The 72,089-nt window shown below is 39.8% G+C and overlaps 2 protein-coding genes across 2 annotated transcripts; one reads left to right on the forward strand and one right to left on the reverse strand.

Annotated features, from left to right (window-relative positions):
• Positions 1 to 22,223: 22,223 nt before the first annotated feature.
• Positions 22,224 to 40,148, reverse strand: Smp_154000.1 (hypothetical protein; the record flags this gene model as incomplete). The annotated part of the gene is made up of 6 exons (XM_018792774.1): positions 22,224 to 22,262; positions 22,306 to 22,335; positions 27,898 to 28,234; positions 30,167 to 30,241; positions 30,272 to 30,446; positions 40,021 to 40,148. 4 exons carry the CDS (start codon positions 40,146 to 40,148, stop codon positions 27,932 to 27,934), a joined length of 681 nt encoding a protein of 226 aa, XP_018644663.1. The 3' UTR covers positions 22,224 to 22,262; positions 22,306 to 22,335; positions 27,898 to 27,931.
• Positions 40,149 to 65,277: 25,129 nt separating this feature from the next.
• Positions 65,278 to 65,729, forward strand: Smp_059250 (helicase, putative; the record flags this gene model as incomplete). The annotated part of the gene is made up of 3 exons (XM_018792775.1): positions 65,278 to 65,346; positions 65,401 to 65,573; positions 65,690 to 65,729. 3 exons carry the CDS (start codon positions 65,278 to 65,280, stop codon positions 65,727 to 65,729), a joined length of 282 nt encoding a protein of 93 aa, XP_018644266.1.
• Between the last annotated feature and the right edge of the window lie 6,360 nt (positions 65,730 to 72,089).

Consider the following 72,089-nt stretch of genomic DNA (forward strand, 5'->3'; position numbering starts at 1 on the left):
GATTCCGAATTAAATATCCAAAACTATCGACTCTATCGCTGTGACAGAGAAATTAAGCGAGGAGGCGGTTGTCTTATATTTGCTTTGGATACCTTAACAACTAACAAAGTTGAAGATAGTATCTTGAATAGTTTACCAGAATCGGTCTGGATATCAATCAATACCCTAAACCATAGTCTACTCCTAGGTTGTATATATAGAGCTCCTGATAGTACTGATAATTTGAATGATCTTATTATCAATGCATTTATACACGCATCTACTCTAAACTTCAGTGCTAAGATTATCACTGGCGATTTCAATTATCCTGGGATTAACTGGAGTACCGGTAGTTGTCAGTCAAGCAATGATGAATTTTTATCAATCCTTAATCTGTACTGCTGGTCACAGTGGGTTCGTACCCCAACAAGGGGTGATAATACACTTGGTCTAATATTTAGTAGAGATATCATTCCCCTATCTGTACAAGTATACAACGAGTTTGAAAGCAGTGATCATAGGATAGTAGCTTGTGCTCTCCCCATCCATCCCTCCTACAACCGACCAATTCAAAGAACCTGCAATTATAGAGACTATAAGCATGCAGACTGGGACCTCTTGCGCTCACTGATCAAACTGTCAGACTGGGATGAATTCTTCTCATGTAATAGTCTGACAGATGCCATCAACATATTCTATTTGATTGTTAACTCTTGTCTAGACTCTTGTGCACCAATTAAGACTTACAGGATTAGTAGACATTACGAATTATATATACCAGCTAAATATCGTAATAAACTAAGACGCCTAAAGAAACGTTATTTTAAATCTAACGACTTCATGGCAGTCACACAAATAACAATAATTTTTAACCAAATTAAAGAGAAACATAGGTTAAAAGCCATTAATGAAGAGCTATTAGCACTAAGCACTAGCTCAAAAGTGCAAAACCTAATCCACCTTTACAATAAACGTGCTAAATCAACTCAAAAGGTTGATATACCATGCATCCTGTATAATAATAGTTTTATATATGATCTAAAAACTATAGCAGACCTTTTCAGTGGTAATTTTGCAAATGGCAAAGAACCCATAAATGGCTCTGTTTCTAGAGTTATAAGCATGACTGGTAACTCAATTAAATCTATCTCCTTCACATGTCTGAAAATTAGTAAGGTTATAAATAACCTCAAGGTTTCGAAAGGTCACAGAGCAGACGGGATTTCATCATTTCTCTACAAATATGGTGGTCCAGATATTCCACTTCTTCTCCTTAAGCTGTTTACTCTCTCTATGGAATCAGGCTCTTATCCTGACCGTTGGAAAACCGCGTACATCATACCACGTTACAAATCCGGAGATAAGACTGACATGAACAACTATCGGCCAATAAATATTACTCCAGTTATCTCTAGGATTATGGAAAAAATTATTAGTGACGAACTATCCAACTATTTATTGACTGAACAATTTATTGATGATTCGCAACATGGATTTCTTAAAAATCGATCCTGTATGACATGTCATTTTGACTTCTTTAATTTAGTCTATTCGCTTCGTAGCCAAGGATATCTAGTACTAGTGCTATACCTGGACATTTCTAAGGCCTTCGACATGGTCAACCACCAACTTCTCATAGGTAAACTCGCATCTTATGGGGTCCAAAACCCGTTACTAGCCTGGTTTGATTCCTTCTTCAGCAATCGACATCAAATGGTTAAAATCAACTCTTCATTGTCGAATGTCGTCCCTGTTAGAAGTGGGGTAATTCAGGGTAGTGTCTTAGGTCCTTTGCTCTTTTTAGTTTTCATTAATGATATTTGTGAGTGTTTTAGTGAGGGTAAGTCCCTTTTGTTTGCAGACAATCTTAAGGTGGTGTACTCATTTTCTCCACATGAGCTGAGCAATATTCAAAATTGTATCAGCTCGGAGCTTAACAATGTAGCACAGTGGTGCTCGAAATGGCAACTGGAGCTTAATACAGCTAAATGTGGTTGGTTAGGCTTCGGTGATGCATCACTCAACCTCGATCTTACCATAAATGGTGAAATGTTATCTAGGTTACACTCAGTAGTAGATCTAGGACTTAGGTACTCCGATGACTTGTCGTTTACTGAACAGATAATGAAACAAACGTCCAAGTCTCAACGCCTTATAGGTTACATAACTCGAAACCTTCATAACAGCGAATCTCGTATTCTAATGTACAAAGTCTGTGTTCGACCACTCCTCGAATACTGCGCGTTTCTCCTTAGTAGCACGCGCATAAAGGATAAATTAAGACTGGAATCAGTTCAGAGACGATTTACACTTCGTACTCTTGGAACTGATAGTGTCTTGACATATAATTCGAGGTGTAGTAAACTAGGGCTTGACCCTTTATGGAAGAGGAGACTCAAACTTAACCTTATCTTCTTTTTCAAAATACCTAACAAACTCTCCTTCACATCCAGCCAGGCGATTCAATACGCTAAAGCCTCACATTACGACATTCGTAACTTCTTGTCTTTAGCCAAACAAACATATTCTAGATCTTCTCTCTATATGAATTACTTTGCCTGTAAGTTTTCTAGGCTCTGGAATAATTTACCTCAAACTATCCGTATGTTAAACTCTCTCCCATTGTTTGTTCGCTCAATTAATGCTTTTTGCTCCTCTGAAAATGCATTAAATGCTCTAGCACCTGCAAGTGTATCTTACTCCACAAGTGAGATTATCGGAACTTTAAGTGTTTAACCTCTTACTTGCTAACATTGTTTTGTTGTTCCGTGCTCTTTGCTTTAATCTTACTTTCTCTAGTTGTAGATAATCATCAATAACTCGCTTTGGCACTAGAAATAACCTTATAGAACATCAGGCTATCCACTTAAGAAAAAATGACAAGTTCCCTGGTGTTGCATTGGCCTGCCATATATAAACTATTTATCAATTACTAAACCAGCAAACATAAAACTTTCTTATATTTCATGTTGCTCCTCTACATTAAATGTTGATTTTTATAACAATCTGATCATGCCTGTAAACTGGTGTGAATTCTGTAAATATTATTTCCAGAATATATATTATTATTATAAACTCACTGATGACATTGGTGAATGGTTGCTCGATTTCGTGGATTGGTTGAAGTTAGACATTAACACCGTTGGATGCCGGCTCAGTGCTCTATCGGTTAAGTGCTCTGGAGCGAGACTGGTAGGTCCTGGGTTCGAATCTCGCGAGTGCGGGATCGTGGATGCGCACTACTGAGGAGTCCCATAATAGGACGAAACGGCCGTCCAGTGCTTCCAGGTTTTCCATGGTGGTCTAGCTTCAATCGACTCATGATTTCAACTCTATAAAATTACTAAAATCTCCACAAAACCCCTCCTGTTAATATTCGAAATTATCAGAATGAGCATGCCGATTTTAACAGTGCAAGCAAATCTAATTATTTTTCATTTAATATAAAAAGATTTAGAAATAAAGCTGTTGAACGTAAACTATCTTATGAATTTCAAAGTTAAGACAATCGTTATCCAATTACTCTATCTTCTCGTGATCTGAAACTTATGTACCTCTTCAAATTTTGTAAAATTATCACACAATCCATCTTATCAATCTGCGGACTCTGAATAGTTACTCCCTTATCTTATGTGTTTTCTAATTCGATCTTCAAATGAAATTATACTCACGTTTCTACTTATGTATGGTTATCACTGATAATCTTTATTATTCCAACTCTTTCCGTTACTTATGTCTTTTACTCTATATTACGTCATACCTCAATGCTACACTTCAGTACTAATACGGTTGTAAGCAGCTGATGAGAAACCATGAAATAGGATGAATTCACTTGTTGTTTTGGCTTTATTAAAATTTGTAAAAGAAACCAACTGAAGGAAATAAATGACTTAAATTGAGTTTCACTCGATTCCTCCCTTTAATAAATATAGACCAAATAAAGGACAAGGATTTTCACAGATGAAGATTGGTCACTGATTTGTTATGGGTAATTTGGGCTTTTTCATTAATGGAACACTGTTTTCCAGTATAAATGTAAAGACGGTTTAGTTTAAAAGAGGTAAGAAGCTTTTTGAAAGTCAACAATAATGAAGTCAATATATATATATATATATCCATGGTCACATCTGAATAAATTTCCTACTGAAGGGCGACATTGTACAAGAGTCAGTAGAAAGAGATTATTTTATCTAGTTTCCTTGTTGCATTGTTAAGTATAAGAAAATAATTCTAACTGCCAGCTATTTGTAAACATTATACTTCATGAATCACTATTAAATAGCAAAACACATTGGACGAAAATTGATTCTTATCAGAGTGGAATTTGTGGAGATTGTAGTAATTTTAATGGTTGAATTCATGAGTTGATCTAAGATAGACCACCATTGAAAACCTGGAAGCACTGGATGAACGTTTCGTCCTAGTATGGGAATCCTCAGTAGTGGAGTCCAATCCGTGTCAAGCGGAGACATTTATCCGCTTCAGCGGTCTAGAAGTTGAGCGTTTGCACGCGACACTGGGAGTCCTGAGTTTGAGTCCCATAGGTATAAACGTGGATGCGCACTTCTGCAGAGTCCCGTATTAGGATAAAACGGCCGTCCAGTGTTTTCAATGGTGGTGTAGCTTAGATAGATTCATGAATTCGACTATCAAAAGATAGATTCATCTCGAAAACACTGTCCTTCCTATTGGCAACAGATAATGCTGAAATTTCTTTTCTGATGAGAAAGTAGTTAAAATCAATTATTCACTATGCCATAATAAAGTTACTATTTTATTTAGCTTACTGAAAGGTATAAAATATAAATTTCTCATACGATCGAAATCAAATTTCGCAGAAAATCGTGATGAAATTCAAATGCGGCAACTGACGTGTTTAGGAACTTGATATGTCCCTGAGTTGTTTGTTCATATACTTATGGAAAATCCGTGCTGATTACTGATAGATAGGAATAGGAAAACGCTGATGAAAAAAGACAGATGAATAGTTTATTATTTTGTGTAACAGTAAATAGTCATGTGTAAGTGTTATTTAATACGGCGGATACGGTATGTCATGACTTTGTGTTAAGACTGGTTACTTACACTCATATTCTGCTTCTTATCCTTAATTATTATCTGTATAGCAGTGAAAAAACATTCTGTGTGTGTGTGTGTCATGTATTAAAACTGCAGGTTATGCGGAAATACAGTAATCTATTATTACTAACATGAAACATCTTACTTCATATCACATGAAAATAAATCCAAAGATGAACAAATATGATATCAGTTAGTTTCATAAGAACTACCACACTATATCCATCGACCTACTCAAAACTCAGACAAGGTTCCTATAACGAAAACAATATCGTAGTGTCTTTGGGCAATCATAAAATATACGATTATTGTCCCAATATTATTTCCATTGAAAATGATGTTTGTATGTTAACATAAAGAAAAAAACTCTAACATGATGTTAGATAGTACTGGGTGTCATATAAGATACGTGCAAAACTATACATCCCACTTGTAAATCTCACACTTTTATTCCCATTATTTATAAATATTTATCAATTTTTAAACCTCAATCTGAAGACAGTTTCTTTAATTATTTAGTAAAAATTGATACAGTAGTATACGGTTGATGATTTATGTACTTTAAAGTTTCCAAAAGATCAGGAACACTTTCTCGATAGAAAGTTAACTGAGAAATGATTACGTAATGGAAATGTATATCGTTTGGGGTTACAAGTAAAAACTTATAGGTTACCAGTAGGTAATAAACAGCTCACCAATAAAATATCTGATACTGTTTTCGACTCAGATTGTTCAAAATCATCACATATTGATGATCTGGGACTTGAATTGGCTGACATGCTAGAAGATGCAGTATCATATGAAGATAGTTCTTGCTGTTCAAATGAATTGTTCGTTGACATTTCTGAAGTCGATTCTTTAGTATCTGAATGTCCAGTTGATCTTAATTTTAGTCGGTTTTTCATTTCACCGAAAAGTTCATTTCCTGAAGTCATAAACAATATATGATGGTAAGTAAAAACGAAACGTTTGATCAAATTTATAATTCTCTTATATAAACAATCGATAGCTAAATTCAAGAATATGTCGTCAATTCTACCCTAGCTGTCACAGCAGATTTATCCTTCAAAACAATATATACGGTCAAAGAGTTGGGATCGAAATGAGTACGAATCAAAAACTTGTGGATTAAAGAGGGTTTAGCTATTCATCAGCTTTTCGAAGAAGGTGAAGATTCCTGGCAAAAATATCAGGTCAGAAAATTATGCGACTAATCGAACTGCATATTTGATAAAGATCTACGGGGTAATGTTTTGCGACATAAGTCATAAAATTGATGCGATTGATACATGTTCAATTCGAAAACTTAGTCAAAAAGACGAGTGATCTTGACCCTGTCTCCGATCACGAATTTCACCGTTTTAAATCGTCTCTTCTAGATAGCTACAACTAGTATATAAACACAAAAATAACAAATAAGGTTCTTCTATCAAAGGAACATAGAAATCAACTAAAACCATTTAGAAACAAAAAAGACCTGTTAATAATACTCCTAGACAAAAGTGCATTTTAGCTATTCATCAGCTTTTCGAACCTGAACTCTACGTAAAAAAGCGGTACGAGAAATCTCTCATTTTACTGTTACCCTATATTCTTAATACAATACTTCATACTCAGTAATTAGTTCTTGATACCCTTTTCTGATCTTTTAAATTTATTAATCATTTATTATTATGACCCCTTCGTAATCATTTTTCTCTACATTCATACTGGTTAAGTGAATAATTATCTCTCATACTTCAAAGATGTAAGCTGTTTTCATCTTTACACTTTCACGGATCCTGCTGGAATACTTTTATTTCCCAAACAACTAATTGTCAAATGAAACGAGATATAAGTTATTCAATACCAGCTAAACTACGTCCAGGGAATTCTGAAACACTTAAACAAAGCAGAGGTGAAGATTCGCGACAACAATATCAGGTCAGAAAGTTATTGTGGTGTTTATATGAAACAATGGTTCCTTTGTATTAATGACTGTTTTGATTTTGAATTCCAAATACAGTACATTCATTCATGCTCATTTAATAGTTCTTGATTTAATTGCGTTATCGCTGAGATTCCTAGTTCATTCTATAATTCAAATACCCTTAAATATTACATTGGCGTCGTGATGGAACCTGCGGTAGAATAGTTGGACATTCATTTAACTTCAGAAGCTTCTGCGGATTATTTGGAAAGGTTTGAGATGTGGAACATGACCAAGAAAGGTATGAAGGGTGATAAAACTGTGGCACATTTTCTTACATTCATCGGTAAAGCAGCCTACAGTTTGCTAAAAACTTTGGCATATCCTGAAAAGCCTATCTTACTCCCTTATACAATTCTTAAGGAAGTACTATTAAATCATGTAAAGTGCACCAATTTTGAATTTTGTGAGAGAGCAAAATTTCATAAGATGATTCGTCAGAATAACCAAAAGGTTAGGGAATTCATCCTTGAATTTCAAAGACAAGCTGCCAAATGCAATTTTGGTGATCAACTTCATGTACAGCTGAGAGATCGATTAATTGCAGGAATTAAAATACCAAGTCTGGAAAAAGAGCTGTTAAGAATGCCGAAATGTTCCTTTCAAGATGCAAGAACTGCATGTATTAACTATGAAGCAGTGAATGAACTTAATATTCAATCGATGAAAATTTCTAATACTTTGCTCAGTCGTCATGATGAAATACAATCTCAGAGTCGATCAAATTTGCGTTCGTTTAATCGGGATTTCTATTCTCGTGGAAATATTAAAGGTAACTGAACAAGGAATGGCGAAGCAAACAACAAAGGCGAGAGCTATTTTGGTAAATGTCTATCGTTTGGTAAATTTCATTCTCCTAATTCATGTGCATTTAGTAATGCTAAATGTTGTAGTGACCGGCTTGTCTCGATAAGAACACGATTGGAATAACAGAAATAATTATTATTATTGTAACCAATTGTACCAGAGATTGTTTTACTGTACTTGTTTAACTGTATCAGACTCACTTCTGGTTCCGCTATCCGCCCTGTTCGGTTCGAACTTTCTTACGCTCTGCCCATTTTGCCTGTACTCGTTGGAACGTCTCGGTATTCTTTCGATACCACGAGATGGCCAATAAATATACTCTATCTGGACTAATTAAAGCTTTCTGATTTGCAAGTTATCAAAGGAATCAAGTCGTTGCTGGGCGCGTAATCGAATTGTAGTGTTGATCATAGTCCGTCCTCGACTCGACGTCTTTACATCTGGTGAACCGCAACTGGTAACCCAATTCATCGAGCACAATTCAAATTTGGCCAACTTTCCAGCCCAGATCAAATCGGTGAGTCTATTTGTCTATCCACATCTGTTGCACCTATTCGTATTGATATTTTTCAATATATAGTATTTTGGCAATTTAATATGGTGGATAACGATAGGAATAGCATAAATATAATAGAATCTGAGGTACGGGCTATTAGTTTTCGACCGGTTCCATTTATCTCTCACGATCCAGAAGTTTGGTTCGCGGCACTGGAGTTTTAATTCGAGATCCGCCGCACAACCAATCAACGGCAAAAGTACGCCTACGCTCTGGAGTCATTGCCCGGGGACCATTTAACCGCTAGTCGTGAGGTTGTCCTCAATCCAAACGTTTCAAACGTTTACGATCGTCTCAAGGATGCATTCCTTCGACATTTCCTCCCCTCAAGGGAGGAACGACTGAGGACCCTATTAGCACGTCACCGTATAGGTGATGCTAAACCGAGCCACCACCTCACGCGCCTGCAATCTCTTGCAGGAAACACAACAGCTGACTCTGAGATAGTCAAAGAGCTGTGGCTCGAAGCTCTACCAGCGAGCATTCAACCAACTCTTACGGCTCTGCTCGAGGACACCCCACTCAACAAGGTGGCCCTCATGGCAGACGAGTTCCTAGCACGACATAACGCCCAAGACAACTATATGGTTGCTCCCACTTCACGTTCAAACATCGATCTCGACGCTAGGCGACCTATGGCTCATGTGAATAGAGACAAATGTATCCACACTCGTCTCAGTTTTCGAGACTGATCAAACGTGCCAGACCCCTACGTCCCCCGACCTAGGTCACGATCTCGTAAAGCCGTAACGACCCGCCCCAAGCGGGCATCTTCCAAGCCACACCAGAAGGCGGCCTCGGAAGCGAGTTCGAGTTGGTGCTGGTTCCACCGTGCCTTCGGGGCCGTTGCCCGCCATTGTCGAGCTCCCTGTTCATACAAGGCGGAAAACTCTCGAACCGGCGAGTAAATGCGGCGGTACTCGCCGGCACTCCACCTCAGGTTGGCCGTTTATTTTACGCGCACGATTATCGCACTAACGCTAGGTACCTTATGGATACAAGTGCCCAAGTTTCTGTCGTACCTATCGGTAACAGTAAGTCTCAAGCCACTATGCTTCGAATACGCGCTGCGAATGGCTCTGTCATTCCCACCTATGGTACACGACAACTTACGGTCAACCTGAGCAATCGACGACAGTATCTGTGGACGTTCATCATTGCCGATGTCCCCACAGCTATACTCGGTATCGATTTCCTACAGCACTATGAATTGCTAGTCGATTCACGTAGGCTGCAGCAACAGCAACTTTATGGGCTTTAAAGCTCACACAAACGCGTACCGAATCACAGGCGTATTTCATTCGCGTGACGATTTATTCCACGCTTTATTTCAGAAATTCCCCAAGCTAACTAAAGCTCTCGAGGAGAATCCATCGGTGACCACTCGTGTGGTACACCACATAGTCACCCGCGGACCACCAGTCACGGCAAGACCTCGCCGACTGGCACCGGACAAATTAGTTTTCGCTGAACGTGAGTTAGACAATTTACTAGCTACTGGTATTATTCGTCCTTCTCACAGTCCTTGGGCCTCACCTCTCCATATGGTGCGAAAAAAAGATGGGGTTAGTTGGAGACCATGTGGAGACTACCGGGCGTTAAACGCAGCTACACGTTTCGATAGCTATCCCATCTCCCACATACATGACATCACGGTATCACTCAAGGGCACGACCATTTTTTCCAAGATCGATCTGATACGAGCATATCATCAGATCCCAGTCGCTCTTGAAGATATAGAGAAAACTGCTATCACGACTCCTTTCGGTTTATTTGAGTTCCTACGAATGCCATTTGGATTACGGAATGCTGCTCAAACTTTCCAAAGGTTTATCGATAGCATCGTACGAGACCTAGATTTTGTTCACGTATATATTGATGACCTGCTAATCGCATCATCAAACGTAGATGAACATTATCAACACCTAACGCTACTATTCCAGCGCCTTTCGGATAATGGAATATTGGTCAACCCCGACAAGTGTGAACTAGGGAGAAAGGAAATAAAATTCTTAGGTCATGTTATTAAGCAAGAGGGTATTCTACCTTGTGAGGATAAATTACGTACGATAATGGAGTGCACTGTACCGTCCACACTCAAGGAACTGAAGGCATTTCTCGGTCTAGTCAACTTCTACCGACGCTTCATCTCGCACGCGGCAGAACAGTTACGACCATTGACTGATTTACTTCGCGGTAATCCACGCAAACTGGAATGGAACGACGCCGCGCGTACTGCATTTTCAGATATCAAAACGGCCCTAGCTCAAGCCACACTTCTCGTGCATCCTGACCCATCAGCCACGCTTAGTATAGCGGTTGATGCATCGGATTTCGCCATAGGAGCCGTTATGCAACAGAATATCTCCGGTAGTTGGCAGCCCCTCGAATTTTTCTCGCGACGCCTCACTCCCACGGAGACGAGATATAGCGCTTTTGGTTGAGAACTGCTAGCGGCCTACTGCGCCATCAAACATTTCCGGCACACTGTGGAAGGTCGTAATTTCATCCTATTCACCGACCATAAGCCCTTAATGTATGCTCTGCATACCAAGTCTGACCGCTACTCACCACGAGAGTGCAGACATTTGGACTATATCTCTCAGTTCACGACAGACCTTCGTCACGTCAAAGGCGAGTCGAACTGTGTTGCTGATGGTTTATCACGTATCCAACTGAATGCAGTTACTTTGGCAGTGCTCGATCTACCTGCTATGGCCGCCGCCCAAGCAAATGAAACTTCATGCACGGAAGCGCAACAGTCTACGTCCCTTCAGTACCGAGAAGTACCCCTAGCTACTAGCTCAGGTACTATCCTATGCGATACTTCTACGGGTCTCCCTCGACCCATCATACCCTCCGCTTATCGCCGTCTCGTCTTTGATGCCCTTCATGGCCTATCTCACCCTGGTATCGCAGCCACGCTACGCCTCATCGCTGCACGATACGTCTGGCCGTCCATGAATAAAGATGTCCGTATGTGGGTAAAGCAATGCTTACAATATCGACGATCAAAAGTGCACAGGCACGTAGCTACCCCTATTGGCACTTTCTCTACGCCTGATGCTCGCTTTGATCACGTTCATATAGGCATTGTAGGAACATTGCCACCATCGCACGAGTATGATCACATACTTACGTGCATTGATCGTTTCAAAAGATGGCCCGAAGCCATTCCCATCACTTCTATTACGGCGGAAACAGTCGCTCACCGCTTTGTAGAACGATGGATAGCTCTTGTACGGTTGTCCCTCGACTGTCACGACTGACTGAGGACAACAATTAGGGTCCGCATTATTCTCCTCACTAACACGGATGCTTGGTACAGAACGCATACGCACTACCGCCTACCATCCAGCATCAAACGGTTTAGTTGAACGGTTTTATCGCCAACTTAAAAGTGCTCTCCGAGCACACGAAAACGACAATTGGTACGAAACCTTACCGCTCGTTCTCCTGGGTATCAGAACGAGCTTAAAGGCAGATATTCAATGTTCCGCCGCTGAACTTGTTTACGGCACGACATTGCGTCTGCCTGGGGAGTTTTTCATACCACGGAGCAGCATTAGGTTGGGCGAATCAGACTACGTCCAACGACTGTCTGCATTCATGCGAACACTGACTCCGGTGTCAACTCGTATGCAACATCGACAGGTCGCTCTCCCTCGAGAGTTATCTACCTGTTCACATGTTTTCATACGAGTAGATTCGGTACGCAAACCTCTACAACAGCCTTACGAAGGACCTTTTCACTTGATTTTCCGTCACGAAAAGGCCTTCAAGGTTGATCGACATGGCCGCGTCAAAATAGTCAGCATTGATCGTCTCAAGCCAGAACACGTCGATGACAGTGCTATACCTGATAAGCCGAGACCCAATGCTAGACCCATCAAATCTTCTAGGGGGATGTCTACATCTACTTCGGATCCCATGCTAGATGCAAGAGAGACCTCATTCTCACGTTCCAGCCAACAGCACGTGTCATCTGCACCATCTACGGATGAGACTTTAGTCACATTCGGTCAGTGTGCAAAACTACTGTTCACTTTGCTTCAAGTATTACTTAGTTTTGTGTCTCAGATCCCAATAATTCGGCTGTTCTTAATGTTCATTTATCTTTATCCACCGTTTCGAAAGGTAATGCTCATATTCAAGAGCGATTATATACATCCCTTGGTTCATTTCATGACTTTACTGTGGACACAGGTAGTATAGAGTCCATTATTTCATTCAAGAACTTGAAATCCTTGGATCCTAACGTTGTGGTAAGACCCACTGAAGTCTCAATATTGGGGATTACTGGACACAGACTGCCCATACGAGGATGCTGTGAATTGCTAATAAGAGATGATTATTCTTCATATGTACCTTGTGATTTTTAGTTAGTGAAACAGGACTGTCAATACTGGGGTTAAAAAAATGTGGAAAGGCCTAAAGTGGAATTATCTTTACTAGTTTCTACTGAGAATTCTGATGCTCTACTCAAAGATTTGATATCTGCGGGTTCTGAGTGTAGTCGTGGTATGAAAATTCAGCCTATAAAACTTCAAGCACAGGGTGATTCAGTCTTTCTTGGAAGACGAATAATTCCTTGTGGTCTTCGAGAAGCAGTACATAAGTCATTGAACGATTTGTGTGTGAAAGGTATAACTGAACCGACCCAGTCCTCAGCATGGTGTACTCCTATTGTTACGCCATTGAAGTCGAATGACAAGACCCCTAGATTATTATTATTATTATAGATTAACACTGAGCTCCCGTTTGTTGAAGCAAACATGCACGACGATGGAGGCTGAAGATATTCTAAATGGACTTCATGGTTCTAAAATGTTTTCGAAATTTGACTTAAAAGATGCTTATCTTCAAATCCCGTTAGACCAATCTTCATCTATTTTGACAACAATTAACACCCCTTTTGGTCTGTTCAAATACAATTTTCTTCCATTTGGTCTAAGTTGTTCTCCAGCCATATTTCGGGAAGTGATAAGTTAGTCAGTTTTCTTGCAGGTGTTGAAGTTTATCGAGATGATCTCATCGTTCATGGTTCTGATAAAGTAGTTCATGAACAGAGACTTATTACTTTATTGCGTCGTTTAATTAAGAATATTACAGTAAGTCCAAATAAGTGTTCATTTTGTGTGTCTATTTTTGAATGCCTTGGATACATAGTTGATGGTAATGGTTGTAGACCAGATATGAAACGACTAGCTTCATTGACAGATGCACCATCTCCAAAAAATCTCACAAAATTACGTTTACTAGTGGGTGCTCTTCAATAGTACTCTCGTTTTATTCCTAACTTTTCCTATCGTGCCAACTGTTTATTCGATATTTTGACATCCAATTCATTTAAATGGGGTGAGGAACAAGAGTCATGCCTACGAAGTCTGTTAAAGTTTCATCAACGTGATGCTGTTCTTTGAACTTACTCATCCAGTGTACGTTCTGTACTTAGTACTGACGCATCACCTGTGGGTATTAATGCAGGAAGGTAGATCAGTTGTCTATGTTTCACGCAAACTTACTGTTACTGAACAAGGTTATTCACAAACTCAGCGAGAAGCATTATCCGTGTTTTAGGCTGTTAAAGGACTTTATAAATATTTATTTGGAAAGAAGTTTACCATTGTTACTGATCACGAAGCTTTAAAGTTCATTTATTATTCTGAAAAATCCTTAGCACGTTCCTCAGGTGCTATGGTTCAACGATGGAGTATTGCTTCGAGTGCCTATGACTATGCGGTTCAGCATAGGAGTGCAAAACAGATTAAAGGTGTTGACTACATTTCTCGACAATCATTACAAGATAGACCTGTTGATACTTCAGAGTGTTTGTTAGTTTAACCTTTACCTGTGAGACGTCCAGATCTCATTCGAGAAACTCGTAGATACTTTGGATGCATACTCAGTGCTATACGGAAAGGTTGGAATGCTAATGTGAAAAGTAGATTTCCAGTCTATTATTCAAAGCGGGATGAGTTATCTACTGCTCCTGATGGTATTTTGCGTCTAAATGATCGTGCTGTGGATGCAGTCACTAATTGGTTGAATGGCACAGGGTGCAGACATCTGTTTACTGCTCCCAGGCAGCCTTGTTCTAATGGTTAGGCAGAAAATTCTGTCAAGTCACTGAAAATCGCTATTGATTCTATTGCTGATTCAACATTTAATGAACTGAAGAGGGGAGTAGATACATTACTACTTCAATATAGAAATGCTAAACATTCTGTGACGAGAGAGACTCCATAAAAGCTGTTAAAAGGAAAACAAGACACAATTCCAGGACCCAGGTGAGTCTGTTCCGATTTCGGTCGGTAATTCTAATACTAACATGTGCATTCTAGATGATACAGAGTCTACATACAATACAATGTCGGATAGATGTAAGATAAACATAAGAAGAATACGTACAATCGATTACAGACACATTTCAATTTAGGCTGTGGCGGATGTGGTGTTTATATGAATCAATGGTTTCTTTGTATTGATGACTTTTGATTTTGAATTCCAAATACAGTACATTCGTTCATGCTCATCTAATACTTCTTGATTTAATTGCGTTATCGCTGAGATTCCTAGTTCATTCTATAATTCAAATATCCTTAATAATATACAAGGTCGTATTTGAGGATATGATAAACCAATATTACATCGCCACTTATTCTACAGTAAGATAGCGAAATTACGCTGAGGTATCTCAGTCTGTCTTTATAAGATTTTAGTTCCTCAGCGATGGACTCGTCTCAGCATATACATTTCACACTTGAAACAAGGACTTGCTGCTTGAATTCCATATTCCAAATGTGGTCGCACGAATGTCGGGTATAATAAGCAAAACATTTCCTCATCCAAATGCGGGAAAGACATACGAATAAATTACCATACTCCATAGCTTTTTGCAGCACCAGCCTTACAGTGACTGAGGTCATTGCCTAGTATTAGTCTAAAATCTTTATATTTTCTTACTTTGGGTAGCACAAATCCACAAAATTTGTAGTGATACGAATCATCATAGTTATTGAATTGCATCACCACACTCTTGTTAATAATCACTTCGAGTGACCGTTCGTCCATCCATGCCACCAATGAGTTGAGATCATCCTGTATTACTGTTGTATCTCACGGGCTGTATATGTTTCTCCAAATCTTTATGTCATCGGTGGAGATAAGAATGGATGACCTCGCCACAGTTGATAAATCATTTACATAAAGTAAAAAGAGAATTGTGCCTTGGGGAACCCCACTTTTTACAGGTTCCCAAGACGATGAAGCTCCATTTGCTCTCACTCTTTGCCTCCTGTCATGTAGAAAGTCACTTATCCAGTCTATGATCGCATAAACCATTCCAAAAATTTCTAGTCTTAATTTGAGATCAGAATGGGAGACCTTACCAAAGGCTTTACTCAGATCAATGAAAATTACATCTACAGGAACATTTCGGTATTTTGCCTCAACCCAATCTTCTCTCGTCATGAGCAGACTTGTCAAACATCATAGAACTTTCCGAAAACAATGCTATTCCCTGGATAAAACATGACGCCCTTCCACATAGCTTATAGCAGCCATTCGAATAATTTTTTCCATCAGTTTTACAACTGAACTGGTTAAGCTAACGGGCCGATGGTTACTAACTAAATCTCTACTCCTCGCCTTATACACCGCACTAATTATTGCATCTTTCCAGTCTCTCGACAGTCTGGACTGCCGCAGAGACTTATCAAAAATGCTGTACTAATGCATGCCCCATCACTGTTACCAGGAACATACTATCAAAAGAGTTTATAGATCCTTCCGTGGTCATTTCAGTCAAACCGATGTAAGGCACATTAAAGTCTCCTAATATCAAGCATCTGTTATTTACACTTCATAGCTGAATGTGCTTTAAAACAAAGTCGTCAGCTAAGCAGATTGGGCTGCGATAAATGACACCGAGTACAAATGTACAATATCCGATAGCGAGCTCACAGCTAATGACTTCACAAGTTCCACTACTATGGGGTTCGCAAACAGAGGAGCGGATATTTATATTATTGCAATGTATAAAAGGACGACACCTCCCTTCCTGCATCTATGTCTATCACTTCTTAGGCAGTGGTATCCGGATAATTCTGGAGTGATGTTGAAGTCATGGACTAACCAAGTTTCTGTCATAGCTACAATGAGTGGCCCTAACTTTTCCACTAATGCTCATAGTTCATAGAATGTATTTCTTAGACTACGAGCATTGGCATATAAAACTCCTAGGGAGAACGACCTATCCACACATGCCTTGGTAGCATTCGATTCCAAGACCTGACTATCCGAAAACCCACTAATCGGAGATTATCCTCCCCGTTTTGTCGACGGTTTTCTAGTTCAGCCAATGCCGTCTTCCTTTTTATTCTATCTTCAAGAGACATATCAGGTCTTACTCGAATGTCGACACTGTCATGACTACGAGCGCTACTTAACAGAGGATCACGTTGTTCCTCCGAACGTAGGATTACCTTAAGGAGTCTTTATGGTCGGAGTTCAGCACTATCGTCGGTTCTTTTACCTATTCTCATCGAATTTTGACTTGAACTGCTTTAGATTTATCTGGTAAGATGCTACGGATAAATTCGTTGACCTTTCCCAAATTATAGGCGTGTCTAATTTGGGAATCAGGATCGTTTGACTTTATCAAATTACTCACAATATTATTCGATGAGATCGAATTCTTCTCAGCCATGCCAAGGTGGAGTTCTGTCTTACTATCGAACTTTGGTACTGTATTTTATGACTCAGAACGAGAGTTCACCAATGACTTGTCAACCAAATGTGTACCGCTTATAGCTTTTTTCTTTTCACTTCTTTTTCTCCATACTGCCATCCACTTTCCATCAATCTGGACATCCGTACAGGGACTGTTAAGGACGGTGATGGTTTTATCCGTGTCTTCAATTTCTACAGTGGGCAATATCTTCGTGTTAAAGGTGGTTTCCCACTTGGTAACTACTGAATTCTAAGTCATTCAGATAATTTCTCTAAATCGTTTTGAAGCTTTTCATATCTTGACGTTGAATGGTTCAAATAGTTCAATCGGTTCTGGACGGAATAAAAGAATCATTCGTTTAATGGGTTTCCGTATCTAGTAGCAGTGGATCGCCGATGCCTCGAGGTAAGAACCTAGGTATATTTAACGGTAAATCATAGTGGGATACTGTCCTTAGCCTTTAGTAATACGTCACGTTTTCTCTTGGAGGACTCCTGGAAAGTATCTTGGATTATTTCAGCACAGTCACAGCATTACACCTATGTTAGCACACGTTGAAAAAGTGTTCTCTAAAAGAGATCATAAGACAGCTAGTTGTTCCCTGACAATCGACACACTAAATACGAAGCGTAGACGATATCCACACCGAGTAACAACACAATGTTTTAAATTCCCAGACCAGAAGTTGTTAGTCAAGCTAATGAATTTTACTAATTGGGATGGCTATTTTACTGACAACTCGTCGTCAGACTCAATGATAACCCTTCATAGGACTATATGTCGTGCTTAAATACTATAGCTCCCGAAAAAGTGCATAGGCTTTGTCTCAGCCTGCTTTCCTCTCTACCACGTAAATATTACGCCAGAATGGGAAAAATTTCCGCACAGCTCCATACTCTTGAAAGCTGCTCATCCTTGCACTTGATATATGAAGCATATAAATCCGTCAGGATATTAGGTGATCAAAACAACAATAAAGAAGAGCTTGAAGCCCTTACGATACGCCTCAAAATAAACAGTCTGATACAACGTCTGAGTAAACGCATGCGTAGACCAACAGATATTAAATTTTTTGATCCAGAGTGACGAAATCCGCAGTGATTCCAGGGATATGTGTGAAATATTCAGCCATTCTTTTGCAAATTTTAGTAGAGCACAGTCTGTCATCATTCAACAATATGACACGTCAAGTAACCGCATATGTATGGTTTATAGTTAAAAATATATCTGGGGCAATGAAAGTTTCCAAGAATACGACAGGTATGGTAAGATGTGCTGATAATATGCCACGTTTACTTCGTAAGACATTTTTCATCATAATATACAGGCCTTTACTCAAATATCTGAAGAACAAGCTTCATTGTCCTCCAATATACGACGGTACAGACCCATAAATATCACTTGGTCTGTAGGTATCACTGCCGGGGTTGGATTTGACAGTTTCCAATAACTTGAGAACGGATTAGAAAGTTGATAATCAATATACTACTCGCGATATCTCAATGAATATAAAATTGTGTGTTCGCGATTTCGTGATCTAATGTAAGCCACTTCTTCAGAATAGATAAATAACCGAAATAAAGTGGAAGCAGGTTTAGAATGTACAAAGTTGTGTAATCTTTTTCGGTTATTTATCTGCTCTGAAGAAGTGGTTTGCGAAATTTCAAGAATACAATTTTTTACTGCACGGAATGTCTTAAAAAGTATGTTGATCACTTCACTTATTTCACAACCCATGGGGAAGGTTGTGAGAAACGGTATTTCAGACTAGTTATTAGCTCAAAATCTTATCTCTAGATCAAGTGGTGCATCCAATACCACACTCTTCCAACTCAATGTCAAGCTTCGCCAATAGGTGACTCAGTTTCTTTTTCTATCATTCAATGTTCGCTCTCTGTCCAACAGAATTGCTCATCTCCAAACCCTTTTATTCCTTGTAAATCCAACCGTTGCATTTATTGCGGAAACGTGATGCAAGTCATCAATGTCCAATCATCCCTTACACATAGATAACTATGTTTTCCTTCGAAACGATAGAGGTCTTCGTTATTTCAAGTATGCGGTCGGCAGATGCAGTCAGTTCGTCTACGGAGTTGTTTTGAGACGAGGCGAAAACTGATTGCACCCGTTGCGAAAGTTTAGATAAGAAAAGATGTTTGATTAAGCCTTCATCGAAAGTCCTTTGGCCTATCACCTCTCTCATCCTTAGCAGCATATCTGTCGCGGAGCCATGTAGCAGGTCGATAGTATTAAGGAGTTTGTCCAAACTTTATCGATTGGTTAGATCTCCGCGTTTAAGAATCGATCGTTTCAGATTTTCGTAAAGTTCCATAACATCACTAGTAAACATACTAGGTGTTACGTACCTGTTGAACTCGCGCGGAAGTGCCTTAACAACCGCGAGGAACTGTGCGCGTGAATCAGTAATACCGTGCTCGTGGAAGTCAGCTTCTGAGTAGCAGAACCAGGCTTCGATATTGTCCGGCCAAAAAGGCATTAGTTGAAACGAGGGTGGTGTGAGAGTCTTAATCCAAAGGAGATTGAGAGTCTGATCTGTTATGGCGAGTTTAAAGTATGGGAATGAACGAGGAAAAAATATCCCAAATTACAAAAAATATATATCACAATATATAAAATAAAGCAAGGATCTATGAAGTTCCAAAATGGAACATACAGTTTATTGTTTTCTGTACCAGATCACGTCGGTCTCACCACTGAAGATACCTCCAGTATTGTAGTTTGGCCAATCTTTACCAGTAACACTTTCTGTAATCGAATCGCGCTCACCCAGTAAAATCAAAAGTCAGAAGCGAGGAGGTTGGAAGATATATTTGATGGGATATCAATATATCGAGAAGTGACTGATAATAAAGATAGTTTGAGGACTCCTGAGCTTTACCATAGTCGTCCCTCAACAACGATGACGCATTACTGTCTGTAGTTACATATTATCGTGGAAATGATCCTCGATTATCTACGGGGATTGTTGTGTAGAATGTTGGGAAGTCTGTGTTTCGAATTTTCAATACCAGTGACTTAAGTACATACAGCCCAGATGTTGACTGAATACAGTCTCAGGTGAGTCGGTTCTTATTCTGGTTGTTAATTCAAATGCTAGTAAATACATTCTACATCATACAGAGTCTAGTTCCAACACAGAAAAATGATCAACCCAAGAAAACACATGACCGATTACAGATATCCAGATCCCCATTCAAGCCGTGGCGGCTTGGAGGATCATTTACGGTCAACACATTATCCAATTTACTGCTCGTCAGTGCTTCATGTGGCACCTCAGTGATGCCCCGCAAAAACATTCTTTCATTTTAAATTCATTGAGAAATGTTTGTTTGAATCTCCCCATCGATTTGTTAGGACTGCAACTGGTCAGTCTCTAATTGGCATATGTGCGTACTGCCTCGATATAGCCTTAGTTCACAAGCATGGTAAGCAGAGATGGATAGTGGCTAGCAGTGGCCGAGTGGATAACGCGATGGCGTCTGAAGCGAAAGGTACTGGGTTCGAGTCCCAGAGTGAACATCAACTGTGAGATGCAGGTACATCCAGCTGACGAGTCCCAAATAGGACGAAACGCGCGTCCTGGATTCCACTGCTAGCCATTAACCATCTCTGTTTACTATTCTTTTATTTTCATGCTAAATAGTCTTCCCAAATCCCCCCGTCAATTTGTCATATTTTGGGAACGCTGTGTCAAAGACTCTAAATCTTAGTCCGTAACACTAACTTATTACTCTTTCGAAACTTTAGTTCCGTATTCCAGTTGTATTGCGGTAAACGTTGTACAAAACTTGAGGGTGAGACTATAAGTTATGGGCAAACCATTCAAATTTAAGAATAACAGACCTCGGATTTTACTGCGGGACCCACTTATCCATAATGCCAAACAGTATTTTGGCACTATGACTGATGTCAGTCCGTTATGAAAACTCCAACTCCAACGCCCAGCTATAAATCCTAATCCAGATTCCCCAAACTAATATATAAACTCCCACCTGACCTTAGTAAATTGGTCGACATCCTCAAGATCACCTAAGCATCGCTCAGGGTTCATCCACAAATTAGAACACCACTGCCTTTAACCATGAACAAATCGGGTACAAAGGATAACTGATCTGATTTCTGCGATGTTCCGATTGCGTTAGAAAGAGCTCGATGACCACGAAGCACCATCTCAGTAGTTGGTCAGTGCGTCTAGTACTAACCAGGTTGCCGGTCTCTTGGCAATTGGTCAGACCCAAGAAAGCGATCATAAGGCCGCTTCCTAGACACTACGACGCGATAAGACCCAATCAATCTACTTTTTCTGACAGTAGCTCGTAGATCTACATTACGAAGTAAGTCTAAACAATGATGAACGAATGACTTTCCTATCCATCAAACTCTTGAATGAACTATTTCATTTTTGCGTTACCTGACACAATCCTTATTACTACTAGAATTTGTTTCTTACTAAAACTATCAACTCACTCGTCAGCTGACCACATTTTTTTCAATTCATTACAAAATTTCTACCTACCTCAATGTTTACGGATGAGTGACATATCGTTACCAGGAGCACAATAAAACGATCACTGCGAAGGTTAATTCTAAATCTCATTCTTCAATAAGAAATGTCATCTGTCATATAAACTGACAGATCAAACTATATTAAACTAGTTGTTGAAGTTTTAATCCAAAAACTCTAACGGTAATGTAAACCAGTATTATGAGGCATTAAGGCTGTGAAGTTGCGGAATCATCGATTTTCTTTTTGAGAGGATTCAAAATACTAGTGAAATCTGAAAGTGGAGTTTTCAGTAAGCAACTAGTACGACTGAAATTTTCAACTGACTTTGTAATGTAGGCATACCACATATTCAATGTGCTTTAGTGTTGACTGTTGAGGTGACTCCATTTCGTAAAGAATTGCTAATAAAACCAGGAATGTCATTTAGTTTGTTATATATTAATGAACGCTCACCAGACGTACCAGTCCTAAAATCAGGATTTCGGATTATATTACACCGATTTGACATGCAAAATGTTCATACCTCTGTGATATATACACTGAGAATTTACTTAAAAAAGACTACTTGTTTAGTACTTTTATTTCCTTAACAGAGTAATAACAGCAAATTCTAAAAGTATAAAATAAATTACGTTTCTAAATAGAAGAGTTACAAGCAAATATCTCGTTGGTTTTCTTGTGATCTATAAAAAAGAAAAAGAAATGATTTTGCTATTACAGTAATGATGGTTTACAGTCAAACTCCATAACTGGATGATATGTAAGTCTCGTAACACTACTTTATACTTTTTCACCGAAAGCTAAAATTGCTAGTGTGAGTAACTTAAGGAGGTAACATGGAGTATTCGGATTTTGGAGGTATGGATGATGGTATGTTGATCATTCTAGAAGTTTGGGATTTTTTTGACAGACAACCTTTACTTATCGAACTACGACATGGTTCACATTTAGAGGGTGGTTCAGAGCCGATCACACAAACAACAAATTGCTGAATAAGTAACACTAGTTATAATTGTAGTTCACAACACAAATGAGTTGATAACTGTAGAGAAGTTTGATCAACCACTTCCTTTACATTCATGTTTACCGACCTCATCCTAACAAAATCAAATATTTAGCTGCATATATCAGACATAATTAACATCGGTCCAAGATGTCAAGCCACATCAGCATAGTCGGTTAAAACTATCAAGAACACCAGTGGTGGTAATAGTAATATTGGTAGCAAAAAATATTGGGTAGACAGATGAACATATAATCTCTAATAAACATGTACACAAAAATCGGATACATATAAATTGAACCTAAGTTGTATTTTTAGTGTCTGAATAAGAATTAGACAAATTATTCCTTCATAAATTGATCAGGCTTGTTTCAAAAAGCAGTAACTAATCGATTTTACGCAGTTCCGATGATGACACTCTTCTAAGTTGACACTGTGGTCAGTACGATTAAGTAATCTTTCTGATTTTCTTCTATTCCATCATAAATGATAACCTAATAACAGATTTAAAAGAACGTCGTTGTGGTGCAGACACGTTTTCAGCACAAAGACTAATAAACTTTGAATACGCTAGCATTATTTTACCGGTCAAATGGCTTGATCATTTAACTTGCCTTTTGCTGTGCCGAATACTCTTGAACACTGCAACTGCCTTTTATGTGTTGTTGGAAATTATTTATTAGCATAAATATGAATGTTAATGTACCAAGATTTTTCAAAGACTGTACAAGGGACCTCAATGCGGTTGTCTCATAAGCACTATGGTCATGTTCCTGAGTCGCCAAAACCACTATTAATCCATCTTCCTTTTCAGATGACTGAAGAAAAAATATCATTCCGTGATATAGAAATCCGGGAAGTGACAACTGTCCACACATCTCGATCAGCACTCAAGATTCTCTTGTTCATGTTTGAATCCGTTTGTCACTGCTTAAAATTTATTCTACCTATTCTCTTATGATTTTACCCACACACATCATTAATGCTAACGATCCGAGTTCACAAAATGTTATTCCTAGCCTCTTAAAACCATGCTCTAAACCATATGTTGGGGCTTTCGACATTCCAACCTTACCTCAAAACAGACTTCATTAGCTAGAGCTACAGAATCTCGTGCTGTCTTCGTAACCCACATACAGGATTTAAGTGTAGTCATTCACTTGACCTCACCTAGTCAGGATGAAGAAAGACCATGATCTACTATTCGTGTGTCTGGAGACTCGACCGGTACTTCTCGTGAACTTGTTAGCGTATGCATAGCACAGAGTTCCAAAGCAGAACAGGTTCTCCTGGTCTAGATTTCGGTGGACAGTCGCTTGTGAGCAGTCTGACTAGACGGGACGGTAAGAACAAGGAAAGATAAGGACACACTCTGTTGACTCTGCCTACGATCCCATTGACTGAGGCTAAGATGAAAATGAGTTTCACAGAAAGCTTTCTGCTCTTTTTCAAGGAATCAAACACTCAGTCACAGCAATCATAACAAGTGGCTATATCTTAACCAAACCATAGGGAGATCATTTGGATTCTAAGTGTCCCAGCTCAGCGAACAGATAACGGTACTTTCTGCCGCAAATATGCCTAGACAACCCGGTTAGTTCTAGCGATCATAAACTTTAAACGAAAAGAAACAGCGTCTGACACGGCGACCCCACGATATGATCAGCGGTGGATGCAAGTAGACCATATCGCCATCAGCCATCGTTAGAGGCTCGACAAAGAACTTCGCTTATTCTAGAGCATATGTCTAGATCCTGACATTTCAGAGCGGGAACGCGTTTGTATATGTCTTACTGGACGCAAAAATGTCACAGCAAAAGATCTTTTAGAAGTCAACTTAACGATGAATAAATCAAGAATCCTTCAAGAAAAACTAGAGCAGTTATTTAAATAGCAGCGTAATCTTCACCCCGCTGTAGACTGGTATGATATTCAAAGAGATTTGGAGACAATAGTGATATCTATCGACCGATTATAAGCCACATTACTTAACATCAACTATTCTTTAGGAAAATAATATGGAGTGTAACTAAGTAGTTTATTTATTTTATTTATACACATAAATATTGGTACAAGGAAGCACCAGATACATATGCGCCGCACAAATCAAATGAGATTTGTGTGAGGGCTTTGATATTGCTGAGGTTCCCAAACTGAAGCAGGTGGTTGTCTTAGCGCACCACACCCCGATCCTTCGACCTAAAGGTCTAATCCACAAGGCAGTGGAGCATCGTGAGGCGATGCATTCCCATGGTAGCCGGTGACCAACAATTGGTCCATACGTCATTTGTTCCTTCAGGATACTGGAGCCCATGTGCACCATTGGTTTGGAATCAGGGTTTGCCAACTCCCCTAGGTGGACTATCCGTGCCCACCAACCCGATTAAAGCGCTGGATATTCGCTTTTCGTCCTCTCAATTTCGTAAACAACACCCCCGCCACGAGAAGGCAGTGAGTAGGACTTCCCTGGCAGAGGCTATATTACGCATAGCCATGTGAGAGCATTTCGAGAGGGAGAGCAGATTCCTCCCGCTCTCGGCCATACCAGGGCATTTAGGGGCACTAAGTAGTGTACACCCATAAACACAGTCTAATTCAACAGATATTGACTTTGTGGATTGATACATCTTGGTTTGCCCACCCTTATATTTCTTCCAAACTTTTCTACACCAGCTAACATCACACGTCGCAATAGGTGCTTGAGCACATGTAATACACCATCAAACCACATAAGTTGGTGAAGATTCACTGTCTCATCAACTGATGTGTCATCCTAACTGTCCTAAGTCTAATTTCAGCATTGCTCACTCGATGTTTCTAACATACGCCTGTGTTGCTTCGGGCAGCTGAGTGAGATGAAAGTTATTGTAAGAATGACTTTAAGCTATGTGTACATAGAACGCCATACACATTTAAGGAGAAATAAGATAAACTTGCATTTTATCTGAGGATAAGCAAGTGACAGTCATGAAGTTCCGAATCAGAGAATAAACGAAACAAACTTGGGTTGGAGACAGTCAGTTGTGTTGGTTGTGAAGACTTTTTAATATGAAACAAAGAAGTAGGTTCAGTGAAAGGTTTTCTTTTGGGTGACTTTCCTCTCAAAGCTATTCAACTGCAAACATATACTTTTTCACAATAGTAAACCATGATATGTTTACTAATAACAATAATTTATTAGCCACGCTAACAGAGAAATAAACAAAAATACGCCTTGATTAAGGAAATCATTGAAGCAAAACATCAAGGAGATACATTTTAGTTGATTATATGGGGCTATCGAGTCTATTGGATTATGCAGTTTTGCATCACTGACTGACCTTAGTTGAACAAACATTGAAAATCAGGAAGTACTGAACAGCTGTTACGTCCTAATATGGAACAACTAAGCAGTGTGGGTATGCACGATCGTACCAGTGATTCGGCCCGTGACTTACAGACCACTGAGTTGACATCCAACGTCCCGTATTTCTAACTCTAGTCAATTTGCGACACTGAGCGGTAATCACTGAAAAAATATCTCTTTGCTGAACCACATACTTGTTTAGATGACTTTTAGTGTTGAGTTATCAATATACTTAGTCTTGTTTGAATATATATCAATTCAGCCACCAGTATTTACATTTTCTTATACTACATTCAATAGTTATTATCATCATAATGATGGCTTAAATATAGCTCTTTGTCATTACTATTAGCTTTATCATCTTATATCACTGTACTAATAACAAGTTACATAAGTTCCTCATTGCAGGTTACATCACTACCTAACTCCCAATTATTTCGTTCCTTTACAAAGTAAGGTTGTATGAATGTAAGAGGTAGTTATAATTGTTATTCACCAGTAAAATAAATGACCTAGCGCATGTTACAAACGTGTTACGTTCTATATGTAAAAAATTAGTGCATATGTGGACGATTCAGAGGATGTGAAATAAAATTAATTTACTTCATTTCTACAGTGTGTTATGTTTGCTAATAATAATAATGATAATAATAATAATAAGAAGAAGAAGAAGAAGAATCTGTCAGTATATTGAGTGGTGATTTCTTTCTTGATAGAGCTATGAAAGCAAGAGGAAGATACCATTGATTTGACTAAAGGAAGGATTTGACAGTCCAGTCGTTGAGCTGTAACATTAGCACCATCTTTTCAGCTACTAAGGAGTCCCACCGAACAAAATAAGGGATAATTACTGAAATAATATAATATCACGCTAAGAATTGATATTTCTCCACATGAATGATCTAGAGTTCCTTACCAACAAACTATCCTACAAGGCAAGATGGAGTGGGCTTTCATAGTCAGTTTTTCTCAACAGTATTGATTATTTCGAGCATAAACAGAACAGTAATTGATATTAGTTATTCATTCTTTAAACCACACTGCTCGTAGGACACCATTAAAAGTAATATGCATTTGATTCAACATACTTAAATACGTCATTGAAATACATAGATACATCATGCCCCCAAACGCCGTGGTTCAGTCGAGAGTGTGAAGACTCAGCTCTCCCTCTCGAAATACTCTCACATGGCCACGTGAATACAGCCACTGCTAGGAAGTTCTACTCACTGCCTTCTCGTGGCGGGGGTGTTGTTTACGAAATTGAGAGAACGGAAAGCGAATGTCCGGAGCTTTACCCGGCTTGGCGGATATGGAGGACCCACCTAGTGGAGTTGAAAAACCATCATTCCAAACCAGTGGTGCGAATGGGCTCCAGGTTCCTGGGGAAACAAATGGCGTATGAACCTATTGTTGGTCGCCAGCTACCATGGAACTACATCTCTTAACGTTGCTCCACTGCCTTGTGGATTAGACCTTTAGGTCAAAGGCTTAGGGTGTGGTGCGCTAGGATAACCATCTGCTTCAGTCTGGGCACCCGAGAAGTATTCCATCCCTAATACAAATCAAATTATTTATGTGGTGCCTCCTTGTACCATAGTTTAAGTAAATAAATAGATACATCATACGACTCAAAGTGCAGGCCATATAACTTTTACCGTGATAAATTGATATTTTTACCTTCCCAGTACTTATTAAATATGAAAGTGAGAGCAATTTTTTCTTTCACAGAAAAATATTTCACGTCTGTGGTTTCCTATTATTTGAACAGTTTAACAAACTTGTACCCTTTCAGTTGCATATGTATTGTTTCAGAAACCGATAGACTTTTTTAAAGTAAAAAGAGAACCCAACCAATTGTAAAACTTATTAAGACCTAAATATGCGTAAACTTACAGCAGATATGTGTGTACTGCAATGATTTAGAAAATTAAGGGGGATATGGCTGGTTCCCATAATGGCCTGGGCCATAATTTTGCTGTGGCATTCCTGGCTGCGGAAAATAACCTGTTTGGTGAGAGCCGCCAGGTTGAGAGAATGCATTTGACTGTGAAAACATGCCAGGGTTAGGACAGACTGCAGGTTGTTGTGGCATCATTGGAGCTTGTTGCATGGGGTTGAAAGGCTGTGCAGGCGGATATTGTGGTGTCATGGTATTAGGGTAAAGTGGGTTATGTTGTTTGCAACCACCAATAGTTTGTCCACCTGGTCCATATCCTCCTTTCATCCCATGCTTATAAAGTAAAAAAGATCAACATACAAATGATTAGGGACCACCTTAGTGAATATTATTTTAACAACAAAGAATATAAGTTTTCGAGCGATGGTAAAAGGCAGATCACCTAAACCGAGAGCACTCATTAATAATTTGTAATTAATTTTGTTTTTTTCAAGCTGACTAATAACAAATTTGTTTTATGTTAACCATGTTCTCTGATTAGTGAAGTAAAAAGCAAAATGATTGGTGACGCCTTTACTATCTAGATTTATTCAATCACAAGTAAAATATCAAAGGATTTTAACACAATATAATTCACTTTCTTTGTAGATGTTTTTTTTATTTTCCAAACTCTCGCAACTCAATTAAATGAACCGCTCTCACGACATAATTTTTGCTAGTCACTTTAAACGTAACTAGTAAATATAATTGCATAATTCTCCCCATGATTATGTAAACGTCTCAACCAAACTTCCTACTGACTCATTATAATCGCCTGTTGTATACATTAAAACGTTTGCTTCACCAGGCTTCTGAAATATTAAAATTCTACATTATATACTGTTTAATCTTATGGTTTAAATTTTTGTTATAAACGTAAGGATACTGATTATAACGCCAGACTTTCTTGTTATAACAGTCCTTTCACTTTTTACACGTATGTGGGACGTTAGTTTGCCTTACACGAATATCTACACTAGATTCCCACCCAGTGTCTATTCTACGGGACTTCAACACAACTCAGATCAAGAACACGAGATTAGCCTGACTACAACGTCAATATATTTCCACACCAAAATCCGACACAAGGAACAGTCAATCAATAACAGTCAAGAAAAGGGGATATATAACACATATAACACCTGTCACACTATCTACATGTCTGACCCATCAAGACAACCAATCATTGTCATTCTCGCCCACACATTAATTTTATATTTAGAATAGTTAGCAAATCCTAGCTGGTAACTGATGGCTGGTGATGGTTAATAACAAGGATCAGATATTTTTAGACTCGTTTAAGAGATACAGATTCATGTAGATATTTTTGAGCCAGACTCCAAGTGGGAGGGCTGTTGATATTGACTACATGATAGCTCAGACTGGTGTGGGTTGAACAAGCTTTAAACCTGACTAAAATGAAAGCAATCGAGTACTGGTTGATTACTGAAAGGTAACAAATGTTACGGTATTTTGATCCTAGTGCTGACTAAACTCGACCCACTTATTTATTTATTTAAGCACATAAATATTGGTACAAAGGGGCACCAAATACATATGCACCATACAAATCTCATTTGATTTGTGTGAGGGTTTGGATACTTCCCAGGTGTCCAAACTGAAACAGGTGGTTTTCTTAGGGGACCCCACATCTCGAGCCTTTGACCTAAAGGTCTGATGCACAAGACAGTGGAACATCTTAAGGAGATGCAGTCCCATGGTAGCCGGTGACCAACGATTGATTCATACGCCATTTGTTCCCTCAGGATACTGGGACCCATGTGCACCATTAGTTTGGAATGATGGTTTTTCAACTCCACTAGGTGGGTGCTCTATATCTGCCAAGTCGGGTAAAGCTCCGGACATTTGCTTTTTGTCCACTCAGTTTCGTAAACAACACCCCCGCCACGAGAAGGCAGTGAGCAGGACTTTCCTGGCCATGTGAGAGCATTTCGAGTGGGAGAGCGGACTCTCTCCACTCTCAACCGTACCAGGGCATTTGGGGGCTAAGTTTGCTATCAATTTATTCAGTTTACAGATTCGATGCTTAAATGCATGCGACGTAGGCTTCATAGTATTCTAATATAACCGTTAGGCAACAAATACTAGGCGTTAAGATACTTAACTCAACACTTTCTAGCTCGTACAAGTTTGATGCATAAAATTTGCGCACGAATACAAGATGATTGGAATGATTGTGAAAAATCACACATTTAGGTCGATTACCTGATATCTTTGCATAAAGTTTTGGTCGCAGGCTAGAGCACCATGAGGGCAATATCCGCAAATACAACGGTTTTTCTAATGATATAAAAAATTCAAAGCACATACTTTCATCATTTTTTTTCTGTATTTCAAACGTCGCTTCTCAATTCGTTCAGGCCTGTACCTGCCACCAGAACTACTGCTAGAACTGCTGCTGCTGCTACTACTACTACTTCTTTTCCCATAACCTTTCTTCTTACCCATTGCGTCGCAGTTTCTTATGGGAGTACGTTGAAGTAGACTAGAAAAGGAAGACGTGATGTACAAGAAACAAAGTTACTAACACAATAGATCATTTTCTACAATAAGTTTGTGTGGACTTAAAAACCGATATTGAACGGCAACCAGAGTACTTCGACTTCAAAAATTGAATCTAACAGCTGTGGGCAAAAATCCATTGCCTTTATAGTACTGCAGGTGTGGAAATTAAGTTTAAGCCAAACACCAACACTTTTAGTAACAAAAACAATATGAGTAATCTTATCCCGAAGAACTATCAATAAAATGAACTTGAAAATCCGTAATTTTCAAGAGATAAACAGAGATGAAAACATGGAAGCTCTCAAATACTCCGTTTTTTATCAATGAACTCTGGGGAATAAACCAAATGATCATAAAACCTTAGCAACACAAACAAATACATGACATTCTAAGTTATAACAATGTAACGAAAGTGATGAGTTTTAAACGATAAACAAGATTTAACAAAGAGGATTTAGTTTCCGTGGTACAAATGAAACAGGGATGCAAACCTGTGAACGGGTCCTGAAGACATTAACTAGATGGCATCAACAAATCATGACACCGTCTTAGCAGACTATATTTATTTATTTGAACACATAAATATTGGTACGAAGTGACACCGAATACATATGCGCTACATAAGTTACTTGATTTGTGTGTGGGCTATGATATTACGCGGGTGCACAGACCGAAGCAGGAGCAGACTATATTAAGTTGTCCATATTCACAAACAGACATCAAGATTCATTTAAATCACCTGACCAGTAGTGCAATACAACAGTGAAAAAACTTCGCGCGTAGCGAGGTTAATACCTACAATTAGCCGCCATATTGGGAAAAGATATACAATGGATGAAAAGCTTCTCAAAGTACAAACCTATAACCATAAGATAGCGAGCACCAATTGTAATTTAAAAAACGACTTGTTTCACAATATAGTGGATTACATAGGTTGAAAAACATTCTTGATGACGAGATGTTTCTTTAGGTGAACACTACTGAAGCAATAAACTATTAACTATTGTAAACTACAAAGTGAAATGTGACCATTTTATCAAAAAGGAAACTTTGTGCTCATAAGAGGCAAAAAAAAGTACAAGATGCTACTGTTGGGAGACTGAATAAATAAATTGCTTCATTCACATAAATACGTCAGTGAAATTTAAAATTATGGAGAGCTTTATGCATTATACTGAATTAAAGCATACCCATAGAATTACTTTCCAGTTTTAAGTAAGAGATTTTATCGCTTGTATTATTTCGAAACCTTTACGAGGTTACCTAGATCAAAAGCTTTCGTCAATTAAAAAACTAAATTTGTCAAAATATGGAGAGAAAGCTACTATATGGCCATTTTAAAAATATAACTCCGAACATTCAAGTATTCCAGATGATTTTTAGTGCATTGCATTGCTGCACTGAAACTTGAAACTCTACGTCGAACATCAGTATTACTCACCCGATGGACACATCAAGTGGATAGAATGCTTTGAATACACTCACAATCAAGTACTTTAGACCTATAAGTCTTCCACTTTCATAAGCTATAACTTGTGGTTATGGAATTATGCGGAGCGAACCGGTGAGCAGTAAACTTCGTTCTATATTGATGAACGGATATCTCACTTACAACACAGGCGACGAAAGTTGACAAGCACTAAGTTTCTAAGTCCGACCAGAGACTTGGTCAGTCATCAACTCAGCATGACCAATGAAACTTCCAAGTAAAGTAGTCAATGAGTCCTATGATCAGATACAGTATAACTCACTTGGCAAGCATAGAGTCGTGTACTCGGCCTTCATAGGGGAGGTAGTGATATTATGAGGCTACCCAAACCGAAGTGCAGCGGGATCTCAATCTGCGCTGTAGTGACCGAAAGTCGAACCCCTAACCAAACTGAGTTGGAGAAATCTCAACCGAAAAATGATGTCAGTATGTTCGTGTCTTCATATCTCACCCATTGTTCATTCAATATTAAAAAATGAGTCACAAATTATTTGGCTAAGGTAAAAGTAATGTATACGAAACTAAATAAGTGATCGATATATTTCAAACAGGGTCAGATGAATTACAAAAAGATCATCTAATATTGGCATACCGCACAATGAACGATGATTTAGGTATTATTGTCCGATAGTTTCCTCCTATCTAGGACTAATCATCTAAGGGGATGTTCCCAGAAGGTTTAAAAACCGAAATCGAACGGTATACGCTTAAGTTCTATTTCTCATATCAAGTGGTAAGTCCCTGAAATTATTTATCAGAACACACAGTATCGGTAACTTTTTTGATCAGTTCAAAGCACAACAGAATCATTAGGATACTAAAATTCGTGAGGACTGGCATAAGGCTCTTGACTTATTAACCTTACCATCCGGAGACTGAAACAAAGAGGATGGACAATAGGAAACTTGTATGTGATTTATTATTTAAACAACACAGACAGGTTCGTCACACTAGAAATTTAACTGGATCAGGGAATTTATCTCCCGTAGGCAGCAAAGGTTAATACCGAAGTTTCTTTTGAAACCAATAATATGATGCAACTCAGAACCACCAAAACATTAACAGTGTTAGATTCTCTTGGTAAATTTGTGTCTTCAACTTTAGTTTCTCTCAATGCAGTTATGGTCCATCAAGAAGGTTACTGTGGGTGACTGGACTACTTATTCACAGGATTAAAAAGAATCCGTCACCGTTGAAAATGCTCAACTGCCCGAGTCTTGAGAGGAACTCAATTAATACACTGGTCATACAACCTGCTCCCAAGGTCGTCCAACCGGTCAACAAGAAACGTAAGAACTCGTACCACAATGCAACGGTCAAACATATAGGATCCCAGCCTCAACATAACAGTAAAGGTTCGTGATGAATCCCTCATAATCATGAAACTGAAAGGACTCTTCGACCTTCATCTCATTTTAAAGGAGAGAAACCAGGACTTAAGCAGAAAACTCATTCTTTTTAGAATTGAACAATTAACGGTCAAACGACTTACCCAAGGGTAGGAAACTAAATTATTTCAAACCCTAAGTAACTCTCTTCATTGATGACCATGCAGATGTTTCGCTGGCTGGTCACATGCTAAAGCTTTAGGGGGACGTGCGAATACTTCTAAATATACCATATTCGTAGTGCGATTTCATCAGGAATGTACCTGAGGAATCTTGCGAGTTCTTTTGAGGAAGGGACATTATTGTCAAGGGTATCCTAGAAAACATGAACCTTAATGATGAAGCCTATGATATTCAAGAGTGGGAGTTGATAAAACAATCTTTGATGCTTAAGGATATCTTGACTCAACAGGTGGCAAGACTGGTCAAGAAGGACATGAATACTAGACCGTAGCTACTCAAAGTAGGCTTCCCTTCCTCTCAAATGGTGGCTATCACTTTCGAGACATTTCGATGCCGGTTACCAACAGGAGTCTACATGCATCCGGATAGTCCTCATGATGACGGTAGAAAAAACTGTAACTGCCTATTTCACTTGTGGACTGTTAAGAACGAACTAACGTGGAAGGGGCGGAGACTACGCATTTGGAAAGCCCTATGTACGTAGGTTTCTTGTCCATGCATATACGGCACATTCAAACTAACAGAACAAGGACAGACAGGCTTTAAATAGAGAGCATCAACTCTCTATATACGAACGCCGCAAGTTTACCAAACAAAATGGGTGACTCACGTGGCTTCAAAATATTAAAAGTCCCCATATTGTAAAATTAGGACCATATCTGTTTTGTAAGGTATTAACCTACTTCCTACTTAAAAAACACTGGTTCAAGACTATTATTCTTATCACAACTAGTAAACCTGTCATTACACTACCAAGTAGTAAATTTTACTCACAATGTTTATTTACGTAATCTATTTCACTGTTATCAATGACTCATAAGTTGTCTTGACTGGTTTAATATTTCCATATCTCCACATAGAAATTACGGTATAATAGAGTAAAGCATGATGAGGATCCAATGGAAAACAATATTGTTCTTGCGCATATGTCGTCTTAAGTTGGATGAGTTGCGTGAACTAAGTGGTGTAAATAATACTCAGTTCAGTTCTTTAACTTCATTTAATGTGAAGTCAGCAACTCAGTGGAGAAATAGCCGAACGCTATCACAATTAGACTGCATCTTCACAAACGAGGAATTCCTGGTTGATAATCTCTCAACCCTAGCTCATTTAGAAAAAAGGGACTACACCATCATGGAGAACAACCTTATTTGCAAGACTGAACTAGAACACCCAGCTTGCAATGGGCGTTGGAGTTTCGGACGCTTAGCTTCAAAGAACAATCTACAGTAGGTAAAGCGAAAGACCTACCCTCAATTTAATGGGGTTGCTTATTGCAATTTTTTTAATTAACATGATCTTACGTTCTATAAACCAGTCTGTCCTTCAAATGACCCCCAAATGTTATAAGCATTTTAAAGTCACAAAAATAATACCCTTCAAATGTTAAAACGTAAAATATACTGCTATGTGGAATAAAAACGAACTAGTGGTGACAGTACATATGGGTGGTCCGAACAAGCAAAGAACGTACGTACCCTATGTCAAAACGGCCAACAGGCCTCCTTGGCTAAGACCCTAGAATCTCGTTAGATTGATGTACGCTGTGTCTCTGAAACACGCATACAGGATCCTAGTGTGGTCATTCACTTGACCTCACCTCACGAAAATGGACAACCGACGAGATACACCCTCCGTGTATCTGGCGACCCGATAGCTAGCTTTCGTGGACTTGCAAGTGTAGGCATAGTACGAGGGCAGAACAAGCAAGATTAGAATGGATCCCCGTTAACAGTTGCCTGTGCGTTGTTCGGCTAAACGGCTCCGTAAGAACTCGGAAGGATAGGGACACACATCGTTGCCTTTTCGTCGTTTCTGCCTACGCTCCCACTGACTGCAGCCCGGATGAAGTGAAAGATGACTTTTACCGAAATCTTTGTGAACTTCAAAAAGCTAAACGCTCAGACATAATACTCGTCGCAGGTTAATTTAATGCCCAGGTAGGTAACTTAAACCAAACAGAAAGACATTTAGGTGGGTATTTTAGTATTTCGGCTCAGCGAACAGATAATGGTAATCGTCTCTTGCAACTGTGCTCAGACAATCGTTTGTTTCTAGCAAGCACTAATTTTAAGCATAAGGAGAGACATCATTCAATATGGCGACCCCCTGCAACAAACCGACGATAGATTCAACTAGACCATGTTGCTATCAGTCATTGTTGGAGAGACTCGATAGAAGACTGTCGCTCATACTGGAATACATGTTTAGACTCTGATCACGCTTTAATACGAGTATGCATTTGCTTGCACCTCACTTGACGTAGAAAAATTACACTATGCAGACCCATTAGGATTGAACTGGAGGACGAGAAAGCCTAAAGTAAGTCCCAGGAACAACTGAGTTCACCTCTAGGCACTTCTGGAAACGAAATTTACCGAGATGTTGCTTGGGAAGATATACAAACAGCTGTGGAAACAGCAGTAATTTAAACCATAAGGTTCCAAAAAAAAACCAGTCTGTTGCACTCTTATAAACTCATCACATCAGGTTCTGAACACGACGAAGAGCAAAAACAAATCAGATCTAGGTCAACCAAAGTTTTAAGAAATGACCGTGAGCAGTGGTGGACAACGAAAGCAAGAGATGGAAAAGGCAGTGGCTGTAGGCAACACCAGGCAACTCTTCAGACTAATAAGAGAAACCGGAATTAATAAGTCAAGTGTGAGACAATCTCGGAAAAAGATGAGACTCCTATCTGCTCTCAGCCCAGACGTTTAGAGCTATAGGCGGAACACTTTAAGGAGCAGTTCAGCTGGCCTTCAGCTACTGCACAACTACCCACTATTTCCAGACAGTCTGAATGGAACATTGAAGTAGGTCCCCCAATTTTGGTTAAGTTCAAAAGGCTACAGCTAGTCTGAAACGAGGTAGAGCAGCTGGTCCTGATGGATTGGTTCCAGAGGTCTTTAAATATGATGGTCCAATTTTAGCGACTAGGTTGACTAATATTTTGGCTGAAATCTGGGAGTTGGATGTAATCCCATCCGACTGGTCATAATCACTGATTGTCTCAATATATAAGAAAGGATCGAAATCAACCTGTAATAACCATAGAGGGATTAGTCTGACTAACATAGCATCTAAAATACTTGCCTCAATAATTATCGGGCGCCTAACTAAGACTCGTGAACTGTAAACACGAGAAAATCAAGCTGGCTTCAGACTTGGTCGTGGCTGTATCGACCACATATTCACTATTTGTCAGGTTTTAGAGCACAGACATGCTTATCGGCGTCCGACAATGATAGTTTTTCTTGACTTAAAAGCAGCATTTGACTCTGTAGACCACGAAGCTCTGTGACAGTGTTTGTCATTGAACGCTGTACCTCAGAAGTACATAAACTTTGTGAAGACTCTTTACTCGAACACTATCAGCCAAGTCAAAGGTTAGGGCAAACTGTCATCTGACTGTGCAACCACAAATGATGTTAGGTAAGGCTGTCCACTATCCCCATTTTTGTTTAACCTCATCATAGACCTACTGTTGGAAATAACACTCGTTAACTGAATTTTTAGGAATTGATCTCCTACCAGGAGGTCCAGATGACATAATCCTGTTTGGTGAAGACGCTGATGAAATGCAGAATCTTCTGTTAGCACTGAGTAATAATACCAGGATGTTTGGGATGCGTTTCTCCCCTTCTAAATGTAAATTGTTACTCCAGGACTGATCTGCGTCAACAACTGAACTAAGGATAGGGAGTGAAGTAGTCGAACGCGTCGACAACTTCACTTATTTTGGAAGTCTGATGAGCCCTAATGGGTTGGTGTCTAACGAAATCTCAGAACGGATTCCAAAAGCTCGCTTGACTTTTGCCAACTTACGTCATGTATGGCGAAGGAGAGATATTTGTCTGTCACTTAAGGGACGAGTATACTGCGCAACAATCTGTTCCGTGGCCATTAAGAGTAGAAGATACTCGTAAGCTACAAGTATTTGGCCACAAATGCCTTAGAAATATTGCTCGCATCTTCTGGGATCACCGGGTAAGTAATAGTGGGGTTAGACATAGCGTATTGGGGAATGATGGTAAATCAGTTGATGAGGTCATGAATCTTCATCTACTGAGATGGTTGGGCCACGCGTTACGTATGCCTGAACACCGATTATCACGACACGCTATGCTGACTAGTATTGGCGATGGTTGGAAGAGTTAGGGACGATCAAACCAAAACGTGGCATCAGTGCTTGAAGTCACTAACTTCTCGTCTAAGCTATGTTGGCAGATGCAGACTACTTGGTTGGAGTCCGCGTGGTTATCGTAACCAATGGTTGGAGACTGTGTGACATGGCTCAGAATCGATCACAATGGCGCAGGTGTATACACTCTTTATCTTCCCTTAAGCCTTGAGATTAAAATCGCTTCTTATCTATCTTTCTTCCTGTACTACATCATTATATACAATGTTTCTTTTATATGTTACAACCATTAAATTAACTACTTCTATGAATTCGGTGTTGATCTTGTTGTGCTAATGAGGTATGGCAACTTGGATCGATACATACATGTGCCTGGTCCTACCTTGTAGCTAACTGACTGAGTGGAAAAGGCGCCAAAGCAAAAAAAGCTTCAGCATCAGATAAAGCTAATCGATAAACTTGCCTCCAATCCTAGAAACTCACCTTATCACGCAACGTATCTTTGGAATGTCAGAACCGAAGTTCCCCAGTTGCTGAGTTTTAATGACCCATAAGTGATGCCCTATAATAAGTGCCCTTGAGAAAAATATTCCCAAACATTAAAACCGTCACGTACGACTAATACCAACGAGGACCCCACCTGCAACTTAACATGAGTCTTCGAAGTGGACCTAAGGACAGAGCTAGGGTACCATAAACTGTAGCACCCAAACAAGGATTCATCTCCACGCCCGAAGATGATCCACTCTGCTATAGTGAGGGAAGCAACTTTATTCTTGACGACGCACCTTGTTTCGGTATCCTCTCATTTGCCAACCAAAGGTGCAATCCTAGATAATCAGAAGCTGGTACTTACCATATCATTTTTCGAAGGTGACTGATGCGATGAACCTTCAAGCTGGCGCCTAGTGGCACTTCTTTCAGTACCCCCAAAAATTATGAAATCCCTGGTGTATGGTGGCATATGCGACTAATTTTTATCTATAACCACCCTTCACCCCAACAGAACGGTTTCGGGAAAGGCCACTCCAAGATCATCAATCGGCTGGCTGCAATTGATATACGGCCTGCCATCATCGATATCAAAAGAGTGTTGGTGATATACGTCTATTTCTCGAAAGCTTTTGGTCAAATTCTTTAGAAACCTCTATGAAAATACAAAAAACTAGTGAAAAATAGGGACGGAGAACGTACATTTTCAGTACTGTGATTCTAACCTCCTACCAAACCGGCTGATGACCTGACACCGCTGTCTATGGACACCGGGGATGTACCTTGACCATAGTAGCTAAGCCAAATGCAAATAACTGACAAAGAGTGGTTAACTGGTCAAAAGGGGGGACTGTAATTTATGGACGACCTTTGAGCGAATTCTAAATGACCTTGAGAAGTGTTAACCAATCAGTAAACCCTCAGCGCTTAGTAAAAATATATCATACAAATTCAAAGTGGATACATTTCTTTTACATAGTCCAAAAACTTGTCAAGGTTAGGAAAAGGTTCAAAAATCGTAATGCATAAGGTAGAGGAACTCATTCATATGGCTCCATAATAGTCGATCTATGGAGCCATGATAAGACCACAAAAGCCCTTTCAGCCTTGACCACATAGCTTCAGTATTGTTTGTGTTTACTCCTGTTTTGTAAGTTCGTCATTTTTATTATGGATATGTCCTTTCAATACTGATACTACTGAACAGCCGAAGTTTCTGTCATATCTACGATTATTGCAGCCAATGTTATTGGTGCTTTTATGATACAGGTCGCGGCAATCATCACGATATGCCTTAGTCTAATTCTGGATTGAGAGAAAAAAGGTCCTATTCTAGCAAACGTCTCGCTTCAACATGTTTAACCGAAGGACAATAGCACGGTAGTCTGTACAACGTCTACAAGTCATTTGATTACAGCAATTACAGATGAAGAAACCTCTTAGTAGCTTTATTTGCTCTAGCCGCCTAACTGTCAAGTCGTCTCTAAAGTCTCCTGTGAACCGACCGTACATGAGCATCAGGTTCTGAAATTTGCGCCGTGACCTTGAAATTCCTCAAACGCTTCTGATTGGCTCGTCCATGAATTATAGTTTTGCGGTCAAAAGATATAAAACTGAATGCGTTTACGAAAGTCTAACCCTTATCTCTTAGTCCTTTGACTTGACAGTGCTTCTACGTTGTCTTATCGTAGGTTGCGTATGATAGTACTAGAAGTAAAATACTTAAACATTGGAGTACTGTAAGCAGAGAAGCATAGCCTTCTACTAGGTATTACACTAACCCAGCTTGGAAGTCCACTGGAATCTTCAGCAAGGAAAATGGTCAGGCAATACACTGTATAAGACAAGATGCACGTACATAATGAGACACGATAGATAATTATCGAATAAATCACTATAGATGAAGGGACTTCGTGGCCACTTCAAACACCAGGACACATTGAAGCAGACCGCCAAATGACCTGGTAGTTCAGGGCTGTTGACCATCAAACTCCAATATTTTTGGCACGAGCTCTTATAAACCGTTCGATTTATTTGTGCTCGCTACTTTTTTTCTCAGTGCGGTTTCAGGTAGTGGGTAATTTCCAATGTGCGGTAATCTAGCTACTTCATTGTAATATTTCTAGTCAATTTGGTAATCATTTGTGGATTTTCTAATGTAACACAGGTATTTGGGTTTTGACAACGCCTTAACTAGTAACACCTTCTGTGATTGAATCTTACACACCTAGTGAATTCATGATTCAGAATCGAGGGGTTTGAAGATATATTTGATAGGCTATCAATATATCGAGAATCGACTGATCTAGGCTGTCTGGTGATTGCTGTGGATGCTGGGCATGGTGTTCCCACCGGTGATCTAGTGCGGATGCATCGCCCAGCACCTTTAGCATGGTGAGTCCATTAAAACCAATGAGGTGAGCATCAAATGTCGAAAACTTACAGAGCTATTGATATTGGGGATTTATTTACTACAACCCTCGAGAGAGGGTTTGTCTTTTAGTGGTCTTATATCTGACTCCAATTAGATCGTATATCGATTGGCATTGGAATATACATCCTGGCTATCCTCGTATATAATTATCGACCTAGCTCACGTTAGTGAGTCCCGGGATTAAATAAGCCAAATAGGAGAATGGATTTTGAATATGTATATTTCATGCACTCACTGATGTGAACAGGCAATCAGGGAAATGAAACATAGGGGGAAGAACGAAGCAGATTGTAGGGCTAACTCGATTTATTCAGGCGTAAATCAATATTTATAGCTAGATAAAAATAAGCTACAGACATGTGATGAGTAGGATAAGATGTGCACACACGTATGCTCATCTAAAAATAGTCAGAATAAATAGGATAATAAGTAACCAGGTAAAAACGTGGTTTAAAACGAATGAACAGGTTGGATTGTCCTGAAACTAAAATAAGCAATGTGCGTTTAACATAGAACATGACGTTGCATTAACCTTCACAGTCTCATGGGATTTGGGATTCTACATTTAAGAAGTTACCACATTAACAGGCAGGATGTTGGTTGTTTGCAATTCGAAAAGTAATAAAATGATTTTTCGTGTGCTGGGAGATGACTGTTTCAAGAAATTAATAGATAAGTTAAATAATTAGTAATGTGGAGAGTGTGAGTATTTAGTGGCATTGGATCCTAATGAGGATACAACGGATATTCTAGTTTTACAACTAACAACCAGTAGTATCTTCTATAATCGATCGTTCCCGGCCAGAGGAAATCAGAAGTCAGACGAGAAGAGGTAGGAAAGATATATTTGATGCGTCACCAATATATCGAGGAACCTTTACTATAAGCTGGCTAATGAACGTAGGAGCAGTGTCCCACGCCGAGTTGAAACGTGATCTGGTACGGACGCATGACCGAAAGCCTTCAGTTAAACAAGTCCACCTAAACAACGTGGTCAGCATCCAATGTCGAACACTTAATGAGCTATTGATTTTGGGGATTTATTTACAGCTACAGATCACTCCCCCCCCCAGTGAGGTAGTGATGCCCCTAAGACGTGACCAGCCAGAAGTTTAAACCCAACGAGTTTGTCGTTGGTAAACACTCTTCTGATAGCTTGCTTCGTTTAGCAGCGTCTGGTCGTCTTTCCTTAAACTAAGGGACCAAAATGTACAACGTTGCAATAAAGAAATAAAGTACAATGTAAATTTCGGTTCCTTGCGAAACTTCGTCGTTCTTTTCCAGCCGTCCTAAAAAAGAGGAAAAATAAAACGTGTGAGTGCATGTCGAAAATACACTCGTACTTGCGTAAGGACACAAGATGAGCGGAAAAAAATAAACTGATACACTTACAAACAGCGTAAAGGCGATCGGAAAAAAAGGTTTTCTTTTGGTTTTTTTCAATATATAAATATATATATATATATATACGCTCAAAAAAATGTTCTTTTTTTTGTTTTTTTTTATATAAATAAAAAAATGAGCATATTAAAAAAAATTTATAACAAACTTTGAAAGGGTAATTCAAGATAAAGCTTATGTCCTACGTGCAATATTCGTTAAGATGTTCTGGAAATCTTACTCTTCTTCCAGAATGCGTTGTTTCAGGTTTATCTATCGACGTTGACGAAGTATCAAGTTGTGTGTCGGTTGTCGTGTAGGGTACTACAGGTGTAGTAGCTGTGTCGTTTGCTTGTACCGAAGGAAAATCGACGTAGCTAGGGTCTCCTTCTAAGTACGCTGCTTTGAGTCGATCGATACTGATGCTATCGTTCGTACCGTTCTTATCGACCATATAGTACTTAGGTTCGCGTTGAAGAACTTTGGAGGGTCCTTCGTATGCTGATTCGAGAGGTCGTCGATGTGAGTCTCGACGAACGAAGACGTGCGTACTATGTCGTAATTCAGGTTGAACGAAAACATTAGTTGATTGAGGTCGAGTGTGAGCAGGTTTAACTGAACGCATAGCGTTTGTAAGCCTACTCGTGTAAGAGTTTAGATCCATGTTCACTGAAGAAGCCAAAGGATCTACGAATTCTCCTGGGAGTCGGAGTGTCGTTCCATAAACGAGTTGAGATGCCGTGTATCCAATGTCAGCTTTCACTGCATTGCGGATACCTAGCAAGACGAGTGGAAGAGCATCTGTCCACTGTGAAACGTTTGTAGCTGATAATGAAGCTTTTAGTTGTCGATGAAAACGTTCTACCAACCCGTTTGCTTGTGGGTGGTAGGCGGTCGTTCGGAAGCGCGTGATTCCTAATAGTGAGGTCAGACAACGGAAAAGTCCAGATTCGAACTGGCGTCCGCGGTCTGTAGTGATGGTTGAAGGGCAACCGAAATTTGCTACCCATCGTTCGACGAAAGCGCGAGCCACTGTTTCAGCAGTAATGTCCTTAATCGGTACTGCTTCTGGCCATCGAGTGAAACGGTCTACGCATATTAAGAGATATGAGTATCCGTTTGAGCCGGGTAAGGGTCCTACCAAATCTAGATGGGCGTGGTCAAAACGAGCGTCAGGGGTTTTGAAAGAGCCTAAGGCAGATTTGTTGTGTCTTATGACCTTAGATTTCTGACAGCTTACACAGGAGCGTGCCCACTCCCTCACGTCTTTATTCATGCCAGGCCAGCAAAAGCGTTCGGCTATAAGTTCGACTGTTGCACGAGCACCTGGATGAGAAAGATTGTGCAACGTACTGAAGACGTTGCGTCGATAATGTTTTGGTACTATTGGACGATCCCTACCTGTAGATGTCTCACAGAGTAAGGTTTCCTTACCTCTTCCAATCTGCCTAATACTTACTTTAAGAGTTGTCGAGGATAACTCATGCTGAAGATCAATGTCTTCTTTTTGAAGCTGAGCGAGTTTAAGAGGGTCGATTCCTTGGAAACTGTTCAAGGAACTTATTCGAGACAGGGCGTCTGCGACTACATTGTTTGCTCCAGAAGTGTGTTGAATATCTGAAGTAAACTGCGAAATGTAGTCGAGTTGTCGAGACTCTCGCGGTGAGTACTTGTCTGAAGATGAACTTAAAGAGAAGGTAAGAGGTTTATGATCGGTAAAAAGAGTGAATTCTCTTCCTTCGATGGAATGTTGGAAATGCCGCACAGCACAATACATAGCTAGGAGTTCCCTACCGAACGTGCTGTACCTAGATTCAGCATCTAGCAACCGTCTCGAGAAAAATCCTAAAGGTTGCCATGAGTTGTTAACCCATTGTTGTAAGACTCCTCCGATTGCTGAGTCGGATGCGTCTACGGCGATACCTATGGGCGCTTAGTGTCCTGATGAGCAAGCAGGGTTGCTTTAGCGATGTGTTCCTTAACTGTGGAGAATGCTTTACGGGCTGTGTCGTCTAAATTAACTGATTTTGCATTTCCACGAAGCTGGTCGGTTAACGGTTTCATAAGGGATGCACATTTGGGTATGAACCGTCTGTAGATACTTACAAGTCCGTTAAAAGTTCGCAACTGCTTGATCGTGGTCGGTTCTGGGTAATCCAGAATGGCCGCCACTTTGATTCTAAGGAGTCGGATGCCTTGGGCATCAATAGTGTGTCCTAAGAAGTCTAAGGAGTTGGTTCCGATTTGGCATTTCTGAATGTTTACAGTAATGCCATGCCTATGGAGTCGATCGAAAACAATGTCCAGATGCTTGAGATGCGATTCTCTGTCCGGACTTGCCATAAGACAGTCATCAACATACGCATGTACGAAGTTGAGACCTCGGAAGACGTCGTCTATAAACCTTTGGAATGTTTGAGCCGCATTTCTTAAACCAAAAGGCATTCGCAAGAATTCGTAAAGACCGAAGGGAGTGATGATGGCGGTTTTAGGAATGTCGTCAGGTGCCATCGGGATTTGATTATAAGCCTTAACTAAGTTGATTTTCGAAAAGACAGTTGTACCTTTCAAGGTAGCTGTCAAATCGTGAATATGAGGCAACGGGTAACGATAGGGAATGGTTTTAGCATTCAGACGCCGATAATCACCAGTTGGCCGCCAATCGTTGCTGTCCTTTTTAGGGACCATGTGCAATGGGGATGACCATGGACTATTTGATGGTCGAATTATCCCTAAGTCTATCATATGGTCGAATTCGTTTTTGGCCAACCTAAGTTTTTCGGGAGCAAGTCGACGGGCTTTCGAGAATACAGGTGGTCCTGTAGTCGAGATGTGATGTGTAACATTGCTGGTTACACAAGGCAATTTCGATTGCGATTGGTATATCCCGGGATATTTGTCGAGTACTGATTGGTACAAGGGGTCTACGGTGTGCTTAATCGTGACTGGGGATAACCTGCAACCAGAACAAGGAGTTACGCAAACGGATAACTTAGTGTTTCCGTCTATTAACCTTCGTGAGCGTGTGTCGACAAGTAGATTGTGATATTGTAACAGGTCTATACCAGTGATTGGCATGGAGACATCTGCAACAACGAAAATCCAGTGTATGGGTTTGCGTAAACCCACGTTAAGGTAGACGTACCTTTTACCGTAAGTAGCGATCGGTTTTCCGTTTGCCGCCTGTAAACTTAAAACAGACTCGCGAAGTCTGTCGTTGGAATTCGCTGGAAGAACGCTAACTTCTGCGCCGGTGTCGTCGAGGTAGCGAACTTTCGTAGTCACATCCGTGACATATAAGAGGCGGCTGTGTTCGCCGGCTACGGTTGCCGTTAACGCGTGCCGGCTTGGAAGTTTCCCGAATTCTTATTCGTGTCAGTCGCCTTAGACTTCGGGTAATTGCAGGGCTTCCTGCAATTTCTAGAAGATTTACCGTACTGGTTGTGATACCAGCACCAGTCGGGGTTGTCTGTCTCTCGTGGTCGAGAGACAGATCTCTTACGTGAAACGCTCCTACGTGAGGATTTTGACCGACTACGGTCATTACGAACTCTAAGATAGCGTGTCAGTGTATGACATATTTCGGTAATGTCATTCGGGGTCGTTTGAGGCTTTTCTATGACGGGAAAGACCTCGGCCTTAGAAAATTTGGTGATTTCCAAGATTCGGTCGGCAGATGCAGCCAGCTCATCTATGGCGTTGTTTTGAAATGAGACGAGCACTGCCTGCACCTGATGAGGAAGTTTAGACAAGAAAAGTTGTCTGAATAGGCCATCATCGAAAGTTCGTTGGCCAATAACCTCTCTCATTCTTAGCAACATGTCTGTCGCAGAACCATGTTGCAAGTCGATGTTATGGAGGAGTTGGTCTAACCGTTGTCGGTCGGTTAGGTCTCCACGTTTGAGAATCGAACACTTGAGAGTTTCGTAAGGTTCGAGGACATCACGAGTAAACATACTAGGTGTTACGTACCTGTTAAACTCGCGCGGTAACGCCTTAACTACCGCGAGGAATCGTGTGCGCGAGTCCGTGATTCCGTGCATGCAAAAATCAGCTTCTGCGTAGCAGAACCAGGACTCGATATTGTCGGGCCAAAATGGCGTTAACTGAATCGAAATAGGGGGAATAGACTTTAACTTAAAAACCTTGGGTGAGTGTTCCGTCATAGTAATGTAGATAACGAAAAATGTCTAATTAAAATATATCCGGGAAAAAAAACTTCGCGAAAAAAACAGTATATCACAATATATAAAATTCAAATAAAGAATAACAATGAATAATAATATTCCAAAATGGAACAGACTCACAGTATATTGGCTTGGTGTACCAGATCACGTTAGGCTCATCAATGAGGATACAACGGATATTCTAGTTTTACAACTAACAACCAGTAGTATCTTCTATAATCGATCGTTCCCGGCCAGAGGAAATCAGAAGTCAGACGAGAAGAGGTAGGAAAGATATATTTGATGCGTCACCAATATATCGAGGAACCTTTACTATAAGCTGGCTAATGAACGTAGGAGCAGTGTCCCACGCCGAGTTGAAACGTGATCTGGTACGGACGCATGACCGAAAGCCTTCAGTTAAACAAGTCCACCTAAACAACGTGGTCAGCATCCAATGTCGAACACTTAATGAGCTATTGATTTTGGGGATTTATTTACAGCTACACTAACCATAATCCTGATGGCTGAACATGAGATAACTGGGAAAATATACTTTTGACATATAACACTAAGAGAAGGTCAATGATAGTGAACGCGATATTATTCATTCGAAATTCAATTCATTGGATGGCATGGCTCAGCCTTGCAGGCGTGCTCATTCTTGTGTAACTCTTTTATTCATATTAAATATATTGTTCTATCTCAAAACTAAATGTCTTCTCCATCATATGTTGGTGATTATTACGAAACAATGAGTCAGTGTAGACAATTATATGACTTCCACGTAGGATCTTATACATTAGGAAGTTACATCATGACAAATCTACAATCTTTGTATTAGGTCTATTATTAGAGCAGTACTGACGACGAAATAGGCCATAAATTCTACTAGAAGAGCGAATTGTTAGGATAAGGGGGAAAACGGAGATGATAATAGGGGATATAGGCATACGTGGTCATCATAGCAGTGCGTAAATTGTGAGACATTCTCCAGACACAGTTGATTTAGGCGGAAGATAGCAATCCGAAGGTGAGTACGTCTATGTCAAGTCTCCTAGTGACGGTAAATAAATCCCCCCAAAAAATCGTTCTGTAAGTCTTCGACATTTTATGCTGACTGCATTAGTTTTACTGGAATCACCTAGCTGAAGGTGCTCTGTCGAGCATCCGCCTCAGATCACGAGAAGGTGCTACGCATCTCTTTCAACTGTTAGCAAGCTTAGATCAAACGCTTCTCAACATATCGATAACCTTTCAAGTATAACTTCGAACCTCTTCACTTCTGACTTCTGATTTGACCAAGTTGGCATACTTCTATTATGAAGGTGTTACTAGTGAAGGCGCTGTCAAACGCTGAATAAATGTGGCATATTTATCCTCCTAAAGCCATCCATTGAAAGTGCTGCCGTCATTTCGGCTGGGATAACATTCCGATTGGGTCAAATCGTAATAAGAAAAAGTGGGAGAATACCTGATTTATTACTCTTCAGTGTGCTACTTTTCGAAGGTCGACAGGAGGAGCATAGTGGTGACATTTTGGTAGGATGTTCGTGTTGAGTGGCTATGCTCACTCAATATTCTGTATGCCATTATCAGATCACCTCTTATTTCCTTATAGCTCAGTGAGAATAGTCCCAATTGTTGGAATCCGTCCTCGTAAGATTAATATCTTAGCTCCGTCTTTCAATTCTTGCTTGTCTTTGTTCTTGGCCTAAAGAACTGATATCTCTTATAAAGAGAGGGAGCGCAGCGACATTGTAAAGTTCGAGGCAGTGTTGCGCTTGCGTTTTTGACAGTGTTAGGGAGTTATTTTCACATAACGTTAGGAATCTTACCTTCTTTGAAAAAATGTTCACAACATGACATTTCAACTGGTTAAATTTATGATCAGTGTAAAATACTCCATAACTGAGTAACCCACCACAGTGAAAACTGCATCTTCTGTAAAAATTTGATCTTGTCTGTAAACTGGCATGCCTCATATAACAGACTGTTATTTGAGAATAGATTGTTATTATTTATTATTATTTTTGTTATTCCAACCCGTTGTCTATTGTCCATTTTTCTGCTGTTGTAAGGTTTTTATGAAGCCCAAGCGAATCATTTTTGCCTTTTGTGGACCTGTAACAACTTAAGTTGGGTTGTTAAGAGTTGGCTGAAGACATCTTGGTACTGATTCTATGACTAATATACCTTATAACATATCAGCCTAACTGAGTAACTTGTAAAGTGAAGTCTATATCATCTTTAACAATTTGATCCTGGGTTAAAAGTGTCATACCTCATGTAACATATTGTTATTTGAAAATAAATAATTATTATTACTGTCAAAAAATTACGGTTCAAGTATCTCTCTCACTTTGTGTAGGCATTATATTTCTCGTTATCCTATATTGAATATTGAAAGCCTTGTGTGTTGGAAATGGCAACCTCGAGCTCCAGTTGTTCTGTTCCACGATCTGAATGAAAACTTACTACAACTATCAGTCTGCTTTTTCCAAATAGAAAATAGGGCATAAATATCATCATTAAAGATCTCGAGATCTTTGCTTCATTCGTATAGATTGGTGTCATTTCAAAATTTTAGAGACAGGAATGAACCTAAGTTTGTTCTCTGTGGAACTACTGATGTTGGGACCCTCCTGCTCGTATTCACACTATTTACTTTGGTACCAAACATCCAGTTATCTATGTGGTCTTGTAACTAAAGTCAGTGAACCCTATCTTTGCAACCCTCTCTATGAGAAGGAAATGTCGGTGTCCTCCATGAAGTCGAGGAATGTTACATCAACCGGTGTCTTTGGTCTCAGCAAATCGTCCGGCTGTCGCACTCCATGAGTAAATTGACCGCATATGATCTGCCTTTCCCATTTATTCAAGTGCACTGAAGGATTATTTAATTTAATCTTTTTTTAATTGTCAGTTTACTTCAGAGTTCTATGTTCTTTACGCTATTGTAATCACGGTTGGACCCTTTCACTAGGTCTTCATCTCTTTTCGCTCTTTTTTCCTCCCCACTAAATACTATTCCTAAGATTACGGAGTTTGGAATTAAGACAATCACTTACGCTACGATTAAATCGACTTCTCAGACTCGTTTTATCTTCACTATGCATGTACGACTCATGCATATTGATTATCCTTTTCACCTAATTGAGACTGCACAAACACTTATTCTAACGTCATATCTTACCGCAATAATAAATCATTTACTTATTGATTTATTTTGTTTTATTTTATTATTATCACTAATCTGGCGATACATGTATGGTCGTTTATTCTCGTTCTGTGTTCATAAACACGCTTAATAAGCTATTTACGTATTTCGCGCCCCCTTTATTTCTATTTCCTTAGTTTCTTCCTCTCCTTCTTTAAAATCAATTCAATATCCTCAATTACACAGGACCTGATTTGTTATTTTTCTATTATTAATATTTTATTTTCCTTGTTCTTTTCTTTCTCAAATATGGCAAATATAATGCTCACATTACTGAAACTTCTGTATTATTGCATTTTTGAAAAAATCCGAAATGGTTTCTTCACAACACTTATGTACCCATAAGATGTTTGTGAACAATAACAATAATAGAGTTGTGTTGGCCTTTATGAACGATATTATTCATATCCATGTATTCCCCTTTATGCTTGTTGACCAGTCCTTTAATTACTTTCAGAAGTGTTGGAATTAATGTGGCTGGTCTGTAACAGGCCTGGTCTTTTCTATCCTTCCTTCAGTGATTCGAGAGACAATGGTCGGTTTCCATTATGTTAGTTGGTGTAACTCTAATGAGTGCCTGAAGAGATTACATACTGGTGTGTTGATGGGCTTCGAGCACTGTTTCAGACTACTGAGCGGGGGTTGTCACGTCCTGGTGACTTTACAGGACATAAGGGTTTGGGTTTTTCTAATGCGAACACGGTAGTTGGTCGGATATTTCCCAAACGCCAGAGTTGAAAAGTGTTCAGTGCTTGCAGGTTCCTAGAGTAGTTGGTCTATGAAGTCGACATGAAAGATCTCTGCTACCTCTAATTTAGTAGGATCTTTGCTATTCGGTTTTTATATGGTAAAGATCCTTTGATTTGTAAGCTTCCTCTTGGTCATGTATCTGTAGAAATATTTGCGTTTAGTTTGGATTTTCGAAGCTGACTTGACCTGAAAACATCTGCTATTTTTGTGAACGTTCACGTTGCATCCATCTCTCAACGCCAAGCAGGAGTTACTGCCGGAATCCTTCTGAACAACTTTCTGTTTGTACTAGGCTCTCTGTTCGGTCTATGTCAATCGTTCAGTGTCTCGCTTAACCCAGGACCTTCGTCTTCCGGGTGTACTCTGTGTGAAGTATGTTGTGTTGGATAGCGTTCCTTCAATATCTCTCAGTGGGCATCGACTGTTGGCCTCCACTACTCTTTTATATGTTGAACCTGTTGACCGTGGTCGTTCGTGGTTGTGTAGTCTCCCTCGGTGTAGCTGGGGTAGGGAACATTCTTGTCCGTCCGAAGCGCCTCGTTTGTGACCATGCTAAACATGACTGTGAGGATGGAGAGCTGAGGTTTCCGGCTAGTAGTTTTCTACCAGACCTTAGTTACCATAGCTTTAGTATCACCTGTATTATCTCATCGTTCCGAGTATCGGAATCCCTGGGAGGCTGGTATATTCCTCCAACCAATTACTTTGTGCCGTTCACATTGAAACAACACCAGCATGATCCCGTCGCCCCATTTAATACGACAGTGTTTGGTTTTACGGCTGTGAAGCGGATTCGAATAAGTACCGCTACTCCACCTCCTGTTTTATCTACCCTACTGCATCACGAAGCTATCACCCATCGCGAGCTCACTCCTTTATCTATGATGTTCGGTCCTAAACATGTTTCAGTTAGGATGCAATTGCTATTTCTACTGTACTGTGTTCTGAGATCAAAGTTACCCTTGATGGAGTGGATTTTCCCTTTACGAGGTTTTGGCACTTGTACAGACAGGGTGGTTTGGCACGGGTGGCACCCTTTCTCAGCATTATACAGTATTTTTCCCATTCTCCTTCATCAAAGGCTGGTCTACTTTCCATTGAGCTACTCTCCGTCGAAGGAAGGTTTATTCAACGTCTTCGTTTCCAGTTTTTAGCGTTTTGAGAGCTATTTTGTTACCATTTTCATTCTCAAAGCAAATCCGCTGCTTCTAACTGTTAACAGACGCCAGGGAAATAGCGATAGTCAACGATTTTGTTGGTGTATGAGCTGGAGTTGTGGGTCATATGATCGCGTGTTCGGCTTAGCGTGTGTCGAGCGAGTTTGGATATATTGAGGAGGATTGATATAGTTGTTTTCAATAGGATTTCACACTTCTCATTAGTTTGTTCCGTTGATGTATATTTTTATCATGGACGCAAACGTACCAGAACCATGGACAGAGGCGACCTAACATGAACCCGTAGTACTGCTCAGGTGCTGCAGCACCACAGAGACCGTGTACCCACCAATCAAGGAAATTACATTTAAATGCCAAGTCGCTCGTTCTGACGAGCGATGGGCATGCGTCGCAATCATCGAATGGTTCAATCGTTTGTAGAAAGATTGAAAATAGCTTTTATAAACATATGTGTCTAATATCAATGATCACAGGAGCCTTCAAGTAGGAACCTATATATATATATATACATATGAAAATATTCAGGGGTGAATGACCTTCCGTAATTCTACATATTATATGATTGACTCCTATTAAACACATCAGATTTCCTTATACATGACATCTATCAGGCAGTCTAAGCCACCTCAGAGAAGTGTTGAAGTAGAATGGTCCTAGAGAGCAGTAAGCATATTTACCATACAATCCGTTCTAACTTCTCGCCTAACTCGTGATTGTTTCGCCATCCACTTGTTTTAAGACTGAACATCACCAACTTCTTCAGAGAATAATTACAAGATTCCATAACATTACAAGGAGTTATTAAACAAACTTTATTTGTTCTCACTTAAGATATGGAGACATAATATCTAGTTTTGTTTTAAAAGAATAAAAACACCGACCTCTTTGAACACTTTGAAGTAATAAAACAACCACTATTCCAGAACACGGGGTCAATCACGACTATTAAAGTTAGGTTGAACATTTCATTTGCAATACGGCGAAAAGTGTGCTTCGACGTTATCGATACATGATGAGTACTTATATCCTACACTATACCCTTCCTAATGCCTATACTCTGATTCGTAACCTACACTTTACTATATAGTCAATAAAAACATTGCATCGAAGCCTTACCCACAGTCCATAATTTGTAACTGTCTGATAAGCTTGTAACACGGTACTTTAGAAATAGTGTTTTCCAACAGGATGTGAAACAGAGCATTGTGTGAGGTATGGTATGTATCCAAAAATAAGCGTAAATGAGCCTAACATCACAAAAGGAGGGAGGGTGGTGTTACTGACCAGCAAGCACTGATGGTGAGGGCGATGATTTCAATCCACCCGTGTTTGTGGGGCAGAACATTTTGTTTGTATCAGGCTCTTTATGGATGAGAACAAGTCAATCAATCTGTGATATTGAGGTTGTTCTCCTACACTCACCATTCAGACTCATGTTTCTAATTTTTGTGCTGGATTAACTATTCTACTAAGACAACCTTTACCATGCTAACTCGGACTTTTACAAGAAAACTGTGTGGCAGGCATCGGATGATGAAAAAAAAGCAGACTGTAAAGGATATGGTTGTTGTTTTACTCAACACTCTACTCTCTATATGCACTCTCTGTTCTAATGAACAGTCTTCCTCATTCCAACCTTGACTTCCCTCCTTCATTCGAACCTACTCCACCTTGATAAATATCACAACTCATTGTTCGTTATTACTACATTCTCTCCTCTGGAGCCCCCGATCACATTTCACGCTAGCAACATGAGATAGTATCAATTTAATCTAATAATTTATCTTACCTCTGTCTGTTCCACTAATGAATGTTAAGCATTGGTTATCGTTCATATCCAAATGCCTTGCTGCTCCTCGGTTTCTTTTTTCTCTTTTTCTTTTTTTCTCTTCAGAATCTTGCTCTTAGGGTGAAGTTATGTAACTTCTGACATCTGGAACAAGCTCGACGAACGCGCTTTCCCAAGGTCAAAGTTCGAACAAGGCGCTCCACAAGCCTACTTTATAACAACTATAAACTTAAAAAGCTGCATTACATAAATACTTAGCACGATCAAAATCCTGATGCAATTTTTGACGAGATTAGATCTGGTGTGTAACGACAACGCCATGCACTTTTGCAAAACATTTTGAAGAATACACAATAAAACTGAATGAATGAACCGTTATTACCTTTAATAATAATACATTTATGCAAAGGCAGGTACACGCCATTTTTACAGGCATAATCTACAATTTACAACATATACTGGTTCACAGTATGCATCCCAAGCAAGGTTGTTTAGTAATTATAATCTATAAAAGATGATAACAGTTCATTCGTTCAGATATAATGTGTTTTCATAAGAATAGTTTCCAAAGGGGCATGGCGTCCACGTTGCATAACAGATCCAATCAACCGCTATTAACTTTAATAGATTCTATTTATGGAACAACCCTACTCAGGGCGCATACTGTGAAACAGTATATGTTGTAACTTGTAGATAATGCCTATAAAAATGGTGTGAACCTGCCCTTGTAGAAATATAATAATAATAATTTATTCTTAAATAACAGTTTGTTACATGAGGCATGCCGGTTTCTAGGCAAGATCAAATAGTTACTATATGTTATAATTTTACGTTTGCTACGCCTACGGCAATCGTAGGGTCACAGCCGAATCCAAGCACGAGCAAAAGAAGGATTGAGCATGGGTCAGCAACACCATCCCATAGAAAACAACGTGGCTGAAAAACGTCAACCAGAATAAGTAATTTAAACCTTTTAAATTCTCCTCTGGGAGTTGAAGGACCTTCATCCAGAAGAATTAAGACGCCACATGCTGAAAGCCAACATTCTCTGGATGTCACGAGGCCGGAGTACCTTCTACCAACCAGAGTAACAATTAATATGGGTATATGGAATATTCGGACAATGTGAGAGACCGGGAGGACCAATCAAACAGCTGTGGAAGTGAGGAAAGACAACTTGGTGGTGTTCGGAATCAGTCGAACCCATTGGACCCTAGCTGGACAGAAAAGGTTGGCATCAAAAAGATGCCTTTGTACTCTGATCATGATGAAGAAAATGCTTCGCACACACAGGGAGTTGCACTGATGCTATCCAAAGAAGCACGTTAAGCACTTATGGGATGGGAGTTTCATGGATCTAAGGTTATCAAAGCATCCTTCAAAACAAAAGAAGGCTTACAATGAAAGTTATCCAGTGCTATACACTCACCAATGATTGCAATGAAGTTGATAAAGATCAGTTTTATGAGAGGCTGGAGTCGATCGTAGAGAACTGGCAAGGGAAGGACCTGACCATCCTGATGGCGGAACAAAATATCAAGGTCGTAATCGTTGACACAGGATATGAAGATATCACGGAGCGAGGTAGACTAGAAGAAGCACTAGACAACTGGAGAAACGGTATTACAAAAGTTTGACACATCTGCCTTCGAGACACTGACAGACTTAAAGAACTCAAGACAGCTGTCAGCAGTATGTTCCAAGCCTTATGAGATTTACTCAACGAAGAGGAAACTGCTATGGAAGACAATCGAGATAGGATCAATGAAGTATGCACGAAAGCAAACAAACAAATGGAGAAGAGTATCAGAGTTAACAAGCAGAAATACGTGGGATACGTAGCAACGACGACGGAGAAAAGCTGCTAGAGAAGGAAGTGTGAGAGAACTATACGACAAAACTAAGAAACTGGCAGAGAAATACAGAAAACTAAAACGAAGAAGGCCTAATAATCATGGAGGTTCAAGAGCATCGGAACAGGTGGGTAGGGGTCTTCGAAGAACTCTTGAACGAGCCAGCTCCATTGAGTCCACCAAACATTGAACCAGCACGCACAGACCTCCCACCAACGATCGAAGAAATCAGGATGACCATCAGACAAATAAAGGGTGGGAAAACAGTAGGACCTGACAATATGCCAGTCAAACCACTAAAGTCAGACAGGAATAACTGAAATTATGCTCCATGTCCTATTCAGGAAGATTTGGGAAGAAGTGCAGACAGACTGGAGAGAAGGACATCTCATCAAGATACCGATGAACGGAGATCTGGACAAATATAAAAACTACAGAGGAGTCACACTACCATCGGTATCATGAAAAGTTTCAATAGAGTGTTGCTGAGCCAGATGTGAGAGCCAGTAGACGCCCAACTTCGAGATCAATAGACCGGATTCCGTAGAGGTCGGTCGTGCACAGACCAAATCGCAACACTATAGATCGTTATTAAATAATCAATTGAATGGAACTCGCCACTGCACATCAACCTCCTTGAATATGAGAGAACATTTGACAGAATGGGTAGAAGAACCTTGTGGAACAATCCTCGACATTATGGTGTACCTGAGAAAGTCAACATCATCCGAAACCCATACGACGGACCACGCTGAGAAGTAGTGCATGGAGGACAGCTGACAGACGCATTCCATGTGAGGGCCGGAGTCGAAAAAGGCTGCTTACTCTCTCCCTTCCTCCTTCTCCTGGTGGTCGGCTGGCTCATGAAGACCTCGACATCTGAGAGAAAGCATGGGGTACTATGGACAGCTTGGATGCAACTAGACGATTTGGAAGTCGCAGATGACCTAGCCCATACTCAGCAACACATGTAGGTGAAGACACCCAGTGTAGTAGCAGCCTCTGCACCAGTAGGCCTCAACATACACAAGAGAAAAAGCAAGATCCCCAAGTACAACACGGAGAACACCAACCCAATCACACTTGAAGAAGAAGTTCTGGAATAGGTGGGGACTTTCATGTACCTGGGCAACATCATCGGTGAACAAGGAGGATCCGATTCAGATGTAAATGAGAGGATTGGCGAAGCAAGGATAGCATTCCTGAATTTGAAGAACATATGGAACTCAGAACAACTGTCAACCAATATCAAAGTCAGGATTTTCAATACGAACGGCGAGACAGTTATAATGTACGGAGCCGAAGCTTGGAGAACTGCCGTAAACATCATCGAAGAAGCTCAGGTATTTGTAGACAATTGTCTACGCAAGATATTCAATGTCCGTTTGCCGGATACCATCAGCAACAACCTACTGTGGCAGGGAACAAACCGACTTCCGACTGAATGGGAAATTAGGAACAGACGCTGGAAGTGGATAGAACATACATTGCGAAAATCATCAAACTACATCATTGAGCGAACATTACATGTATCAAGTATTTTAATAAAGACTAGTCTTGTATGATGTACCAAGAAAACCACTCTCAAACCCCTCGTTCCTTTGAGATATCTAACAACTTCATCATGAAGACATACTGTTATGTGAAAATGCGTTGGCTTTAGGTGAAACATGCTGGTTTCAACCTTAGTACGACGATTTTGGATGGCCTGAATGTCATGGCCAAACATTTATGCATGTTAGACTCTATACTATTGCAAGCAATCACTTAGAACAGGCTACGTCTTTATCTTCGTTTTCCTAACTCTGCGGTTCTGTAAACCGTTCCTCAAATTGTAAGTCCCATTATTAAGCGTTTTTCATTCTGCGTCACCATATACGTCGGACAAGTTTACAAGTACGTTGATGTCATGTTGATTTTATGTCATTCGGATTTGGCAATTATTTGAACTGTTACTGGAATTTCCCACCAACCTCATCACAGTCGTTATTTCTATACGTATTCGGGCTTATACATCCGGCTATCACAATGGCTTCTTAAGCAAAAGTTCAGCACGGTCATATCGTCGTTTATACTATTTCGTCCTATCGTGAAAGTCGGTGGATGTTATTAATAACTTTTGAAAAGCTCTTACGGACTGAGGATGGAATAATATATTCCATATCAGGATGTGGAGAATAGACAGAGTGACCATGAATAGGTATGCGAGCCACACGGTCTCCTCGAAGTGTTCCCGCATTGAACTTTCTAGACCTAATCTATGTGTCCGACGTCTGGTGTAAGTTTTCTCATTTATTATGTGATCAGAATCAACACTCATGTGGCTATAATTCAATATCATCCCTTTTTTTTCCGACGTCCGGTCTTTGGTTTGGTCTGTTTTTTATCCGGGTTTCACAACCTTTTTTTTTCAGCCTCACAAAGATGCCGCTTTAAACATGCAGTTACAGAACCCCTATCTCTATTTTTTACCACTAATGAAACATATGCACTCATGATAGTTCAAACGTCTGGTGCGACACGTCAAAGTGTTTCTTCAATTTTCAGGTAGTGTTAATTTGGTGATCAATTCCCAAACTGTTAACCGTGGTTTTAGGAACAATAATAATGGTATTGTCTGAGTTTTCACTTGGATTTATTTATACCTGTATTTTCGGTCAATTAAAAGATGAATTTTGTCTTAGTTATTAGCTTAACAAATAACATCTTGATAGATTCACAATGATGTACATTAACTTCCTAGTTATTTGAGGGATTACTTTGGTTACTTACTCATTTGATTTAGGAGCCGAAAGCTTTTGAGTATTTGATACTCTGATTCCTCAGACAATTAGGATTTCAATCGCCAACTGGTGACTGTTTATTTACACATTCTACAGTTCGGCACTTTTAGTTGACTTTATCTGCTTCTTCTCCTCTGAGACAGTGAAGTTGATAATAACTACTAATGTTCTAATATGTTTAGATTTTAAAATGCAGAAATTTGGCGAAACAATAGTTGTTATATGACTTATAAGCTTAGACTGAAACTTGATGTAAGTTGTGAAAACGTTTTCTCGATTTCAATACGTAGAAAAATTTTAACTTTGACCCATATGAAACCTAATTAAACAGAAAACACTGAAATTTCGGTTTACAGTAGATTGCCAGCTATCGCTTAGTAGTCGTGCGTACTGACATGTAAGGTGACGCGACTCCGTTCTCAGAGGGTTGTGAGAATTGAGAGGTACATTGGATTTCTGCATAACAATTTAAAACCAAGAATTATAAAACAAACTTACAGGTGACCTCGCTTGCGTTTCAAATAGTTCAGGGCCGTCCCAAAAATATAGTATACTAAGGCGGGATGATGAGTGTGAATGGTCACCTGTGGTGATATAAACCACTGGCCTCGAAAAATAGCAGTCCATCATCTATGCATTAACTGGGCTTCCTCGATCTAAAACTATTTCAACGATCGGAATCCGGCTCCATCGAATGAATGTCGACGACATCATTTGAGCTTCTTTGGCAGCGTTCGCCGAGCTCTCATTGGTTAGTTTTGGAATACTCTGTTTCGAATAGTTCATATAGCTCACAAAAATCGTTATTAGGCCCAGTTGTTTTGAGATCCTCGCTTAGAATGGTCATGTCCTTGCAAGCATGCGGATGCCTCTGAGTTCTGCTTCAGATTACTGGCTCCACATCCAGTGTCATCATACCAGCAGGTTAATATGCTGCAAAGTCGGGGGGGCATATAGACTTTTAGTTATCCATCAACACATATGGCACATCCAGCTTGCCTGCAACAAGCATTCACGAACAGGAGGCAGCTTGTAAATTCTCCAGGCTGTCGAGAATAAAACATAAACGAAGGATTTCACATGATGAGAATTTGTTCACAACAATTTCAAGTTTCATCTTCTTAAACACAACAACACTTATTTCCTGGTTAACGTTAAATTGTAGGGTGTTAAAACCAGTAATGATAACCCATAGAGTTAGTGCTTCAGTTTGATATTCTCCACAGTTATTCGTACAAACCACGTACATAAACGCTGAACGTAGCACTTGATGTGACCACAATCAACCAAAATGGGCCGTCAAGCGGCGACTGTTGGGTTTACAGTAATCCTGGTGTTGAAAGCTCACTGAAGAAGTAATAGATTTGAGACTTAAAAACTAAAATATATATGCACAAATTTATTTGATAAGATAAGGAGCTCATATACCTGTCCTTCTGATGTCAAATAACAGGTTCGCCAGCAAGAATACTCTAGTAATAACAGTCCAGTCGTAGTCGCTTCCTTGATGTGATTGTCGGGCTTGCTTATCCTAATATTTCAATGAAACCATATTGTCTGAATGCGTTTCCTATAATGACATGTTGGTCGGTTGGAGAAAGGTAAGACTAGAACGAGGGGTTTGAGAGTGGTTTTCTTGGTACATCATACAAGACTAGTCTTTATTAAAATACTTGATACATGTAATGTTCGCTCAATGATGTAGTTTGATGATTTTCGCAATGTATGTTCTATCCACTTCCAGCGTCTGTTCCTAATTTCCCATTCAGTCGGAAGTCGGTTTGTTCCCTGCCACAGTAGGTTGTTGCTGATGGTATCCGGCAAACGGACATTGAATATCTTGCGTAGACAATTGTCTACAAATACCTGAGCTTCTTCGATGATGTTTACGGCAGTTCTCCAAGCTTCGGCTCCGTACATTATAACTGTCTCGCCGTTCGTATTGAAAATCCTGACTTTGATATTGGTTGACAGTTGTTCTGAGTTCCATATGTTCTTCAAATTCAGGAATGCTATCCTTGCTTCGCCAATCCTCTCATTTACATCTGAATCGGATCCTCCTTGTTCACCGATGATGTTGCCCAGGTACATGAAAGTCCCCACCTATTCCAGAACTTCTTCTTCAAGTGTGATTGGGTTGGTGTTCTCCGTGTTGTACTTGGGGATCTTGCTTTTTCTCTTGTGTATGTTGAGGCCTACTGGTGCAGAGGCTGCTACTACACTGGGTGTCTTCACCTACATGTGTTGCTGAGTATGGGCTAGGTCATCTGCGACTTCCAAATCGTCTAGTTGCATCCAAGCTGTCCATAGTACCCCATGCTTTCTCTCAGATGTCGAGGTCTTCATGAGCCAGCCGACCACCAGGAGAAGGAGGAAGGGAGAGAGTAAGCAGCCTTTTTCGACTCCGGCCCTCACATGGAATGCGTCTGTCAGCTGTCCTCCATGCACTACTTCTCAGCGTGGTCCGTCGTATGGGTTTCGGATGATGTTGACTTTCTCAGGTACACCATAATGTCGAGGATTGTTCCACAAGGTTCTTCTACCCATTCTGTCAAATGTTCTCTCATATTCAAGGAGGTTGATGTGCAGTGGCGAGTTCCATTCAATTGATTATTTAATAACGATCTATAGTGTTGCGATTTGGTCTGTGCACGACCGACCTCTACGGAATCCGGTCTATTGATCTCGAAGTTGGGCGTCTACTGGCTCTCACATCTGGCTCAGCAACACTCTATTGAAACTTTTCATGATACCGATGGTAGTGTGACTCCTCTGTAGTTTTTATATTTGTCCAGATCTCCGTTCATCGGTATCTTGATGAGATGTCCTTCTCTCCAGTCTGTCTGCACTTCTTCCCAAATCTTCCTGAATAGGACATGGAGCATAATTTCAGTTATTCCTGTCTGACTTTAGTGGTTTGACTGGCATATTGTCAGGTCCTACTGTTTTCCCACCCTTTATTTGTCTGATGGTCATCCTGATTTCTTCGATCGTTGGTGGGAGGTCTGTGCGTGCTGGTTCAATGTTTGGTGGACTCAATGGAGCTGGCTCATTCAAGAGTTCTTCGAAGACCCCTACCCACCTGTTCCGATGCTCTTGAACCTCCATGATTATTAGGCCTTCTTCGTTTTAGTTTTCTGTATTTCTCTGCCAGTTTCTTAGTTTTGTCGTATAGTTCTCTCACACTTCCTTCTCTAGCAGCTTTTCTCCGTCGTCGTTGCTACGTATCCCACGTATTTCTGCTTGTTAACTCTGATACTCTTCTCCATTTGTTTGTTTGCTTTCGTGCATACTTCATTGATCCTATCTCGATTGTCTTCCATAGCAGTTTCCTCTTCGTTGAGTAAATCTCATAAGGCTTGGAACATACTGCTGACAGCTGTCTTGAGTTCTTTAAGTCTGTCAGTGTCTCGAAGGCAGATGTGTCAAACTTTTGTAATACCGTTTCTCCAGTTGTCTAGTGCTTCTTCTAGTCTACCTCGCTCCGTGATATCTTCATATCCTGTGTCAACGATTACGACCTTGATATTTTGTTCCGCCATCAGGATGGTCAGGTCCTTCCCTTGCCAGTTCTCTACGATCGACTCCAGCCTCTCATAAAACTGATCTTTATCAACTTCATTGCAATCATTGGTGAGTGTATAGCACTGGATAACTTTCATTGTAAGCCTTCTTTTGTTTTGAAGGATGCTTTGATAACCTTAGATCCATGAAACTCCCATCCCATAAGTGCTTAACGTGCTTCTTTGGATAGCATCAGTGCAACTCCCTGTGTGTGCGAAGCATTTTCTTCATCATGATCAGAGTACAAAGGCATCTTTTTGATGCCAACCTTTTCTGTCCAGCTAGGGTCCAATGGGTTCGACTGATTCCGAACACCACCAAGTTGTCTTTCCTCACTTCCACAGCTGTTTGATTGGTCCTCCCGGTCTCTCACATTGTCCGAATATTCCATATACCCATATTAATTGTTACTCTGGTTGGTAGAAGGTACTCCGGCCTCGTGACATCCAGAGAATGTTGGCTTTCAGCATGTGGCGTCTTAATTCTTCTGGATGAAGGTCCTTCAACTCCCAGAGGAGAGTTTAAAAGGTTTAAATTACTTATTCTGGTTGACGTTTTTCAGCCACGTTGTTTTCTATGGGATGGTGTTGCTGACCCATGCTCAATCCTCCTTTACTTGTGCTTGGAATCTGCAGTAACCTTGGAAGAAATACGCATGAAGTTTGTTCCTTATAAATAGTTAGGAAGCGGAAGTCAAGAAAGGACAACATGTGTCCTAGATTACGTCGGTCTCATCACTGAAGATACGACTAGTTTTCTAGTTTTGTAACTATAAACCAGTAACACCTATATTCGAAGCTTTCTCCAATCAATCGAAATGAGAAGTCAGATGCGAAGAGATCGGAAAGATATATTTGATACGTTATCAATATATCGAGAAGCGTTTGCTCTAATCTGGCCAATGAACGGAGGAGCTGTGTCCCACGCTGGTTCGTAACGTGATCTGGTATGGATGCATGACCGAAAGCCTTCAGTTAAACAAGTCCACCTAAATAAATATGGTCAGCATCCAATGTCGAACACCTAATGAGCTATTGATCTTGGGGAATTATTTACAGCTACAATATGTTCACATGCGTTTAGTTAACCGTAGTCAGTTCGACTTGCGAATATTGTTCACGAATAATGTATAGCAGAGAAAACATGTCAATCCCAAAATAATGTTAAAGTTATTACAAAAGGGAGTCAAGTTGTTAACATGCCGAAATATAAGTTATACACAAAGCAAAGTATGGGATGCTAGTTAGATTTTCAGAAGTGTGCTTGTTCGATTTTTTTCGGTTTCGTAATCCACAGTTATAAGTAGCCACTGATTGCAAATATGATATGATGAAAGGTGTGCAACTAGAGTAATCACGTAACGAGAGTATCAGTGAGACATATAAACATAGACAACAAATATATGAGCGTTCTGTCATCGTGACGGCTAATAAATGAGAATGGGATGTACGTGTGTGCAGCAGTGAGTTTGTGAGAGATAATCTTTGTCATGTCATGAGAGTACAGAACGAGAACAAAAGATCAAGGTCGAAAAATTAAAACAACATCTTTACAGCCAATAATATCACTTGTACAAAGCATTCGAAATAATGAAGAAAAATGCGAATAATAAGAAAACCTCATCACAAAGTAAGTTCGCGTCCACTATCTCTACAAATGGAAATCAACCTAAGCAAAATCATTTGGTCAATAGAGAGTTTGAATGCGTTGGATGGAATCTTAAAGATCACAAATAATAACAAAAGTTACTACAAATTAGGTTTATCACAATTATTTTCACACAACTATCTAAACCTATCTAAGGATGTTTTCTATTAACGTACCACTGCACTACTCAGTGGAAAGTGTGCTGTCCTGCGGAGGTCGTTTGACTTCACCGCTGTTGGACTTCGTTAGCGCACCAATAGTATAACACCTGGTTGACCTTCAAGTGCACAGTCTGGTCTATCCGGTGTGAATATATTTCGCTACAGTTCTGCGTGCTTTCCTCGTTTATGTTAGATATTTGTAGATCTCGCTCAAAGTTAAGTTCCGGAGTGTTGATTCATTTACGTGGTTATGATGTAGCACTGTTCTGCATGCGATTCGCCCACAAAAAATGGTCTCATTCCACAATGTAAGACATAAGTATGTAACTGCTCTTCTTAGGTATTGACGTATGCAGACACTAACTTAGTATCCGCGTAAATGAATGCAATTAAGAGGCTCAAGCTTCTCGGTTGCGGACAAGTGGTCAAATGTCAACTCTAGTCCTCTACCAGTTGAGCTCTGTGTTCAGTCTTTTAAATCCATCTGTCGAAATTGCTATAGCAATGTTATAACATTAGGCCGCGACAGTTGATTATTTGTGCAAAAGTTCTTACTTCAGGCGGATATGGTTGGCAGGCCGATGATCTCTTGGTTAGTAGATGTAATCACCTGAAGTCTGATCTGAGTCGCCTTTCAAACAGTACATACAGTCCGCATAGTTTTTAAGTTGGGATACGTATTTTATGGTTTCTGAACTCCCAAGTATTTATGAGAGCTCGAAATGTTAAACAATGTCGAGGATGCTATTGAAGTAAATGCAAATGGTACCTACAGGTCACCGAGTATTTTCTTAGGCTATCTAGGCTTCTTTCCTGGTTTGGAGTTCCCGTAAAGCTATGTCGTTATAAGTGTGTAGTCTCCTAACTTGTGACAGCTAATCCTGAAATCTTGCAGACAATTGCTCTTATGCTAGTAGGCTTAGTGTGACAAATCCTCTGGGTCGTGTTTCGTGGAAAGGGATGGTTGTATTTCATCTTCCATTTCAGTGCTTGAAGTACACTTGGACTCAAGTATTTGACTTTCAACCTGCCTAGCATCCCATTCCTATTTGTTCATTTTTTGACAGTCGAGTAGTATGATTGGCCCCCCACGAAAAATAGTTTTTTCGAAGTACAATAAATGTACATGACAAATGAATTACTCTGAATGAGTAGCAGTTTTCTGAGAAGTCGTTTATTTTGCAAAGCATCTAAACAACGTTAGGCGTAGTTCATATGATATTGCTGACTGTTCTTTAGTCAGTGTTTGATATCTCCACTTAGTTATCTTTGTCAACATCTGCAGAAAATAATCTTTGCACCATAGTTCTTGGAATTAATTATGTTCGTAGTTATCTCACATGTAAGGACCTCTAAGTAATCGTTCATAGGTTTACGTTTTCTTGTTATTTCCCATCAATTGAGATGCCCGATATGGACGTCCAAATTCTGTGTATTATTTGCCGATGGTTTGGCTGATTGGAGGCGAATTATCAGTTTATGATGTGATATTTTTAGGATTGATAGTTCTGTCGTGTCAATACTCAATAATTCTTCACGGCTTGGGAAGGTTCCAAGTTGTCATATCATTCAATAACTTGAGGCTCAGAGTGGAATCCAATGCTAGTGCTTCAGGTTTCTGCTCTCATTTGCTTTACGACGCAGGACAAAATTCATTTTAGTTTTGTTCTTATTCTAGTCGTTATCTTAATCCTTACTAGTGAAGTCTCAAAATATTTTCTCATGTTTTTTCGCAATATCATAATTGAGTCTTGTGGCTCATTTATTATTTTTTACCAGGTTTTGTGTGATAAATGATAGACAAGTAATCGATCCAACCGATTACTAATGGTACAAATGTACGATAGCTTGCGGATAAACATCTTGGTCGTCAGGATTCCGAAATCTTATTTTTGTTATCTTAATTTGCTAACCTCACTAAACTAACCGGTTATGGCACCGAAAATCAGTTCGTATTTTTTCAGATATGTTTTATAAGCCGTTTTTATATTATATTGGCCTTCATTCGTGTAACTGTTGTATTTTGAAATATCTTCCAGCTAACCAAAACAGTTACAAATTACTATGGAATTTCTGGATATCAATCTGGATGAAGTTGCATCTGCTTTTCATGAAGCTAAACGTTTTGGGAAAAGGTGATTTGTTTTAAGATTGGTAATTCTTTTTACTTAAGATGTAAAGAAGCTCCCGATGGTTCAATCGAAGTTAAACGATGTCTCAAAAAGTTTCCAAAGTTCCAAACATACGTGCTTTTATCAGGTAGCGGTTGCATTCATGAGGTTAGTGTTAACAGCTGAAACTATTGTTAGTTAGGTTGTCTATCCTGCTGATTGTGCACTCAATGAATTGAAAAATCTTGCACATCCTGCAAGGAATTATCCCTTTACTTTGGATCCATTTCAGCAACGTGCCATCCTGTGTATTGAAAACGAGCAGTCTGTTATGGTATCTGCCCATACATCTGCTGGTAAAACCGTAGTTGCTGAGTAAGTCATGTGGCTCAGTATATTCATGATTTCTTAGGTACGCGGTTGCTAAAAGTCTGAACCAAAACCAGCGCGTTATTTACACGACGCCTATCAAGGCCCTGAGCAATCAGAAGTTTCGCGAATTTTCGGAGATTTTTAAAGATGTTGGCCTAATGACTGGAGATATAACTATCAACCAAGAAGCAACTGTTCTTATAATGACAACAGAAATATTGAGATCTATGTTGTACAGGTAAGTGGCAGGGTTGGATTAATTCTGCTGAATCAAAGTTGGTCGATCGATTCCTGCGTTTGTGCTGAAGCTTTTTAATATTACTGATAGATTCACAATTTTTTCTAAGCATACGGTGACATTTATGCATTTTCAGATGTCTGGATTGTTGAAAATTATTCGATGCACACTACCCTAATCAATGTCATTGCACACATTCTCGACATACAGACTTATACAGTTTATGGTCGTGCAATGCCTATCGGAGCAGAATAGTCATTCAGGAAAGTTACACTCAGCTGTGTTTATAATAAATAGTGACTTGAAACTTTCTTATTTTCCCTCATTTTAATTATAAGTACTTGTAGAGGTCATCATTACGTCGAAGTAGTCAAAAAATTTTATGTTTCTGGGTGATGGTAGATAAAACAAGACGGCTTACGTCGATCTAGACCATCTTTGGTGCTGTGTTGGCGTTGATCCAGCCCTGGAAGTCACGTTGGTGAAAGTAGTTCAACTCTTAGCTTGTGAAACTCAGCCCTTTATGGTTGATGATGTTTAACGAATCTTTGTGCTTGATAATTTCCGTCTCCAAGAGACTACTCACATCCGATATAAACGCTGTGTTAGTGATGTCAATGTACGGTAGTGTTTGGGTGTACCTAATACACTCCATCTAGTATCATCTTAAAACATCGGTTTTAATGATACCAAAGTTAGCCTTGTATAGATCATTTATTCTAAAACCTAGTCTGTATTCTATGCGAAAATCCGAGAATATACATTTTCAAATTAAAGCAGATTGCTTGTTTTTTTCTTTCAACGCTTCTAGCCCGATCGAAATTAAATTAACACTTACTATTGTGGTGGCCATTAATAAGCTAGTTTAATCTATAGAAATGCAAATAAACATATTTTGATTCTTGGTGTTGCATATAGTACTGATTCGTTTGCAGTGGTGTAGGTTCATTCACTTCTTGTTTTCCTCTAGGTCTTTAGTTTTAAAATTACATCGTACCTTTCTTTTGTTTCATTCTCTAATTAGTTTGTAATGTTAGATGTTTTCTACCGCAACTGATACGGTTATTGGTCTTGTTTTGATAATCTCATCTTGTGTTGATATGGTTTAGCAACGTAAGCCTGTCCACATGTGGGCCATGTTCTTTACGGTTTCTGACTATCTACTTTTGCATATTCTCTACATCCTTTAGTGAAAATTCTTATTTTTGGAAGTACTTCATAGCTACGTGATTATTTAAAGGTGGCTATTATAATTTTCAGAATTCAGTCCAGCATGAACGAATAATTTAATCCAAACAGTTTGTTAGGACTAAAGTACAACTAATGGTAATTCCGAAAAAAATCAGTTGTGTTAGTTTTTCATTTCAATTAATTATCAAAACATTTTCTTGAGCATATCCAATAATGATGCAAATACAAATGATCATTTCTTGATAAACACTGACGAAATAAAGCGATAAACTTCGTAGTTTTTAGAATGTGAAATATGGCTTTTACTAGTTACAATTTTAATGAACTTGTGAAAAAATAGTTAGGAGCAAACGATAATAGGCTTTTAAAATTCTTAGTGACCTGCTGGTAATGGTTTGCTGCAAGGTTTTTAAGTGAGAGGTGGCATATGCTAGCTCATATCCAAGAAATGTTTATGAGAACTATACGTCTACAACAATGCGCTAAATTGTCAATTGTCTTGCTTATGTTTCGAATCATTTTCAATTTAGTGGTAAATCCTAACGCAAAGTAGCATTAATTTCATAGTTGATTTTGATTTTTTTCACAGTATTTTGGCGTTATGAGGTGCATGTAAACTGCCTAGTCTTATTTACGCCTGTTACCCCTCGTGGAGGAGCACAGACTGCACACCAGCGTTCTCTATCCAACCCTGTCCTGAGAAATCCTTTCCCGTTAACATTCATCCTTTTCACATCTGCTTCTATTTCCCGGCGTAACGTGTTCTTTGGCCTTCCTCTTTTCCGCTTCCCTTCTGGATTCCAAGTGAGAGCTGCCTCGTGATGCAGTTTGGTGATTTCCTTAATGTATGTCCTATCCACTTCCAACGTCTTTTCCTAATTTCCTCTTCAGCTGGAAGCTGGTTTGTCCTCTCTCACAAAACGCTGTTGCTGATAGTGTCCGTTGAGTATTTTGCGTAGACAACTGTTTATAAATACTTGTACCTTCACATTTCAGCTCCGTACTTATGACTGTCTTGACGTTCGTATTGAAGATTCTCACTTTGAAGTTAGTTGAGAGTTGCTTTGAGTTCCATATATTTTTCAATTGTAGAAATGCGATCCTTGGTTTGCTAATCCTCGCCTTTACATCTGCATCCGATCCTCCTTGGTAATCAATTATGCTTCCCAGGTACGTGAATGTTTCCACCTCTTCCAGAGTTTCACCAACAAGTGTGATTGGGTTAGTGTTCTCCGTGTTGTATTTGAGGATCTTGCTTTTTCGTTTATGTATGCTGAGGCCTATTGATGCAGAGGCTGCTGCTACATCTGTTGTCTTCGTCTGTATTTGCTCGTGTGTATGAGATAGGAGGGCTAGGTCATCTGCAAAGTCCAAATTGTCTAATTGGTTCTGAGATGTCCATTGTATTCCGTGCTTCCCCTCACATGTCGAAGTCTTCATAATCCAGTCAATCACCAGAAGAAAGAGGAAGGGAAATGCATCTGTCAGCTGTCCTTCATGCACGACTTTGCGCTGTAGTCCGTCGTATGAGTTCCGGATGATGTTGACAATCTTCTCAGGAACTCCATAGTGTCGAAGAAGTTTCCATAATGTTCTCCTGTCCACGCTGTCAAACGCCTTCTCATAGTCAATGAAGTTGATTTATAGTCATGAATTCCACTCAACCGATTGTTCAACGATGACCCGTAGTGTCGCGATTCGGTCTGTGCATGACTGATCCTTCCGGAATCCAGTCTGTTGATCTCAAAGTTGGGCGTCTACTGCGTCTTCCATCCGGTTGAGCAAAACTCAGTTGAAAACTTTTCCTGGTACTGACAACAAACTGATGCCTCTGTAATTCTCACATTTGCTGAGATCTCCTTTCTTTGTTATCTTGATGAGGTTTCCTTCTTTCCAGTCCGTTGGCACTTGTTTCTCTTGTCAAATCTTCTTGAATAGAAAGTGAAGCATGTTTGCAGTTACTTCAATGGCTGACTTCAGTGCTTCAGCTGGTTTATTTTCAGGTCCTATCGCTTTCCCGATCTTGATTTATCTGATGACCATCCTGATTTCTTCGATCGTTGGTAAAGTGACATCTATAGGTGGGTCTGTGTGTGCTGCCTCGATGTCCGGTGGATTCAATGGAGCTTGTCTATTCAGCAGTTCCTCAAAGTATTCTGCCCATCTTTTCCTCTGTTCTTGAATCTCAGTGATTGTCTTTCCTTCTTTGCCCTTGACTGGTATCTCTGGTTTACAATATTTCCCTGTCAGTTCCTTCGTTGTATCATATAGTTGTTTCATATTCCCTTCTCTTGCAGCTTTTTCCGCCGTCGTTGCTAGTTCTCCCATGTATTTCTGCCTGTCGACTTTAATGCTTTTCTTCACTTCCTTTGTGCTTCTATGTCGTCTGCTTTTGCCTTGACTTACTGTGCTCATGTTCGACTAATTTTAGTTGCTGTCTTCTTGTTCTTCCTTTCTTGAATCTTGTCCAGACTTCCCATAGAGATCCATTTATTTATTTATTTACTTTAATTAAACGCATAAATATTGGTACAAAAAAGCATCAGATACATATGCGCCGCACAAATCTCGTTTGGTTTGTGTGAGGGCTGTGATACTGCCCGGGTGCCCAAACCGAAGCAGTGGTTTTCTTAGGGGGCCACAACCGGAGCCTTTGACCTAAAGGTCTGGAGCATCGTGAGGAGATGCAGTCCCATGGTAGCCGGTGACCAATAATTGGTTCATACGCCATTCGTTCCTTCAGGATACTGGAACCCATGTGCACCATTGGTTTGGAATCAGGGTTTCCAACTCCCCTAGGTGGATGCGCCGTGTCCACCAACCCGGTTTAGGCTCTGGACATTCTCTTTTCGTCCTCTCAGTTTCATAAACAGCAGTAATGCCACGAGAGGGCAGTGAGTAGGACTTCCCTGGCAGAGGCTATATACGCGTAGCCATGTGAGAGCATTTCGTGAGGCAGGGCGAGCCCTCCCCACTCTTGGCCGTACCAGGGCATTCGGGGGCATAGAGATCCATTCCTTATGATGATGTTTCTTGCGACCCAGAACCTCCTGATACGTTGAAGTTAGTGCTTCTTTGATTCCTTTCTAGTTGTCCTGCATAATAGTTTCTTGTTCTTTCAGTAGATCCTGTAAAGCTTGGAACCTGTTGTTGAGAGTTATCTTGAATTCGTTGAGCTTGTCAGTATCTCAAAGGAAGGCTGTATTGAACCTTTGTAATGCTGTTCCCCCAGTTGTCCGGTTTTTCTTTAGCTTCAATCTCATCTTGGCCTTAACTAGGTGGCGATCTAAAGCTATGTCAGCTCCTCTCCTTGTTCTCACATCTTCTATTGTCCTTCGAAATTTTTTGTTGATCTATCTGGTTCTCTGTGGTGTGGTCCGGCGAGATCCATGTAGCTTTGTGTATGCGTTTGCGTGGAAATATTGTGTCGTCTATAACCAATTTGTTGAATGCACATTGATTTGCAAATCTCTTTCCATTTTCATTTCTCTCTTCTAGTCCATGTCGTCCAATTATATCTTCATGTCCTGTGTTGTCCACTCCGACTTTAACATTTAGATCTCCCATCAGGATGGTGAGGTCCTTTCTTGAGCACTTAGCTATGATTGATGGAAGCCTCTCATAGAACTGATCTTTATCGTCGTTGTTGCTATCATTGGTGGGTGCATAACATTGGATAACATTCATTGTGATCCCCCACATCTTTGATTTGAAGGATGCTTTGATTATCCTGGATCCATGAGATTCCCATCCTACAAGCGCATTTCGTGCTTCTCTGGACAGCATTAGAGCAACTCCCTGAGTGTGTGGAGCATTTTCTCCTTCGTGACTGGAATACAGCAGCATCTTTCCCGTACCTAGCCTTTGTTGTCCAGCTTGTGTCCAATGGGTTTCGCTGATTCCGAGTACTGCCAAGTTGTATCTCCATTTCCATTGATATTTGACTGGTCTTCCCGGTCTCCCACATTGTCCGGACGTTCCATGTACCTATAAAGAGTGTTGCTCTGGTTGTTAGAAGGTGCATCGGCCTCGTGACTTTCGAAAAATCTCGGATTTCATCATGAGGCGTCATAATTATTTCTTCAACTCCCAGGGCAGAGTTTACATAGTTTGAATTATTTGTTCTGATTAGCGTTTTTTTAGCGAGTTAGTTTCCTACGGGATGGGGTCGCTAACCCCATGCCCAACTCTCCACCTTTACCCGGGCTTGGGACCGGCAGTAACTCTCGAAGAGCTGCAGGCGGAGTTGTTGGTTTCTTTCGACACATCAAAAATCTTTTTGTTTTGTTATCACAGTGCTGAGATTGGTAAATGATTGTACTGATGATAAACCTATTTTACCTTCAACTTTTAAAATTTTATTTTCGTAAGAATTCTAACTGATTGCATATATTTTTGTATTCTTTTCGAAAACAAATTTTAGAGTCTTGCACAGCTTCACTTTGAAAAGTCAGAAATTCTATGCGGTACCTAATAATTGTAAATCAATGTTTTATCGCTTCAGTTCTGTAAGTATGTTTTTGAATTTTTGAAACATTGCTTCCAAAATCATCAGAAATTACTTCTTAAAGAGTTATTGTTATATTTTGTAATTATCAATAATAATTACACTTCAGATTGTTTACTTTTGAGCATATCTTTATTTTTTAATTAACTGGTCAGTTTTATTTAGAACAAGCAGACAGACATTATCAACGTTGAGCCTGGTATAGATATGCGTTTGCCCGATTTTCCAAACTTCATTAGCACGAAAAAAAATCTGAATAACGTATCAACAATGATAAAAAAAAAACTAAATATTGAGAGTTAGTTTGAAAAATCTGAGCGAAAACGTATGCATGGTAGGGTAATGGGATTCAAGATCTAGAAGAAGATAAGGGGTAAATACGCCTGCTCTATGGTAAGCGACTCTGGGATATATCACACAGTCTCTAAAAATTAACACATTCAATCTGGTCATCAAGTTATGTTTATGGAGGATGACGTATTCACCGTAAATGGCATGGTTTTTGATCATACTTGATACAGACTGACACAGTGTTTGGTCAATGGAAATTTTGGGTATCTGTTCCACTAAGAACCTATGCGTT

Source organism: Schistosoma mansoni, assembly GCF_000237925.1.
Source record: "Schistosoma mansoni, WGS project CABG00000000 data, supercontig 0129, strain Puerto Rico, whole genome shotgun sequence".
Classification (NCBI taxonomy): domain Eukaryota; kingdom Metazoa; phylum Platyhelminthes; class Trematoda; order Strigeidida; family Schistosomatidae; genus Schistosoma; species Schistosoma mansoni.